We start from the raw sequence: 71,678 nt of genomic DNA on the forward strand, positions 1-71,678 counted from the left end.
AACACATCTTCCCCAGCAAGCAGCTTTTTTTCTGACTGAAATCCAGCGCACGAAGCACAAACTACAGCTAACAACAACAATAAAGTTGAGTCTGAACCGTAGTGGGTGGGGAAAGCATGGGTGCCCTGACTATTGTGTAGCAGATATAATCCCTGCAACCACATGATGAGCAGCAGGGCCAGTGTGCTGAATAGAAAATGCGAGTGTAAATGGGACGAGGGATTACGTGTGATCGACTGCGCACTGTGACTTCCTCACCTCTGCATCTCTGTAAGCCTATTAGACCACGAGAGCAAATCAAATATGTTGCAGATGGGAAGAAAAAAACAACCTGAGAGAAGAGAATCGGGGAGGTCATGAATGATAAGATGACAGAAGAAAGACGATGTGTTTGTGGAGGAAGCAGCAGCTACCCGCACAGTAAAACAAGACGGATTTACAGAACTGTCGGGCTATCTGTGAAGTCCAACAGTCACATTTCTGTTGATCCTGTGGTTGTTTCTCATGTTGGCCCCGTGTATGACTCCATAACATGTTGCTGTGAGATCTTTTTAACGTTTCATAATTTATCCTATAAAAAAAATCCCAAGAAGAAACCAGATGGACAAACTCCATCTTTATTTTGCCACAGCCGGCACACCACGCATGCACACACGTGCACACACACACGTGCACACACACACGTGCACACACACACGTGCACACACACACACACGTGCACACACACACACACACACACACACACACCCGGGGATCAACTTCTTCCAACCGCCGCTGGTCAGACGACGATCTTCTGCATGCTTTTAGTGGGGGTCCATATTGATGTGATATGGAGGAAAACCCAAGGGAGCACGGGAAGAACATGCAAACTCCACACAGAAAGGCCCTTTCTCATGAGATAGCCCACCTGGGCACCAGGCACCGAAGGCATGGGGACACATCCCCCCCAGCGCCAACAGCGTCCCAGGTGAGAATCGAACCCAGGACCTTCTTGCTGTGAGGCGAGAGTGCTGCCACTGCACCGCCGTAATGTTAATTGCCATTGAATGGTAAATGGTAAATGGCCTGCATTTATATAGCGCTTTTATCCGAAGCGCTTTACAATCAGTAGGTAGTCTACATTCACCCATTCATACACCGATGGCGGCAGGCTGCCACGCAGGGTGCCTACACACCATCGGGAGCAAGGAGGGTTAAGTGTCTTGCCCAAGGACACAACAACAGCAGCTGGGAGGGAGCGGGGATCGAACCGCCAACCCTTGCGTCATTGGCCGACCCGCTCTACCTCCTGAGCTAAAGCCGCCCACCATTGGTCTATGATCGGCAAACTGCATGATCACTGGACAGGTAGTCTGACTCACTAGAAGCAGGCTGTGTGGATAAGCTCTGCCATTGGTGCCGGCCATTTCAGTGAGTCACCTGTCAAATCAAAACATGGTCTTTGGTGCCATGATTGACAAAATGAACATGGTGCTGTATTGAAGAAGACTTGAATCTAGCGATTGAGACCATACATCTCATTAGGAAAGTGTTTAATGAGGTCATACATCAAGTGAGAAATACTGCCATGTTTCCATTCACTTCCATGTAACCGGACTTCTTTTTTTCAGCCAGTGGAGTCGCCCCCTACAGGCCATTCGAAAAAATGCAGGTCTAAAATGTATTATGCAAGAATCCCGAAGTTAAATTCAATACCTTTTGGGACCTTTTCTGAGACCTCGACGCCACATCAGCGTCGATAGGGGTGTAAATCACAAGTTGCATCACCATACAAGATAGAGATTCTTTGGACAACGATACAATATTTGCTGATATCACAAAGTCTGCCACGATATGATTTCGCTTCAGATCGATATGAGACAATATCATTATGCCCATTTAACACAATCAGCACAATAGCTACAAAAATACCTCATCAAATGGCAATTAACACTTTTTAAGGGCCTTAATTTTCCCTTAATTGATTGATCAACTTTTTCTTTTCAAGACCCGGCAGATACCGTTTAACAGAGGCGAGTTATAATGACCTTTCACACAAAGTCACAACAAACCACGACGAAACACAACTGTCTGAACATCAAGACTCACTCGGCTTAGCTAGGGTAATCCACAGATTAAGGACGATCACTATGTTATCAATCAGTTCAAGGTTCATTTAATAACCTTTTTTAAAAGACATCCGAGGCACCTCAAAATATCTTTTTAAAAAAAGCATTTATTTGACTTTCTTTTTGGCTCTTCGGTATGCAAACTTAAAAACCTCACACAGCTAAGGAAGCAAGTTTTAATTACCTTTCACACAAAAGCACAACGGAAAGCCAACTGTCTGAACGACGTCATGACTCACTAGGATGATCCACAGAGTGAGGAGGACGACTAAAGTGATTAATTTACAGTGCATTTATTACGGTGACTCGGCAGATTCTGCACGCCGTCCCGCGGGACGCGTCCTTAACCCTAATAATTAGCGTGCTAAAGGAAGTGTGCTGGGTAAAAAGGAGGGTAAGGGGGCTTTCAATTAGTTGTCAAGGGCTATTTGGAGGCTCCCTGCCCGCCGCAGCCGGAGGAGAGCCAGGGATACAATTCATCATCCTGCCTGTGCCAAACGTTAAGGGCCTTTTCATTATCAGACCAGTGAGTCCCACTGTCGGCTCCCTCGGTATAAACGTGAGTGATGGCGCGGGCGGGGCGGGGCGGGGTGGGCCAGGGTGGGTTAGGGGATGGAGGGGTTGGGGTGGGGTGGGGCCCTCGTCGTCGTAAATGTCATCCCCATTGGAGCGTTGCAGGTCTCAGCTCCGAAATAATAGGCCCCCTGACCTCTCTGTTGTCTATAATTAACCTCTAACCCCCCAACCCCCCCCCCCCCCCCAAGCCCCCTTCCCTTCCCTTTCCTCCCCCCCCCCCACCACTTCTGCCTCATCCGCCAATCCCCAGATAGCGGTGATAAGGGGAGATTGCCCTGTTTGCAGAGCCTCCCAAAACCTCTGCTGCTGCTGCTTCCCCTCTCTCACTTTGAGTAAGTGTATGTGTGTGTGTGTGTGTGTGTGTGTGTGTGTGTGTGTGTGTGTGTGTGTGTGTGTGTGTGTGTGTGTGTGTGTGCGCGCGCGCGCGAGAAAGCAAGCGCAGGAGCGCACAAAAGAAAATGGCTGCCGCTTGAATGGTACGGTGACATTAAGTCGCGCGTTTTTTGGAGGATGAGCGCAAGTAATTTGAGTGGATGAGAAAAATCTTTATTTTATTCAGACAGCAGAATATGACGATGTCTTCATGGCAGGGCATTAGAGATATTAGTGTCAGTCAGGATGACACATGTGAATTTAGAGTAACATGTGTTTTGTTTATTTATATATATATATATATATATATATATATATATATATATATATATATATATATATATATATATATATATATATATATATAAAATTCCTGCATATATTTTTGGCCAGAAGAGATACTTTTATTTGAGCCGTGTGCATGTTACAACAACTAGCCTACATCCTCCTCAGGGCAAACGGCAAAGATCAGGAAATCCCTCATACGACGGCTGCTCGACATTCCCTTGTCTTTCTGTGTGTGTCTCTCTGTGCGCTCGACATGCGTGAACATCTGTAGCTCTGCCGTGCTAACATCCAGCAGGGGAACGGCGGCCCGGCTGGCCAGACAAGACAAGGCAAGAACACGGGGGGGGAAGGAGTCAAAGCAAGCAAGCATGCAGGTAGCTGCTCTCTGTTAGGCACGCGCTGACATTTTACCACAACAACCAAACAGCGAACAAGCTATAAGTGTGAGACACGGCTTAATGGCCCAAAGTCATCATCGTAGAAAGTCAAATGATCACTAATGAGCAGATCCGACAGCTTTACAACGTGGCGTGTTGCTGAAGCAACGCAGCACGCGGACCATTGTCACACACGTGAGACAAGAGAGTGAGAGCGCTGCTTCTCCTGCTTTAACAGCAGCTAGGGAGAGAAAACACACCCTCTCCTCGGCTGGGGCCTCTGGGAAACAGAGAGGAGTCATTTGTGGCCGCGCGGCTCCGCCAGCTCATCATTGTCTTTTGCACATTCTTGGGACTATGAGGGAGAAAATGCAAATGGCCCCCGTCGCTGGCAGCAGCAAGGAAGCAGTAGCAGCAATGCGTGTGGCATATTGAATGATAATGACAAAGCAGGCTATATCCCCCTGCGAGCAAGCCTGCGGAACAATGATTACAGATTGGCCGCTGTATTCCTTACAGCCACAAGGGACTGCGATTCTCATGCTAATCAGAGCTGGCGCCCGCTGAAATATATCTGTACTTGCAAAAGGCAGGGGAAAAATAAGATGGACTATCCCAGTTAGGCCATAATTGTATCATAAAGCCCTGTTTATTTGTGATATTTTAGCCCCCGAGCAATGTGTACAGTGGCGCTCCCTAGCTGCCAGGCTTAACCTATTGCACCACCTGCTGGCCTCAGGCAGGATGATACAAGCTTGTTTTTTTTGTTAAGGCACCAATCTGCTTTGAAGCAATTATCTGCCGCGCGCGCGGGGGGGCGTAATAAACGCTGATGCATGATGAGATGGATTGTGCCTCTGCGCTTTTCGGTTGGTTCGAGGTGGAGAGAGAGACTCTGTTGTTTACTCCGCTCATACAGGCACACCGCTCCGTGCTCAACAACACATGCGCGCACGCGCAGCATCAGCTGGGATTCATCCCTCGCTCAGTTCTCCATCAGTCAGCGCGGCTTGAGTGTGCTTTATTCTCATTCCGGGGAGGAGATGGACAAGAAGGAGAGCCGAGGCGGTCGGGGGCGATGCTCAGCTGCACACTCAATGTAGGCTAATGGAAGGGAGGAGAGACCGGGCGCAGGCGGGCTCCTATTGGCTGGCCGGCGACGCGCATCTTCTCCGCAGCACAACCTGTCAGTGTTAATCAGGGCCCATCTCTTAACAGCCAGCCAGGGCTATCGGAGAGGTGAGCCCATTGCTATTCAGGACGAAACAGATGATAAATCATTTGTACATAATTAGTGCTCAGCAAGGTTACAACTGACACGTATTTTCATCTTAATTAGGGGGGAAATTTGTTCCATTAATTTAATTTGCCGCGCATGAGCGGCTTAGCACCTAACTAAGTTAATCTTACACCTGTCAGGGCGGGAATGGAGTTGGGCCCTGGACTACAGGAGGGGAAAACGGGAAAGAGTCCTCTATCAGATTGTTTCATGCCTACTAGGCCACAAACACAATTGGATTGTAGTGGAGCAGCAGCAGCAGCAGCAGCACCAGTGGCAAATAATGCCGGAGCCTTGAGAGAATATATTGCTTTGGATGGAAGAGAGCCAGAGTTATGGATATTTTAGTCTACTCACTCTGAAAAGTAACAACTTCTGTTCTCTTAAAAGACGAACAGAAACGCTCGTCATTCCATTTCTGATCATTTCCCAAAGGTGACAACGACATTTATTCACGGCAACTTCTTCTCTTCGGTTATGCTATATCCACATAGCCGTAATATCACATTAACATTAACATTAACAATACAAGAAGCGAGCAGGGAACAGAAAATAAGTGGCTACGGTAGGTTATCTTCAACATCCTCTTTCAGCTCTAGCCAACCCCATACGCTCGGCATAAATGCTCCTTCATCCTAGAGCAAATATTTGAGCGGATCTCACAAATGGGCATTATGGAGAAAAACACGTTCCATCATTGGGGCTGGTTGGCCATTCATACAACCCGGGCTCTCTAGATTTACAGCCGGACTGGCCTTCATATATTTGAGTGAGAAGCACCGTCTGTGGGCGTTGCAGTCCAGCGGGCAGGAGTAAGTCCAAGGACTAGGTCTCTTTTCATCGCTGAGAGGTGTATGAAGCTGTAGTAATTGCCCGAAAAGAGAGTAGTTCGATAGAGAAAGAGAGAGAGAGAGGGGGGGGGGGGGGGGGGGAATGACTGATTTAGTAACTATCGGGTTTTCTAATGGAATTCTCCACTGCCTCTTGGGCGCTCAAGCTGACAACCATTACCTGCACTGATGCATAGTCCATTACGGGATCCCCCGGCTTTAATAGTGTGTCTATCATGTGAAATACAGAGACGTCAGGTGCCAAAGCAATGCACTCTCACCCATGTGTGAAGGTTTAACCCAACTGTAATGGCTTTTCTTTTAGACACAGCGCCGCATAGCCGTACAAATGTATTGAAAATCAACACTTGCTGGAGAGAAAGAGAGGGGAAGGGATTGAAGCAGAAACTTGTGAAAGGGCGGCGTTACATTATACTGTGTGTATGACTCACCGCTGCGCTGCGAGAGCCTCTCTCTCTCTCTCCTCGGGCAGGATGTAGTAGAAACGCACCACGGACTCAGTCGAGCTGAATGAGGTGTGACCCCGCAGCTTGTCCGGGACTTGTAGTTCTTGCGGATCGGTCGGCCGTTTCAGCATACTGTGTGTACCGTACCTCATCTGAAAAGCGTTTAGTAGGCAGGTTTTTCGTAAGCACGCAAAAACACACTAGGATGTTGCACTGAACTTCTCATTTTGATTGAGGAGACACCAGAGAAACAGGCTGAGAAATACCCACAATGCACTAGTGCATTTTTTTTTTTTAAGATTTTGCTAATTGCTTTTAAGGTTCTAAATGGACTGGCCCCCTCTTATCTAGCGGATCTCATCCACATCCATACTCCATCCAGAGCACTGAGGTCGACAAACCAGATGCTCTTAGATGTGCCGAGATCAAGGAGAAAAAACAGAGGCGACCGAGCGTTCGCTGTGGCTGCCCCTAGTCTGTGGAACAGCTTACCTGTCCACATACGGACTGCCGAGTACCTAGAGTCCTTTAAGTCGCTACTAAAGACTCACCTCTACTCCGTGGCTTTCAACTCGAGCTGAGCTGTCACTTCGACTCCATTTTTACTGTGTTTTTGTGCCCACTACTTTACTGTTTCTTAAGTGTTTCTTATATGTATATATTTTGTATTTGCTTACATGTTAAGCACTTTGGTCAACTGTGGTTGTTTTAAATGTGCGATATAAATAAACTTTGCCTTGCCTTGCCTTGCCTAGTGACTCTAGTGATGGTCAAATAAAATATCACTGAAAACAAAAGACATTAAATAATAAACATCCTGAATGCAGCTTCAGCCCCCCCAGATTTGGAAGAAACTTGCAGGAATCTTTTGAAAATGACACTGATTGGCCCACTAAGGTCAAGTGCTACAACTGTGGCTATAGGTGCTTTGCAGAAGTGTAATTATGTGAGAATTCCCTGCTGGGGTGCCATAGTGTGGGGAATAGAATAGGTAGCCTGGGAACCTGACAAATCTGCCAGTTAGCAAGCACTCCTGCTCACGGGGGCCCAGGAGAATTTCCAAGCTACACCCCTGACACCACACTCATCTTTATTACACACAGTATTTGGCATAAGATTATGCCAAATAATTGATGATAAATTATCTTTTTTGTTTTAGCTACAAGTGAAATGTTGCTAAAAACAGAGAGGAAACAGGTTAAACAGTCAAAAGCGTGGGGCAAATCCTCCCGTTCTTCCAATGCAGCAGAGCTAGCATTTAGCTGCTAGCCCAGCCCAGGCAGACCTAATACATCCATGAGGCAGACAGGATCAGGGATTCAACCCCCGCAGTGAAAGTAACATCTGAACAGACCTTTGAATCCCCAATCCTGTAGAGTAGAGCCAGAGCACCGTCCTTTGGTGAGTCAGCCCATTGAGTTAGATGGGGGGTTTACCATTATCTAGTCTCGCCAGCTGTAGTAACATTTTGTGGGGGTCCACACAGATCAGACTGTATCTATGCCAATTAACATCGGCTATTAGACAGCTAACAACTATAATAACGTTTAATTGTATGGGTTTAACAAACAAATATGTGCACGTGATTAGGTGCGCGTGCACGTACACGCGTTATTAGCCCTTAGCATTAAAATACCTAGCTGCTTTATGACTTGTTTTTTTGTTTTCTCGTCTCATTTCTAGCAAGTGAGACGAACACGACGATGACGCGTTTGCCACTTGCCACCTCCGGCCATACACGAATGCAGCAGCATAATACTTTATGCCAGTGAGACAAATTCCCCTTACCTTTAACAACAGAATGAAGGAGGTTTCTCTCGAATGGCGAATGTTTGGTCAGATTTCGCGCCACACACTACAGAATCGCATATGCGCGAGCCGTCGGGGGGGGGGGGGGGGGGGGCTGCTTCTTCTTTAAGATGTATTGGCGGTTGGCAAACAAGAATTGGTGCATTACCGCCACCAACTGGTATGGAGTGTGGATCAGAATCATCAACATCTAGTAGCCTACTATCAAGTTACAAAATGAAAATAAATAATCAAATTAGTAACCAATATACACTTATCTTCTGAGTTGTTTTGTAAAATATCTATTAACTCAAAGTTTACTTTTATCTCTCAAGTCTTGAACCAGCTGCCTTCTTTCTGACGTTTTTATTACATGTTCTGGTAGGAGAAGCAGCTATAATTATTATGTAGCAAATGTGGGCAGAAAATGAAAAGCCTGGACATTTTAGTTGTTGGAGCTGATTTTTGACTGAATTGAGGGTCTGATTCTGGTCAGTGCTGTCTTGTATTTTAGGTTGTTTATTGTTTAGCCTCTCCCACCAATCAATGTTCTCATCACTATTATGGTGATGCTGCAAAATACTCAATAGCTCTCTTACTTCGGTTTCCTTATTATAAAGACAGTTGTGTAGCGACCACCGACTGGCCGCTACTTTTATGTTATTAATATTTTGTCCTCCCCCCACACACACCTCTTCACTACTTGTAATGTTAGCTTATATTGTAATATTTCACCTTATGTGATGTAGCTATTTTAATATATCCTTTTGGAGATTACTGGAATTTACATATCTGATGTCAACTCCACATTTCATCTCAATGTAGCCTTCGGTTGGGTGGGATTTCTGTTGAATAATATCACTCTAAAGGGGGATAGGCATTACAGCCAGCCCCTACATGAATAATATACAATGATAATGAATAGAAGGTAGAACAAATTATCATTGTATATTATTCATGTAGGGGCTGGCTGTAATGCCTATCCCTCTTTAGAGTGCTGTCATCATGCCATTGGCTCATTGATATAATAGAACCCCCCGCCCCCCATCCTGAACAACCAATAACAAACTGCATTGTGTACTGGGGAGGCTTATTTAAACAACTTGTCTTTTGCCATTACTGTTTGATGACTCTGATGAAGACGCAGTCGCGTCGAAACGTTGGTCTGCACCTAGTGAATTCAATCTATTCCAGTGAATGGAGTGCTCTAGGTCCTTCTTGGGTTTACCCATTTATTTCTGCAGTGAATACCGTCCTGTTCTGAGAGCACCGACCTCCCTCTGTGGAGGGGCTGAAGCGCAAGAGACTCATCTACCTCTTAACATTGGGTCTTTGTGTTTGTTTAAAAACCAAACTTGAAGAGAGCAAATGCTAGTGGTATAAATGTGTTCCTGCTATCATACTGGGTATGTCTAAAACTATACATTAAACTATTCAATTAACACTGCATTCATAACCCACATAAAGTGGTAGGGTAGTAAGTGTACCCCTTCCTAAAAAGCTAAACCCCATGCAGCCTGTAAAAGCTGATAATAAAACTGTACAATACACACGCTGGCAACCGTAATGGCTTTAACTCCAATTGTGGAATTTATTTAAACTATTGTTAACTTGTTATTCACTTCAATAGCAAATATAAAATACAAATGAAAAGCTGTGAGGGGGGGGTGAGCGTTTCAGTACACACAGATCATTGGAAAACTCTTGATAGCTGAAATATACTTAGAACAGACATGGATTGAAGTGAACTGATCAGAATCAAACAAACATGATCGCACAGAGCAACACAGAAATCAATAGGGCTGCGCAGGTGAGGAATGCTTGCCAACGCAATGCATTGTGGTCCAGTAGGAGAGGCAGCCACACCAAACTCCATTCATCTGGCAACTAAATGTGGCAACTGTCTATCGGTAAATTGAATACTGCCAGAACATAATTTACAAATTAATTAATTTGTTTAATTATTATTAATTATTCATTTTCACCCTCCAATTCGGCATACATATATCTCCCAGGAAGCACTTTGTGAATGAAGCCCTTATTCAAATGCCAGGCGGACAGAAGGTTCTAACTAGGTCACATAACAGACATGAGTGACATTACTGAAGATGCATCAAATGACTCGATGTATCTTGCACATTCTATGGCCGGCAAAGTTGTAATATATCGTCATGTCATGCTGTCTTTGGGTCATTTATAAATGAAATTATTTCACTTTTTTGTTTTGTTTTTACCACGATTTTACATAGAGGTTAATGGCGAGTGGCACCAGTGTACAGGAGTAGATCCTATTTACCCACAATGCCTTGCTTTGCTCGCACAGACGTGACGTAGTTGCCCCAGCTCTGAAGCTACAAAGTTATTAATTAGCCTTAGAGGTGGAGAAACACTGACATCCAGTGAAACCTGTTGCACTTTTCTTTTCATTTAGTTTTGATCTGCAAGCATGTCAAAAACACCTGTTTCTAGCGTTTTTTTCTCTTCCTTGAGTCCACCTTATTTTTATTAGGAGTTGTTTTCACAGCAAACGGCGCCTTCTTGCCCTTCATCAGCTTCTCCCGTGCGATCGGCTCGATGATGGCGCCCAGCTGCGTGACGATCTTGGGCTTGGTGATCTTCCTCACCGTGCACTCCGTGTTCCAGGTGCGGCCCAGTGGAGCGCGGATGGTGCTCTCGAACTGCGAGGGCTTCTCGAAGGGGAAGGGCAGCGAGGCCACCTGGTGAGCGCCGACGCAGCCGGCTCTCGCCTCGGAGATGATGATGCCGGGGAGGCCGCTGTCCTTCCTCGGGGGCGGCGCCTCGGTTCTAACCCTGAACCTCTTGCGCTTAGCGTGGGACGGTTTGAGGCCCATCCCACCCCACTCGCCCCAGCCGGGCAGTGTCAGGTCCACTGTCTGGGGCTTCGCCGCTTCCTCCAGCCTCCTCTTGTCCTGGAGGAAGTCGGAGATGACGTCATCCCCGGCGAATGCCTCTTTGATGAGGCCCCTCTGCTCCTCCTCCTCCTCCTCTTCCTCCTCGCCATCCTCCACGGTCTGAGCCAGAGGGACCTGGATGACTTTGGCCTCCTTGGTGAGAACTTCTTTCAGGTCGATCGCCCGCTTCCTTTTCCCGTTTGCCTTGTGAGGACCGGGCGGCCGGCTCTCTGCAGCCGGAGGATTTCGGGTCTGAACCGGTGCTTCCTCAGCGACCGGCTCCTCCAGAGCGAGCAGCTCCACGTCCTCCAGCGTCCGGACCCTCACAAGCCCCTCCTCCAACAGGGCATCCGTCTGTACGTCGCCCGCAGCCGCCTCGGCCTCTATCCCTCTGTAAAGGCTCGTGAATCGTGAAAGCTCCTCTTCCTCTTTGTCCGATACATGTGGATCTTCTGCGTTCTTTTCCTCATCGTCGTCGTCACTCAGACATATCACTGCTTCTTTGTCCGATGCGTCTGGATCCGTGCCCTTCTTCGCCTCATCGTCGTCATCGTCACTCCGACTTATGACCATTTCTATGTCGGACTCTTGAGCCTGACGCAACTTCCGCTTGGCATTGAACTCTCTGAGAAGCGCGTCCTCCTCGGTTTCCTCCACTTCCTGCTCATCCTCCTCTTCCTCTTCTGCTGTATTTCCCGTCGCCGCCACAGCCGCCGGCTCGGCGCAGTCCTTTGTCTCGTTCTCGCCGGGTTCTGCAGAGAGCTTGCCTCTCATCCACGGGTTCGCCGGGTCCGGCCCCGTCTCAGCATCGTTCACAAAATCAGGCAGCACCTCAGCTTCTTCCTCTTCCTCCTCCTCCTCCTCATTAAGCGAGGTGACGATCTTCTGCGTCAGCTCCTTGTTCACCTCCAGCTGCTGCTGCATGGCTTTCCGCGCCCCCTCGTCGTACTTCGCCATGATGGCCTTGGACTTGGCCCACTTGCCGCTGTTCTGGTGCTTGAGCGACATCCTCTCCCGCATCCTCGTCAGCTCCATCTTGCTCAGCTCCTCCAGGGCGGCGGCCGGGTCCGTCTTTGCCATCTCGTCAAACTGCCGCAGGTACTCCTTGCGTTTGGCCTTGTTCTGCACCTTGTGGTACTTCTTGCTCTTGATCCTCCGCGCGCGTTTGGCCTTCGCCTCGTAGTACGACTGCAGGGCACGGGCCTTCTGCAGCTCCGCACGCCGGATCTTGGCCTCGTCCAGGCTCATGGCCCTCAGCGACGCCTCCTCCTTCGGGGTCAGGATGGGGTCGATGGAGGGCTGCTTGTTGACGGACAGCAGGCTGAAGATCTCCTGCTCCAGCGGGGTCTGCGCTTTCCACCCGCACACCACCTTCAAGATCAAGTTCAAGTTTTATTATTTGTCCCAAGTGGGCAATTTGTGCCGCAGCAAGGATAACACCACATAGCAAATAGCAAAACGTAAAAAACACAACATACCACTGACATATAAGTATCCACCGTAACCACCCAAACATCAGCATTCCATGCAAATCATCACTACAAATAATATACTGCACGTCAATAATAGTTGTCACAGTCTCTGTATCATTATCATTATCACCATCACCAAGGTAGTGGACTACTCATCAAGAGCAGCAGTGACCTGCTCCTGCCAACAGCATTCAAGGCTCAAATGAGAAGGATTTTTGTACCTGTTTTACGTGGCCTAGGGGCACTTTAAGATAGGCCGGACGGTAACAGCTTGTACTCTGAGCTAGGAGGACGGGCACTTTCTGAACGGATGGTCCTAGGTAGCTTTATTAAGCCCATTCTTGTTGAATATGTGATTCAAACTACTGAACTGTACTCCCGCTAACTAAAGCGGAAAACATACTTGTGCATCAGCCTCGACTTGGAGCCTTGCCGGCGGCAGCTAGTCCCATATACTCGAACGTCAGCTTGACGAGGGGTCGCAGGGGTGTCCCCAGCAAAATGAGTAAATTGTGTGATTTCACTAGGTTTTCAATGACTAGAAGTTAGCATACACTAGTAGTGCATACATTTGGTAATATATTTCACTCTCTCCTGTTACCTCCCCATCTAAATTATATTATACTAGCTGCGTCGAGTCACATTTTCGAGGAGATGCACGCAGGCTACGCTGACAGGCTCGCCGGCTGCGGCGCACCCCTCGGCGTATTCGGCGAGGGCTTTGACGCACAAGTATGTAAAGGCTTTTAATTGCCACCTTCACAATCTTATCAAGGGGATTCTTCTGTTTCGTTCCAACTAGGTTGTCATACCAGCAGATCATAGAAAATGAGATAACATATAGAGTACCGCAGGGATGAAGTATTTTTGTAGGCTTTATCCAGAAATCGCCGCCCTTTGGTTCTTCAGTGGAAAGGTCTATGGGGTTTTAGAATGGGGATTTCACTTAAATGCATAAAATAAGGTCTGTGGTTAACAAAAGTTTATGGGAATGCGAATTTGGGTTCAGCATGATACTCTTCACAAATGTGAATAAGTTTTATGCCTTTTGAAGCGTTTTATAAAAATCAAGTTAAAAAAAAAAACGCATTTACGTTCCAAAAGTCATTCACGTTTGTGAAGATTATCATGCAGGACCCAGATTCGCGTTCCCAATCTTCCCATAAACTTTTGTTAACAACAGACTTGATTTTATGCATTTAAGCGAAACCCACATGTTAAATCCCATAGACTTTTCCACTGAAGAACCCGGAAGTATACTTCCGGACTCATTCCTGCGGCTCTCTATACTCAATAAAAAGTTATATAGAACAGTGTCATAAGAGTCTTATTAATCTGGAAATAAGCAAGTTTTCTCAAGCTATTTTTTTTATGTTGCCAGACTTTCTAATCTTACACAACATTTTCAGTGTTCAGGTGGTTATCAATCAAGCATGGTTTATAATTGGTTACAATATCCACTGCCTGACCCTTGACAACACTGTTCATCTGAAGTCGATACACATATCTTTTGTTTTAGAGACATTGAGTTGTAGAAAAGCATTTTTACACCAGGAAACAAAATCGTTGACAACTGGGTCATGATGACCAACTTCATCATCACCAAGCAGGCTAACATTTACCTTCTCCAGGGGTTTGGGGCCCGACGGCTCCCTGTTCAGGGGGAACACCAGCTGCTCGGCCCTCTGGTTCTGCTTGATGATGTTCTGCCACTTGGAAACCTCCGCCGCCGTCTTCTGAAAGGCCACGTCCCTCTGGATCCTCTGGCTCTCCTGCTTGCTCAGAGGACACTCAATGGTCTTCTGGCTCTGCTGCAGGTTCTTCAGCTGCTTTTTGGTCTTGTTAGACACCGCAGGGGTTTTGTCGATGGTGCCGATGAGGTCAGACAGGTCGATTTTGTCGCCCTCACCCTCCGCGTTGACCATGAATTCAGACATCTGCACGGCCGCCTCGGATCTTTCACCCAGCTTCTTCTTCTTCTTACCTAGGGCAGACAATATGGGAAATATCGCAATATGGTTCATGTGCGTAAAATCACGTTAAACAATCAAATTACCGAATGGTAATGTTAGGTGTGATGTCAAAGAAAACTGAAATTTTCATCAATTTTAGATCAGTCGTTCACAAACCTTTTCATGTCAAGGACCCCTAAACTGACACAAATTACCACAATCGGACAACCGTGCCGCTCTCACGTCTAGGTATAAAAACGAACCCTTACCTGAGCCAGAAACTTGAAGTACAGACGCTATCCAATGGCCAACATCCTCTTCTTTTAAATAAATATAGTTGCCGCTTCCAAATTGTTGCATAAATCCACTTTTCTATCTTTGAAAAACCAAAAATCATTCATCTGGAGCAACCGGAAGCGTGGGGGACATTAGTGAGTAAACAGTGAGTCGTATTTCCGGGTTGCTCCAGATGAATGATTTTCGATTTTCCAAAGACAGAAAAGTGGATTTTATGCAACAATTTGGAAGCAGCAACTATATTTATTTAAAAGAAGAGGATGTTGGCCATCGGATAGCATCTTCACTTCAAGTTTCTGGCTCAGGTAAGGGTTCGTTTTTATACCTAGACGTGAGAGCTGCACGATTGTCTGATTGGAAATGCGTCGTGGGTCGCCGGGCGCTATGCTCAGTATGAGCGAGAGAAGCGCCCGGCTAGCCGGGTAATATGAAACGCACGACCAAAATCTACATTCTGTCATTGTGTTACTTATGGATGGAATTATAACAGTGAATATAAATATTTCCCCTTTTTGCTGTGGAACCCCCGGACTTGATTACCACGCACTGATTAGACAGCAGACATATGTCACTACCATACTGGGTAACACTTTACAATAACGTACACAAATCCTATAGTAGTTACTGATAAACGAACCATTAACTAATCGCCAGTTAATCATTCGCTAATGAAAAATTTGGCATTAGTTTATCACTAGTTAATCATAGTTAATGAGTAGGTAGTCATTAGTTAATGATTAGTATCTAATTTCCTGAGTAGAGTAGTTAATCAGTACCTAATGATTACTAAATTTCAGCTCGTGAATAGAGTAGTTAATCATTACTTAATGATTCCAAAATGTCAGTGCGTGAATGTATTAGTTAATCATTAGTTAATCATTAGTTAATCTTTTTGTGTACCCTATTGTAAAGTGGTGCATCATACTCAGTAGTTTATGAATACTGAATCATTACCTGTCCATTAGTTACTCTTTTCGCACCCTAATATAAAGTGAAAGATATCCTTATCAAATAAACACTCCCTCCAGGTGAGATTCAAACTCTGAACCCCAAGATTGTTAAATTGTAAGTCTGGTTCTCTACCATCTGAGCTAACCAGCCTGTTACTTGGTAGAGCCATACTATAGGTCTGTAGAGTCAGAGACTAAGTATTATGTCCTATCCACATACTACTTTCTGTTCAAGTACTTATAGTTTTTAAGATATATTCCACCCAAATACTACCTTCTCTCCAAATACTTATAGTTTTAAAGGTATATTCCATCCAAATACTACTTCATGTCCAAGTACTTAGGTATGTTTCAGCCAAATACTACTTATGTCTAAGTACTTGTAAGCAGTGTTGGGAAAGTTACTGAAAATTGGTAATTAGTTACAGTTACTAGTTACTTCTCTCAAAAGGTAATTTAATTACTTTAAAGTTACCAGTTACTTCAAAGTTATTAGTTACTAGGGAAAGTAACTTTTGCGTTACTTTTAAAAGTCCGCTTCGATTGTTATTAATGCACACATTATGTTAGTGTTGCTGTGCCACAGTGTGGCATTGAACATTCGCTTATTGGGGAGGCTTATAGCCTATCAAGGTCCTTAGCCTCTGGGGCTCTGGCTGCAGCTCTTTCCCCGGACTAGGTCTGAGGATCAGAAACTGGGTAATCCTCTGAAGTTGTCCGTTATTTTCATGTCCTAAAGTAACTAGTAACTAGTCCAGTTACTATTTTAGTAACTGTAACTGAGTTACTGAATTTGAAAAAGTAATTAGTTAGATTACTAGTTACTAAAAAAGGTAGTTAAGTTACAGTAACTAGTTACTTAGTAACTAGTTACTCCCAACACTGCTTGTAAGTACTTGGACAGAAAGTAGTATTTGGGTGGAATATACCTTTAAACTATAATACTTGGTCTCAGGCTCTACATTCAATAGTATGGCTCGAACAAGCAACAGGCTGGTTAGCTCAGATGGTAGAGAACCAGACTTACAATTTAACAATCTTGGGGTTCAGGGTTCGAATCTCACCTGGAGGGAGTGTTTATTTGATAAGGATATCTTTCACTTTATATTAGGGTGCGAAAAGAGTAACTAATGGACAGGTAATGATTCAGTATTCATAAACTACTGAGTATGATGCACCACTTTACAATAGGGTACACAAAAAGATTAACTAATGATTAACTAATGATTAACTAATACATTCACGCACTGACATTTTGGAATCATTAAGTAATGATTAACTACTCTATTCACGAGCTGAAATTTAGTAATCATTAGGTACTGATTAACTACTCTACTCAGGAAATTAGATACTAATCATTAACTAATGACTACCTACTCATTAACTATGATTAACTAGTGATAAACTAATGCCAAATTTTTCATTAGCGAATGATTAACTGGCGATTAGTTAATGGTTCGTTTATCAGTAACTACTATAGGATTTGTGTACGTTATTGTAAAGTGTTACCCAATACTGTAATAAAATATCTCAAATCACAATATGATTCCACTGAAAAACGACACAAACAATAATATGAAATACCTCCAAGGGAGCTGATGGCCTCCAGCAGCTTTTGGTGTTTTCTCTCATCTTCTACTTCTTCTTCGTCGCTAGTGATGTTTTCATTCATCTCTTCTTCTTCGTCATCATCGTAGGCTACATCAGCCTTCACGGTTGTCATTTCTTTTTTCGTTTTTGCAGGTTTTCGACTCTTTTTGTCGACTTTCTTTTTGGAAATCTTTGCCATGTTTCATTCAACAGTAGGACTGTACACACGTGTGACGTGTTCCGATGCGTTGTCGCAAAGGCGGTAACTTGCCGCAGCACTGTCGCAAACTGTCTTCTTCTTCTCGTGGCGGCGGTTTTTGTGCTGTGTTAGAGCTCTCTCTACTGGACAAAAGCGTTAGGCTGGCTCTCTCTCGCTCTCTCTCAATTCAATTCAATTCAATTCAATTCAATACAAAATGGCTTTATTTGGCATGATAAGGTGCATCTTACATTGCCAAAGCAAAGCATACATAGCTATCTGTCTGTCTGTCTGTCTGTCTGTCTGTCTGTCTGTCTGTCTGTCTGTCTCTCTCTCTCTCTTTCTCGCCGAGAAGAGCCTGGTGACGCGAGGTTACTCTCTCTCTGTCTCTCTCTCACACGCACGCACACACACACACACACACACACGCACGCACGCACGCACGCACGCACGCACGCACGCACGCACACACACTCACCAGGATCTGCTGACTGTCATATGCTTTGGTCATGTGACACTCACCTCTCTACATCAGTCCAACATGGCGGCTACGTCTGTTTTCCAGAGGGTGAGAACAGGCTCCAAAATAGGCGCTCAGTATGACCAAGAAGGCAACCTCATTCAGGTAAAGCGCATCTGTTTTGTTTTTTAACCATATGGCAAGATAGTCGCTATGAAATGGCGCAAACAATATGTGCAAATAACACGCAACATCATTATGTTAGCTCGAGCCAGACTGACACACAAGCTAACAGTCCAGCGAGAGCTAACTGGTTGCTCAACCTGCAGAGCATTTATTTGGGAATAGATACGCGCTGACGAGGTCTGATAACAAGATGATGTCTCCACTCCCCACTGCACTCTCATTGTCTTTACTACATAACGTCAAACTAGGATCACAATGTTGTGAAAACATATAGCTAAAACATCCAACATGTCCATGGTTTCTTTTCTGTTCAATGTTTGCAAAATGTCAGCTTGACAAGTTGTTTCAGTTTGTTTCTTGTGGATTTATAGCAAACATTGTATTGTGATACTTTGTTGACCCCCCTTAGATATATTTTATGGTTTTATCTGCCAGTCAATGTCATCCACTATCATGATGGAGGTTCCTCGCTGACCACAGCTACAGAAAATCTGCAATGGCATTTTATTTTCTTTGCATGATTTATGTCTTCCTAATTGTTCAATGATGATCTTTCTAAAGGTCTAAACACATGGCGTTTTAGAGGCTTTTCCACGCTGACAAGAGTACAATCAGGGTAAAATCAATTAGCCTACTTCTTTTGGCTATATAGCTATTGAATGATACTATTCCGTATCTGGCTCAAGGACACTTCAGCAGGGAGGGTGGGGATGGCAGCTTGAGGCTTGAATTGAAGATCTGGTAGAAGAAGTAGGATCCTCCTTGTGTAACAACTTGGTTTCCTGAAGAGCTGCAGACGACACCGAGTGTGTTTTGCCTTGCAGGTGGAAACACGAGAAGATGAAGAGCAGAGCGTCAAGCTGGCTGAAATCCTGGAGTTTCTGCTGGCAGCCGGATACTTCAGAGCCAGAATCAAAGGACTGTCTCCTTTTGACAAGGTACACACAGGCTTGTCTGCGAGGCTGGAAGAAAACTAAGTACATTCACTCATGTTACTGTAATTGAGTAGCTTTTTTGTGTACTTGAAAGTTTTAAGCTGTTTTGTCTACTGAGACAAGGAATTTGCCTTTACTTTGTGCATTTGAGAATTTCTAAATTTTCCAATTAAAATAATCTAGTTTTAAATCTGTCCTCTTGTCCTTTCAGAAGGTTTACTTAACCCTGTAAGACCCGCTGTTGCAGAATTACAACAGTTTAATTTGATCTAAAAAAAAAAAGGTATAAATGTTTGTTTTTTGTGTCCCCCCCCTCATAAACATAGTCATTGGGTCCTATTGTTCAGTCTAACAAATGCTATTGGATAGGACATTTGTATATAAGTCCCGCCCACAAGGTCATGATGTATCACAACTTCCAGAACTTGGCTGAGATTTAACCATCCTTTGTTTCATTGGACTGGGTTTATCAATTCTAATCTAAGTAAGTAAAATGCCTTTAATTTTTTTTTGTGATCAGTAAAATGACTAGAACATGTACATGTTGTTATTGTGAAATACATTCCCCAAATATTATATTATATATTATATATTATATATAATATAAATATATTAATATGATTATTTCCATAAAACCTTACAAAAACACAATGTTTTTGCAAACACGCATTATCATCTCCAAAGGCCTCCTACAACACCATCTGAAAGGTTAAAAAAAAAAATGTTTTACTATGTCTGGGTTTTACAGGGTTAAGTGGATTTTTACACCACAACTTTAACTTCTAAAATACCAGCAGAGTGTTAGTACTTCTTCTAGAGTTGGTCATTCTGGTACTCTGGCCTCACTCAGCTCGCTCCCTCTGCCTCTCCTCAGGTGGTTGGTGGGATGACCTGGTGCATCACAACGTGTAACTTTGACATCGACGTGGATCTTCTGTTCCAGGAAAACTCCACCATCGGCCAGAAGATGTAAGCAGCTGTCAAACAGTGTGACGGACCTTCAGTTAATCTGAGCTCACATCTGATGTACAGCAACTGGATGTTTGGAAAGCTCATTTGGTCAGATTTATCTTTCTGGTTGTGCTAGGTAGATGAAAATGTACCGTACGATGCCACATAAATTATGCTTCTTAAAGCAGTAGTACCTTTTCTTTTTTCTTTTGTGCATTTGTTGCTGGTATTTTTACAGTAGAGAGAGAGAAAGTAAACATAGGAAGAGAGAAGAGGGATGGCAGGCAACACGGGTCCTAACGTCTGTGATACAATAGAAGACCTTGGACATCTTAACAGATTCTGAAAAGACTGGGGAGTTTACACTACAAGACTGGTTTTTTATCACAGGTCACGACTGAAAAAACTGACTGAAATACACTACACAAATGACTCAGACGAGGCAGTCTACACTACAAGACTTTTCACTTTGAAATTCAAACGTGTTTACAGGCAGTTTACACTTGAAGACTAGAAATCTGGAGGCAGTTTACACTTGAAGACTAGAAATCTGTACCCAGTATACATATTACCACGGACCCCCATTTATGAGATTAGGTCCCATTGGGTCCCCATTTGATCAGATTTCTGCAATTACATGTTACATGTAATTGTAACATTTTGGTCGTGGGTTTCTGTAATAAAACATGTTTTATTACAGAAATTGTATGAATCCCACAACCAAAATCGTCATACATTCTGTCATTGTCTTACTTATGGATGGAATTATAACAGTGAGAATAAATCTTTCCCCTTTTTGCTGTGGACCCCCCCAAGGACCCCCTGGGGTCCCCGGACCCCACTTGATTACCACGCACTGATTAGTAAACTAACTGGTTAACAAACGCATGGCATCTTTTCATGAAACTAGTCTGTATACAGGTCAGTCATGTGATAAATTGACCAGTTAGCGATTCACAAGAGCCACTTGGAACACATCTTAAATCCTCTGACAGCCGGATTCATATGGACTTAAAAGGCCAAAGTGATGCTTGATCTTAACTTTGAAAGGCTCGATCCGCTCAGTGACGAATCCTTCATGTCTTCCTTGCAGAGCTCTCACAGAGAAAATAGTTTCTGTTCTGCCCAAGATGAAGTGTCCTCATCGCCTGGAGCCCCATCAGATCCAAGGGCTGGACTTCATCCACATCTTTCCAGTCATACAGGTGACGGTTTGTTAAAAAACAGCAGCAGCAGCTGGCTAGTTTTTCACAACTTTATTTTTTCTGGATTATGGTTGTGGAGTCTTTTAATTTTATCGAAGAGAAAACACGCACATCCAAAACCAGATTGGGCAGGTGCTGAGCTCAAAGGTGAACAAGTAGTACAAAATGAATAAAAAGCTTGCACACTGCGTGGGCTCCAGTTTCAGTGTGACCTTTGACGCTCGAAACGTCACTTTTTGGGTGTTAAAATAAAAAAACACTGAAACTGGAGCCCACGCAGTGTGCAAGCTTTTTATTCATTTTTGTCTTTTAATTTTATGCATTGTCTAGCCTTTTAAGCTAAAGATTGCAGGGAAGCCACGGCATTATTAGACTGTCTTATTTTAATTACAGTATATGTCATGCAAAATAGTATAAGAAAATGTAAGAGGAATACAAAGTAAGAAAACTAGTATTTTTGGAGAGAAAGAGAGAGATGCCCATTAGTTGTTGTTTTGGCTTCCTCTCAGACCTCCAGTGGTCAAGGAAATTATTTCTGGGCTTTTTGTCTTGATGTTTGGAAACATTCCTCTCCCGCTTCCACGATGGCTTGAAGAAGTGTCACCCTGGTGCCTTCTTCAGCTTCTCCATTCCAACACTCAGACCCTACTTCAGCTTCTCCATTCCAACACTCAGACCCTACTTCAGCTTCTCCATTCCAACACTCAGACCCTACTTCAGCTTCTCCATTCCAACACTCAGACCCTACTTCAGCTTCTCCATTCCAACACTCAGACCCTACTTCAGCTTCTCCATTCCAACACTCAGACCCTACTTCAGCTTCTCCATTCCAGCACTCAGACACTACCTTTAGCACTAACCATAATGAAATGCCATAATAAAGTACATGGTGGTAAACGTTATTTCCATTATTATACTCCACAAAGTAAAGTGTAGTCATGTTGCTACTGCTGCTTGCAGTATCCGTACTAGTACCCGGCACCGGGTTTAGCAATGGTTATGCATAGCACTGGTACTGCTGTTGTACTTAAGAGTAGCCTTACCTTGCAGGTGACAGTTTTATCCGCTCTGGTAAAGTATTTCAAAACTGTACTTGTCTGTCGTGCATCAGAACACCCAGGTGTTGCCTGTGAGTCCGCCATTTTTGTTCTCACTGCTCCATTCTTCCTCTGCTCTCCCATTTCTGCTACTTTGGCAGTCAACACACCCACAGCCCCCCCCCCCCCCCCCCAAGCAGCATATCTGCTGTACTGCTTTATTAACTGACTGCACTGTGGAAACAGGGAAAACCAAGATGACCGACTAGTCGACTACTATGTCCAGTGTCGACTGTCGACTAGTGGTTTTGATAATCGACTAGTCTGTGAATGCCCTCGTGCAGCGTGATGCATCTCCAGAGTTGTGTTCATGATTTTTAGCCCCATCCTCAAAATAATATCCTCTAAATCCATTGTGCCCAGCGCAGACCAAACAGCTTGTGGCATAAAAATACCGGGAAAACCCGGTCTCGTCGTTGTGACGAGACAGGTGGCTGTGGCCTTGATTCGCTGGAGCAAGCTTCTCCTTTTTGCCCGTGGACGACTTGATGGGATACTGTATAAATCCAGGGGATTTATTCAATGTCTGGAGGCATTCATCAAAATGCAGGCTCCAAGGTGCACTGTGGCAGACAGTTCATGTAGCCTAAATAGTCAATTTCCTCAGGAGAGAACTGTGCTATCAGCTTGCTCTTCAGAGACCAGGCAGAGACAAACAGGTGGGTGGCTCTTGTTGACTAGCATTGTTCTTGTTGCAGTCAAATTTCCTGTGTGCAATTTCTGTGTAGATCAATGCTAAAGTGACAAGCTGCCAATGACATCGCGATTGCTTGAGTGACATCACTGATGATATCACATCACAATTGATGTCAAAATATCCTGTATGTGTGCAACTGTCAGGGAAAGTGCCATATGAGGTTTTTTTTTAGCTGGGCACAGAATCGAGAGGGACTGAATGTAGGGAAACGGTGGATGGATAAATCCAGGAGGAGGTGGTAATGCAACATTAAGGATGCCAACTGCCATAAAACACCACAGAAGAAGAAGAAAGTGCCATATGAATGGGAGCTTGTGGTCAGACCTGGGGATACAGGAGAAGCAGAACTGAAGAAACCGCCCATCGATGGCCAACTCCACCCCTCAGCTGGATTAGAGAAGCGAGGGGACCAGAGATACTGTAGCTAATTGCCATGGATCATGCCCAGCCCAGACCAACTACGCCCGAGCCACATCCAGCACCCAGTCCAGCACATAGTCCATTTCCCAGCCCACTACCGAACATAATTGCTGTGCCTGCACTGAACCATGTGGAGCACCTAAATGAGTACCAGATCCAGGTGGTGGGGCGGTGCTGCTCCAGTCCAATTGTCACAGAGGAGACCACCGACTTCATCCCGTGGCCATCACCGGCTTCACCGCATGCTTGAGCATGGCCTTTGCCACAGGCTCCACTTGGTACAACCTGCTGAGAGGTTTACTGGAGGTGGCATGCGGCATGGTTGCTGGGATTCTTCTGGGCTTCCTCATCCGGTACTTTCCCGGTGTTGACCAGAAACACCTTGTGATGCAGCGGTCTTTCTTGGTGCTCGGTCTGTCTATCTTTGCTGTGTTTGGCAGTGTGGTGGCAGGCTTTCCCGGCTCTGGAGGCCTCTGTACCTTAGTGCTGGCTTTCCTGGCTGGCACGGGCTGGGGGACGGACAAGGAGCATGTGGAGGAAGTGGGAGGCGTTCCAGCCTCTGCTCTTCGGTCTAACAGGAGCAGAGGTGAGAATCTCACAGTTGGAAGGAATCACAGTTGGTCTAGGTATAGCGTCTCTGCTCATCGCCTTGCTGGTTCGAGTTCTCTTCACCTTTGTCTGTGTGTTGTGTGCGGGCTTCAACTTGAAGGAAAAGGTCTTCATTGCCCTGGCGTGGATGCCTAAAGCCACTGTGCAGGCAGCTATAGGCTCCACGGCTTTGGACAGGGCCAGGACGAAGGACAACAAGGACCTGGAGAAGTACGGCATGGATGTGTTGACTGTGGCTGTACTGGCCATCCTCCTCACAGCGCCTGTAGGAGCCCTCATCATAGGCCTGTCAGGACCTTACCTGCTGCAGAAACCCAAGAACACTGCCTGGGGCACTGCAGCAGGAGCCGAAGGGGACTGTGAAACTCCTGTCACCTACGAAAGTACACTCTTGACACCAAACTATCTTCACATGACCTTCAGTTAGCGACCATGGGCCATTAAAGGAGTTTTGTTCATGTATAACTAATCGAATAAGTCATATGAGCAGACATTTTTGAAATGTTTGCAGTATTGACCAAGATCGCTTCAGTCGCTTTTCCCACGTGCCCCTCCTGCCTCGTCAGCTGCGTACATCCACTAAACAAGCATATTTTCCCAACAGACACAGTCGTTTGTTCTTGTGTTTGATCCGTTGTGTGTTGTGTTCCCTCACAGTGGCTGGTGAAGCGAGCCATAGAGACCAGAGAGGAGATGGGTGATTATGTCAGAGCCTACTCCATATCTCAGTTCCAGAAGACACACAGCTTCCCAGAGGTAACATTCAGGCTCAACTTTTAGCTGTCATTTACAAGCAAGCAAAACGGCTGGATCTTTGCAGAGGGCCTCCTTGGTATACTGTGGTGGTGATGATGCTGCCACCTAGAGGCGTTTGCAGGCGATTTTTCTAGCTCAATTTTGTAACTCCGAACAATGTTAATTTGTCACAGCACATTGAGAGCAGAGCAAGAAACATCACCTTTTCATCAACTGGCCACAGTAGATGGTGGATTCCAATTCACATGGCACTTTTACTGTCCTCCCAGACAAACGTGATTTTTCAGAAGGAAGAACAACTTCTTTGAGACTTCTACTTTTCTCAGACCACGTTCACACCAAGCATGTTCAGAGCGGTTTATTCAATATAGTGTTTCTTCATGTGAACACCAGAGAAGAAGAGACAGACAAGTTCATGCTTAAATAAAGTTACAGAGGCTAGAATCAGATTTGTAGAAATATCTCAATCCGTATACCAGTCTTTGGCTACTGGCTGGTACTGTGCCACCTTGCTTGTTTAACATATACTGTAAGTCAAAGAGTTATTAGGCATTATTCAGTCATATTGTAAACTGTCAAACTATATTTCAAATCAAAACTGCTCTTTACATCTGTTGTGAAACCCTCTGGTCTAGGATGAAGAGTTTCTCCAGAGGAAGGACAAGGCGGTCAGAGCAGTTCTGGATGTGTCGGTGCGTTGGAAAATCATCACAGGATCACACAAATAAAAAAATAAAAAATTGGAAAGCAAAATCTCAATATCAAATACTACTACAGTAATTAGAATAATTATGAATATGTCTGCCTACTCGCCAACAATATGAACATTTTTTGCACTCCCTCGTGTTCCTGACTAACTGCTTGGCTGTGCATGTCAACAGGAAGTGTACAAACCCCAGAGGAAGTACAAGCGGCAGACGGAGGCAGGAGAGCTGCTGGACGAGGAGTCCAGGGTTCACTCCACACTGCTGGAGTACGGCAGGTGAGATCTCACATGCTCTCTCACTCTCTCTCTTCCTTTCACCTTCTCTCTTTCTCACTCTGCCAAAAGTCAGTCGCTCCCTCTCTCTACTAGGGCTGTACTATTAAAACTCATAATAATGAAATAAAAACTAAATTCCAATATGAACTTCTACGAACTGGATTTCTCAACAAGGTGTTTTAGATCTGCGAGTAATCTTTGGAATATTAATCAAGTACAGAAAGGGAAAGAGAGGTAGAAAGGGGGCATTGGAGAGAGAGGGGGAAACAGAGGTAGAGTAGGGCTGAAAGATACTGACAATCTTTTTAAATTGCGATTTAAACTGCGATTCACGTCTTTTTTTCCCTAGTCATACATTTTTAGAACTTTAAAATGTTTCAAGAAAAGCGTTTTTGAGAGTATTTGAAAGAAAGAATAGATGTCAGTGTGCAGGATTTACTGTGTTTGAGTCTGATGAAGCCAATATTATACCATTGTCTGGGAGGGTGAATACTCTTTTCTGATTGGCTGACAAGGTGTGCGTTAATCACGTTTTAAATTCATCCGCGACCCAAACTGCACAGCTGTTTAATTATGCACAATATGCAGCACAGCTTACGTTATTCAACTCGCTACTTCAGTCTGACAGAGCCGATCGTTTGAGAAAATCGTGATATTGATTTGGGACAATAACATGGCTGGATAGCTAGCTTGTCTTGTTGTTAAACGTAGGCCACGGTTATATTTACTGTTCGTCAACCGTATGCAACCATGTTTTTTGCCTCCACGTCGTCCATTCAAATTGGTTTAACACACACCTAGGAGTTGATTGTCCCTTACTCTGTATATCTCTTGTGCTCTCTCTCTCTCTGTATATTTCTCTCTAGCTCTCTCTCTCTGTATATCTCTCTCTAGCTCTCTCTCTGTATATTTCTCTCTAGCTCTCTCTCTCTGTATATCTCTCTCTAGCTCTCTCTCTGTATATTTCTCTCTAGCTCTCTCTCTCTGTATATCTCTCTCTAGCTCTCTCTCTCTGTATATCTCTCTCTAGCTCTCTCTCTCTGTATATCTCTCTCTAGCTCTCTCTCTGTATATCTCTCTAGCTCTCTCTCTCTGTATATCTCTCTCTAGCTCTCTCTCTGTATATCTCTCTCTAGCTCTCTCTCTGTATATCTCTCTCTAGCTCTCTGTATATCTCTCTCTAGCTCTCTCTCTGTATATCTCTCTCTAGCTCTCTCTCTCTGTATATCTCTCTCTAGCTCTCTCTCTCTGTATATCTCTCTCTCACATTTCATGTCTCATTTCTAATTTTCCCTCCATCTCATCTCTCACCTGCCACCTAAAACCATTTCCTTTTGTCTCTCACACAGAAATCACACAATGTAAGCAAAGCATTGTTTTCCTTTCTTTTCGTGAACTTGTGAATCCTCACTTTCCCTACCCAGGGTTCCCACGGGTCCTCGAACGTTTTTGAATTGGGGGGGGGGGGGGGGGATCAAGGTCTTGACAGTTTATTTTTTAATAAATAGTCATGGGTAATTGAAATAGCTTGAATTTATGTATTTTTGTGCAAGAATAGAAATTGAAGTTGGTTAAGTTAGTTCACACATTCAAGTCCTCTCTCTCTGTTGTCTGTGAGCTTTCTGTAAGCCTGCGTGTTCTCATTATAAACATTATCAGTGTTGTTGTCACCGTAATAACCTTGGTCCGTGTCTCAAACTATGCCGTGTGGGGTCCTTGAATGTGAGGGAATTGTGCCTGGAACGTCCTTGACAAGTCCTTGAATTTGATGTTTAAGAAGGTGTGGGGATGATTTGAAACCTGCCTACCTCCACCTGATTGTAGTTTGAGATCTGATCCATGGGAGTCCTTCATCTCACGTTCAGTTTCCCATCTCTTTCTCGTCATTCTCTCATCCTCATCAACCTTCTCCATCTGTGTAATAGAATGTCAGATTACCTCCTGTAAGTATCAATGTGTGAAGTGTTTTTCTCTGCAAGCGCTGCTCCTCACACCGCTCTGTTTTGTGGTTGAACATGCAGGGTGGAGAATGCAAACCGCTCACATGCTGTGTGCATGACGGCTGCTTTGATTTAGCTTATATTGATTTTCTTTTAAGATGGAATTCCTCAGAAGAGCGTGCTGTGAAATCGTAGTCAGTGAGATGATGATTAAAAAAGTGTTGATCTTTATTTTGGGTTATTATTTAATGTGCTGATATGTTGTCATGTGGCATGGTATAATTGAATTGTTTTTGTTATTTTTGGTGAAAGTTAGTTTCCACTGCATTCGTTTGGTTGTGCTCATTCATGTTTTTTTCTTCTTCTCATTTCTGTTCTCTCCAGGCGATATGGATTCAGCAAACAGTCCAAACAAGACAAAGTAGGTTTTGCTGAAAGGTTGTTTTGCACTTTCCAGCTGTCAGAGTTTACAGGGAATGATTTTGTGTCCTTGGATGAAAGATGCTATGTCTTTTGTTATTACAATTAAGTAATTTGAGGCTGCTATGTACAGTATGTAAAAATGATTGTATGCAATATTGATGCAAGGAAATGCAGTATACAGTAACAAACATCTTGAAGTTGGCATTTTATCAATTACGGTAAGATACTGTATGTTGCTCTCACGTTTATTCAAAGCTTTTGCGAGAATATGAAGTTCATGATGAAAGGAGCTTTTTCTGGTTTTGCCTTTGCTTCTGATTTAGTTTGGTTTAAAGGGAAAATGCACTCAAATTCAGGATGCAATTGTATCTGCTTTATATTTTCAGTTTAATATCTGAGTAGACTAAAGAAGTCTGCCTTCTCTCCTTCAGGCGGACGAGCGGAAAGCCTCATTGGCTGGCGGCTCTCAGGCCACGCCCACCGGGATGACGGAGGTGTCGGAGGAAGAAGACTTGCAGGCTGCGGAGGAGGCGAGTGCTTTACTGAACCAATGTACCAAATACTGTACCTACACATAAAATAAGAAATACAACATAAATGTAGCCTAGAAGATATGAGAGCAGGAGAAGAGAGAAGAAAGAAAATCTATATGGAGAAACCAATAAATACACTGTAAAAAAAAAAGTATATTTATTAGAACCAACCGGAGAGGAGAACCAACACCTTTATTGTTATTTGTCTGACTTTTAGCAAGATTATAAACTACTGGGCCAACGTTTGTGAAACTTGGTGGGATGGGCCAAAGAAGAACCCATTAAATTTGCCGTGGATCCGATCCGGGTTGGGTCTAGGAAGGCGGGGCTATTGAAAAGGGGCCGTAGCTAGCGATAGGAATGTCATAGAGTCGGGGCTCGAGGAGTGGCTAGGGGGAGTGGCTAGGTGGATGTGGGCGGTAGGAGGGGGGCATGGTAAGGGAAGGGGGTGGGGCTAGGGGAAAAGGGCAGTAGCAATGGATAGGAAAGTCATAGAGAGTCGGGGTTTGAGGGGTGGGTAGGGGGAGTGGCTGGAGGGATGTGGGTGGGTCAGGGTTATGCTCATATCATAACAGTCTGGGAGTATTGGCCTTTGGTGGAGGTCTGCGCTGTCCAAGTGCACTTCTAGTTGCTGTTATTGTTGTTGTAAGAATGGAAAAAAAACAAACTAAGTGGAATATGGTAACACTTTAGCGGTACTGATGATTGCACACAGTGCATGCGCTTCATGGCAAATGAGGAAGTAACTTCGGTTATACTCTGTTCGGTTACTCTTTGTTAGTTCTCTGTGTGTGGATTTACTACCAAAGTAGTTCACGTAACTTTGGATTATTATTTAATCAGTGTTGGAATGTGTATTTTGGGCAACTGAACGGGGGTAGGCAGCTGTTCCATACACTGCCATTGTAGCGCTAAGCTAAGTAGCAGTGAGAGCTCTACCGCTGTTTGTAGTGCATGCAAAGTGAAGATAAATGCATCTACATTCTAGTTTAAATATCAGCAATACGGCAAATGGCCGAAACTCTCAAAATGTTGGTTTATCCCTTTAGCAAACTAACTTAATTATGTATTAAATAACTAAGTTACTTATCATGTAATGATGCACAAATGATGTACCAGCAAATAGCAATAGTACTTTACTTATGGATCAGATATAACGTTTGAACCAATATCACTGTTAATCATGTACTACTCAGTTACAACTATTTAAAGTATGGCATGGCAAGTACTTTATTGTTATTTAATTAATCATTAACTCATATTTAGGTGGAGTAATCAATAGAATTTCTTAATACTGTTTTTTTAATACTGTTAATTGATTTTTCAAGCAAGTAGCAGTTTGTAGTAGTGTAGAGTTTTAGTTGAAATGTTAATCAGCGGTTGTTGTGCTTTTTCCCCTCAGATGCGCATTAAAACCCTGATGACCAACATGGCCGCCATGGCGACTGAGGAGGTAGAGAATTCTCTTCAGCTTTAGACCGCTTAGTACTGAATGGCCACCTGGTCTGGTCTGTCTCGCTGTCGCTCTCTCTCAGCTAAACTCTCAAAGTGTGATGAATTATTTTATTCACAGGGAGGTTTAATAGTTGATTAAGGCAGACTGTTAGTTGTGTTTTATTGAAAACGTGCAGCTTGTGACAGATGCGTCCTCCTGCAGGGGAAGCTGACAGCGAGTGCGGTGGGCCAGATAGTGGGTCTGCAGTCTGAGGAGATCAAGCAGATCGCATCAGAGTACGCTGAGAAGGTGAGTGACGTCAAGAAACATTGAGGAATTGTCATGTTATTGGGGAGGATGTGGGCAGGGTGCGATTTGCTGGGGGGGGGGGGGAGGATTCTCTCTCTCCCTCCCTCCGCTTTTGATGTCCCCTCCTCTGTGCAATCCTTTTGATCTCCCGTGAGGATAGGTTTTTTTCCTGCTTCTGGTTGGACTGAATTAAATAAATGCATTTCCTACTGTATGCCCGGCAGTTAGACTAGCTATTTCAAAAGGATTTCCCCCCCAAAAACTGAAGACAGTGTGCCCACAAATTGCCCCTGATCTTCTATCCAATGTCAAATGCAATGAATTTGCGACCTTCTTTAGGGATAAAATTATAAATATCAGACTAACTATTTCCACATCAAGAACAAATGTGGCTCCGCCGCACCCACAGAATAGGTGCTTAATTAACATGACTCAGTTCAATGTCATTGACCACAAGAAACTAGAAGAAACGATACGAGGCCTTAAATCCTCATCGTGTTGCCTAGACACCCTGCCAACAAGCTTTCTAAAAAATGTCTACAGTTGCCTGGCGACCGACATACTGAAGATAATTAATACCTCTCTTCTTACAGGCATTTTTCCAAAATCTCTAAAAACTGCAGTTGTTAAGCCCTTGCTAAAGAAGCGTAGCCTCGACCCCTCTATAATCAGCAATTACAGACCAATATCAAATCTTCCCTTTATTAGCAAAATACTCGAAAAAACTGTCTACCAACAACTCAATACCTTTCTATCCTCCAATGATCTCCTAGATCCCTTCCAATCAGGCTTCCGACCCCATCATAGCACTGAAACTGCGCTTATCAGAGTTATAAATGACATCCGAATGAACACTGATTCAGGTAAAATCTCAATCTTAATGTTACTAGACCTCAGCGCTGCCTTTGATACGGTTGACCACGAAATTCTATTGGACAGACTGGAAAACTGGGTCGGGCTTTCCGGCACGGTCCTAGAGTGGTTCAGATCTTATCTGCAAGACAGGAACTACTTTGTCTCCATTGGCAACTACACATCTGACCAAACCAAAATGACATGTGGGGTACCCCAAGGATCAATTGTAGGTCCTGTCCTGTTTAACCTTTATATGCTCTCTCTGGGCCTAATTATGCAAAAAAAACAAAATAGCTTATCATAGCTATGCAGATGACACCCAACTCTACATAGCCCTCTCATCGGATGACTATGCCCCCATAGAGACACTGTGTCAGTGCCTTGCGCAAATTAATGATTGGATGTGCCAGAATTTTCTCCAACTTAATAAAGACAAAACAGAGATAATTGTCTTCGGCAAAAAAGAAGATAGGCTCAAAGTTACTGCTCACCTCGAATCCCTATCTTTGAAGCCAAAGGACCAGGTAAAAAATCTTGGCATTATTATTGACTCTGATCTAAATTTCAACTCCCACATCAAGCTTATAAGAAAATCTGCCTTCTATCATCTAAAAAATATAGCAAGGATTAGAGGCTATATGTCCAAACAAGATCTTGAAAAACTAATTCATGCTTTCATTTCTAGCAGGCTAGACTACTGCAACAGTCTTTTCAATGGTCTTCCCAAAAAAGCTATTAAACAACTACAGCTCGTCAGGCCCACACTACATCTCTGAAATGCTTCTACACTATGAACCATCCAGATCCCTGAGATCTTCAGGCACTGGTCTACTAATTGTCCCGAGGACCAAATCAAAACATGGTGAAGCCGCGTTCTCCCACTATGCCTCTCATAACTGGAACAAACTCCCTGAACACATTAGATCTGCCCCTACTCTGCCTATTTTTAAATCCAAGCTAAAGACCTTTATGTTTACTCTTGCTTTTAACTGCTACTAAACTACTGCCTCTCTCGGCCTGTAATTAAAAAAAAAGATTCCTGTACATTTCCAACAAATGGACTGTACATGTAATAATAATACTGAAGAATGCCTTGTAACTTATTTAAAACAGAAATAATGTTTCATGTTTGTTAATTTGAGTATATATTTTAACTAAAACTGTCGGCTGTGTTGTTTTTATGTGTTTTTTATATGTGCATTGCTTTGCTGCTTGTTTTTTTCGATTATTTTTTTGTAAAGCACCTTGAATTGCCTTGTGTATGAAAGGTGCTATATAAATAAAATTTGACTTGACTTGACTATATTGCATGTTGTGATTATTTTCTGTTCAATGTTGGCGTTTGCTGCGCATAGAGCATCGGCTTGCAAGAATGACATTAAGTGTATTGGCATGTCTGGCTGACAATACTGAGTTATTGAATGCAGCGTTGGGGGATTTAATTATGGCATCAATTGGTATTTAGCCAATTAAGGCATGAACTTCAGATCACTTAGAGTGAAAATATTGTGCTACTCGATGAATTAAAAATGTATTAAAATATTCCTGTAAATGCAGTGGTCAAGTTGAAGTTCCGTGATTGTTTTCTAAGTTCGTACTTATTTTTTTATACATTTTTATAAATAGTCTATAGGCTCCATAATCTATAGTCTACCTATAGGCTGTGGTTCTGATTTATTACAGTGAATAAAAACATTTAACAAACACACCCTCCCCCCCCTCTGATTGTTTCACAAATCGCACTCTGGATGTGGGTAAATACAGCATATGTCTTGAGTCAAAAATGATACTTATGAGTGATGCTGTTGTCAGCCTTTCTTTTTTAAAGGGTCATTGAATTATCTAATTGGTGAATAGGTTTTTCAAATTATTTTTGCCATCCAATGAGTCTGATTTTTTTTCTCTCTTTAAGTTCTAATTAAAGCTGCTGTCACTCAGTGATATTTTTGTTGTTGTTAAAAAGAAGTGTTAAATAACTATATTCTGACAGCAATCAATGATATAGAGTGTTTTGTCAATAACATGGGTCTCCCATTCACCCACTTTATCCCTTCACCTTTGTATACGTGTGCAGTATAAATGAGCAGAAGTAAGATTGTAATGCCTCCCTGTGTCTCCACAGCAGTCTGAGCTGTCGTCAGAAGACCGTCCAGAGCGTTACGGGCCACTGCAGCAGCACCGCAGGACCGTCGCCTCGCTCCACAGACAGATCCAACTCAAAACCAAACAACTGGAGGAGGTCAGCAGACACTGACCTTCACTAGAAAACACATCCACACCTGTCATGTTGTGTCCTCCACTGTATTAAACCCTTGAGTCAAGAATCACTTTGATCGCCAAGCACAATAGAATTAGAGGACTTTTTCTTTGCGTCATCATGTACATCACTTTTGAATTTATTGAAGTATAAGGCAAACATCAACCGTGCTTCAACTGACATCAAACAATGGAAACATTTAGAAATAAGTTTTATCCAGGTTTTGTACTGGTATTCACTCTCAGGGATGGGCAACTGGTGCCTTGAGTAAAATAAAAAAAAGAGTATCGCTATTTTTTACCCTTTCAACTGCAACTATCATAGTGATGATATAGTGATACAAATTAAATGGTAAGGATGCAGTGTTTTGCTCATGGACACTTCAGCAGAGCAGATGCAGTGTTACAGACATGGGAAAGGGGGGGGGGGCTTGAACGTTGAACCTGGGTCTTCAGGTTGAAGGACAGTCTCTTAACTCACTCACACTGGCTGTTATGAATCACAGAGGGAAGATTGTCATTGTCACCGAAAATGTCAGAAACACACTTCGGTCCGGTACACACGAGCACAAGAAATGACAGCAGCAGCAGCAGCAATCACAGATGGCAGGAAGCGTCATTAAAGAAGTGTTTTTGCCTCTGTATTTACAGCTTCAAGCCAAACAGACAGAGGTGAAGACGGGCTGTGAGGAGGCCAAGAGGAAACTGGCCGAGGTAAAACACTGCAGCACCTGGATCTGTCTGAGGAGGCATTTTTATAAAGACATGTCATGTACCTCTGCCAACTCAATGCCCTTGTTTGTTTTAGCTTGGATGCATAACCCCCCCCCCCCTTCCCAGTACATTGAGCAGATTCTGATTCTCAACTAGTTTTCCATTGGCAGACACTTTCGAAAGTTAACAACTTCATAAAGATTGGCATTGGGAGTGTATGCGAGCAGTTAAGCATCCAGGTGCCAGGACAGCTGTAGATGTGTTTGATGCAATAAAATTAATTGAATCGTACATAGTTGCATCATTTATTTTGCTAGGTGATATTTCATACTTTTCTGATTTACTGTCGGGGCTCCAAAATTACGTATTGTGATTTGGGGGAAAACACACAATGAACATCAGGAAACATTTATTTTCAAAGATTAATATATAGCTATTGTTTCTTGAGGCACAATGGCAGTTTGTTTTCCTTCACCATGGCTTGAACATTTTGACTTTCATAAGTTCTCTAAGCAGAAGAATGTGGAGTGAGATCTTCACATGTGTTTCTGCTTCCAGGCCACAGAGCGCTCAGAGAAAGTGGAGAAAGAGCTACTGTCTCTAGAGGAAGTTGAGTCTCAAGCTGACAGCAGGTGAGTGGTGAACAGCAATCCACTTGGACTTCTTCAAGTCCTCTGGCAGTCTTTGTGGTAGCTGCTAGCTTTTGTACCAATTCTGCCAGAAGTTGTGGCCAACATTATCCTACTCGTTTATTCATTTGATCCCACAAAATGTCACACAATGATGATCCCATCCCCATTTCCAGGAAAGCCAATGTTGCCTGTCTCCCTGGGCCTTTTTCACTAGCAGCCATGTTGTGTCTAAAAGGCAGGAAGTAACACAGGTACAAGCAAATATTAATGAGGGTTTCCAACTTCCAGTCCATTTAGGTGTTCCGGTGCTGGGGCCCTCGTTAATGTTTTGCTTGCACCTGTGCTACTCCCTGTCTGATGGCTGAGGTGAAAAGGGGTAATTGCTTCAAATGACTTCCTGTTTGTCATTAGGTTAAAGTTTGATGTTGATTTTAATGATTTCTAACACAATAAACAATCATTTTGGATATGAGTAACTTCAGGCCCTGTGTTACATTATACTATGCAATTCAGGAATGCAATTGCCGTCGCACAGGACATTTTTAGAGTTGATGATTTGTTTCAAAGCAGAGTATGGACTGCAGGGCCGTAACTAGGGTTTAGAAATGAGTGAGGTCCAGAATTTCTTCTTTTAATGGAGCATGTGTATTTGAGACATGCGCAAAAACATAGAAATAAATGTGACGGTCAAATCATTTGTAATGAGCAGAATTCACACCCAAAATGACACCTACAAAGATAACCCTAACTACAGACTACACACAGACTCGTTATCTATCATTAAATGCAGTACATACTGGGGGACCTAAAGCTGCAGCAAATAATCACAAATCATTTCACTCTTCTTCTTCTATGTGTGTGTGTGTGTGTGTGTGTGTGTGTGTGTGTGTGCGCATGCGCGCGCGCTTTAGAGCAGATACAGGTTATCTGCTCTACAGTGGGTCTTCATCAGGCAAATGCAAATGGGTTTTCCTGATGAAGCACCTAATCGTCCCTTGTTACTTAATTGGCACATTTAGTCCTCATCTGTCCACCAGTGACAGCTGATGTGTGCAAACTGGCTGCTGTGCATCACGCAGGTGGGTGCTGCTACAACATGGGTGGTGGATGAGTTGAGTACCCCCTGCCCTCCCCTGATATGTGAATCGCTTTGAGTATCTAGAAAGGCGCCATATAAATCCAATCAATTAATAATATTACTTTTGTGGGGACATACAGACAAACCCTGTTCTAGACGGCTCGGCCACAACCTGTGCCCACGCCGTAAAAACAGTACAACCCTTACTTATTGACCCTTTTTAATGAATTTTAGAATACACAGAATGTCCATTTACACACAGCACAATGAGGAATTCTACCTCCATATAAGCTTGGAGCAGCTCAGAGTTCAGTGTCTTGCTCATGGACACTTCGTTGGCTGTTGATAAAGGTGGACCTTTCACTGTAGGCGTTGTCTCTGTAATGTTTGGGTGTGTTGTTTGACAGCTTGTTGGAGAAGCTGAGGGCTCTGGTAGGGATGAACGAGAACCTGAAGCACCAAGAGCAGCAGTTCCGGACACACTGCAGAGTGAGTAGATCCACCCACACGCTTTCATTTCACACCCTGTTGACTGAGAGTGTTTCCTGTATCACAGTGTGTCTCAAGCTATGGGTCTGTTTCTGGTTGGTCCCTGTGTTTCGATGAGCCTGCATCCAAGAGTGAGGCTCAGTTTAGTCCAGTTTCAGTCACTAGCCTGAAAATGTATAAGTGGGCGATCACACCAACTGCTTGTTTTCTTTGGTCCGAACCAGAGTGTCAAAGTTTACTTTGTTGTATTTTTTTATTTATTCCACACTGTCCAAATACAAGTTAACCAGGGCTTGTAAACAAAAGTCACGTGACTCACAAGTAGCTTGTTTATTGGACAAATATGTTGCCTCACCTGCCAGGTTGAGAGATTTTGGGAGTGGGAGGAATCAAAACAAATCAGATTCTAGTTCCTGTAACTCCAGCTAACATGATGGATTCCGGTCTCCTCTTCTCTGCTGTACAAACCAGTTAATAAGAACACACGAAGGAATAGCTGAGTGAGGACATCGGTCCAGACTTCATTTTGTGTTGTAATTGTCAATAATGATCTCTCTCTCTCTCAGGTTCCACTCAGGGCACAGAAAATATCAGCAGATTTTCTTTTGCCGGCCCTAAGTATGGGATAGCTCGACTTTTCAGCGAGAGTGCTCTGAAATTTAATGTTTCCCATTAATGTGCCGATGGCAACAGTTTAATTTCTAATGTACTGCATCACCCCCGACACACACACACACACACACACACGTGTGCAGTGCGCCTACCCACTCCGCCACAGTTAATGTTACAATGTCATTCTGTGTTTTAAACACAAGATTCAAGACTTTTATTGTCACTCCATGGTACAAGTATCACGTGTGAAATTCTTGTGCTGTGGGCTCCGTTTACGACATAGTACAAATATAACAAGGCATGTGCAAGGGATACAGATGTAAGGTTCACAAGCCATTCATTCACTGCCTGGTTAGGGGCGCATGTATGAGTGCACCAACTTACTTGAGGGAAAACAAAAAGTTTTGTGGGAAAAAATAACGCAAATATCAGCAAGCGGTTCCCTTCGCAGTTGGGTTTGGGTTTGGCCATGGTTCTTTTTGAAATGTGTTCCAACACTGTTCGCTGGTATTGATCAACAGCTTATTTCCCCTTTGGTTGATGTGTGTAGGAGGAGATGGCTCGCCTGCAGCAGAACATTGAGGATTTGAAGATGGCATCAGGAGATAATACAGAGGAGGAGAAGGTACACATCCAGATCCACCTATAACATCCTATTTATAATCATTTGTCTAATCAATACTTTTGTTTGATTTGATCTTTTAACATCAAGCCTCATGTCCGTCAAAGTACAGTTAGCTCATTATGTCAAGGAAGTGTTGATTTTTATTTACCGTATTTATTTTTGTATAGAGTTTTTCTATACAAAAATAAATTAAACAAAAAAAAATTAAGGAAAAAAGAAATGCTTGAAACTCAACTATACTTTCCTTGATAAAGCAGCATTTATTTGTGATTCTGTAGCTTGTTTTCACCCCCTGGACATACAGGATGGGTGGGGTTTCAAAAGTAGGAAAATCCAGTGAGTGCCAGAAGGTTAAGCATTCAAAGAAAAGTCTTTGAAAATCAATTTGGTGTAATTTTCTGTGATTGACAACCTGTTTGACTCTGTATGAATGATCAGATAATGTTAACCCCATCCTACTGACAAAAACAAATGCTCAGATTTCTTGTTGAATGCTACTCCAGCAAAGTCAGATCTCGTTCTGTTCCTAGTTTCCACCTCTGTTTTCTTTCTCAGGAGAGGAGCCAGCTGATAGAGAAACAGTACAATACAGACAGAGAGAAACTGCAGAAGATCCGTCTGCTCATGGTAATAATGACTGAACACAACAATGAGATTAGGTGATATGAAGGTCCAGTGATCTCTGTGGGCAAATTAGCTTGTCCCAGCAGCAGAAAATGCTGTAGATAAGAATGAGACAAATATAGGGCACTTAAAATGAACAGGAAACCGCTTCTTCACTGACGGATTTTCAGGCTAGCTTCAGGTTCGACCAATGGTGGCGATATTTTGTTATTTTGTGCAGATATTACATATAGATAGATAGATACTTTTTTTATATTTTACCATTGTTGCCAAAACAGAATTGAACAGTTAAATTAAAAGATTTAATGTGAAAAGGAGATCAAATTACATTGCAGGTTTGCCTAGATGATGTTCGATATCAGTGTAATGCTAGTGCACATCGAAGAATATTGCTAGTGCAGATGGAAGAATATATATACAGAAATGTGTCCAGACGTATTATTGTGTTGATACAGATATACATTGCAAACTAGTGATAAGATTTACAAATAATTCTAAACATGCAGACATTGTAAGCTAAGCTTCATTTTGTCCCTTGGATAAAAATGTATACATACTGTACATATGAGTGTATACAATTGTAGCATTATTTGCCCCAGGTGGGAAACAAACCCCTAACCCTCTACAGTAGCAGTGTGAAAGCCTTGGTCTAGCATCTGAGCTGCACAGGACTGTTTGGACTGACCCTAGCTGTTCCTTGGTTTTCTCCCAGGCTCGGAGGAACCGAGAGATCGCCATCTTGCAGAGGAAAATCGACGAGGTGCCAAGTCGGGCCGAGCTCACCCAGTACCAGAAGAGATTCATCGAACTGTACGGCCAAGGTGGGCACTCCTGCCTCTACACCTGATCTACATCAGGGTTGGGAACAAATGAAAGCAGGAAGAAGTCAATCTCCTATTAGAAATGATTGGCAATTGTATGTTCTAGAAAAAATAATGGGTGTTATATAAATTCTGAAAAAGCTGCTTATAGTGTGTGTCTCCTTGTCTTGTGCCTCACAGTTTCTGCAACGCATAAAGAGACGAAGCAGTTCTTCACACTGTACAACACGTTAGATGACAAGAAAGTGTACCTGGAGAAGGAGGCAAGTAATCACAGTGGTCAGATGTCACCAGTATGGAAAATAAACACCAGCAGGAAGCCATGAGTTTGAGGACCAGTTTGAGTTTAAACATTTAGTTGGCAGAATCATGTTTCCTGCTCTAGATATCAACAACAAGGCCAAAACCATTCAGTTGGAAACCGACATTTATTTTCTAACATTTTAGATGTTTTGAGTCAATAGCTTTTAAAGCCCGTGGAAATTACAATCATAGTGTCATCAAGTTGCATTTCAGATTGGAAGATTTTTTTAATATCAGTTCCTGCAAATATACTAATTCAATTACATGTTTTTCCATGATAATATAATTTCAGTAAAGGTTTGGAGAGACTATGTCCTTAAAGTTTTCATTCTACCGGCTCTTACAGTGCAATTTATTGATGTTTTAGGATTGTCTTTTCCGTGAATATAAAATTGGAAATTTTAGAAGAAAATATCTTCTTTTTCAGACTAACTTCCCAAATACCCTTTAAATAGACTTAGGAAAAAAACATTATCCTGAATTAAATCCAGAACAATTCACTTGGACCAGTACTTAATTTATGATTTTGTCTCTGTAGGTGAATCTGCTGAATTCCATTCATGACAACTTCCAACAGTGAGTATAAATCTATTTTTGTCTGTTAATGTGTTATGTAATGTAACATAAAATATATTAGATATTAGGGGTGGGAATCACCAGATGCCCCACGATACAATATTATCACGATACGATCGTATTGCGATGTTGTGATATGCTAGTATTGCGATTTATTACCTTTTTTATACTGCAAATGATGTCCCCAAAGGATTATTTTTTTGTTATCTGTTTTATCTAATGAATTAAAGTTTCCAATTTCCAGTCTCTTCATCTCACTTCAATCATTTTTATTGCAGCGAAATGGGATTGTCAAGCAGACAGACTGACCAACACTGTCATAAAAGCCTGTCATAACTGTTGCATACACTTGACATTTTGTATAATAAAATATCATGATACTTTGCATTCGATACGATATATTGCCCACGAAATATTGCGATACTATGCTGTATTGACCCCCCCCCCCCCCCCCCCCCCCACCACCCTATTAGATATAGCAGTGTAGCAAGTTGTGGAAGTAAACACTGAACCCTCTGACTTCCTGAACTGTTTCCAGGGCGATGTCATCTTCAGGAGCTAAAGAGCAGTTCCTGAGGCAGATGGAGCAGATCGTGGAGGGGATCAAACAGAGCCGCATCAAGGTTTGTTATTAGCATCTTCTCTCACAGCCAAAAGCTAATCCAGTTATTTTACTGTTTGAATATCAGCTGAAAGCATTCCTGTAACGCCTGGCTCTTTCCTGTCTGGTGAATATCAGCTGAAAACATTCCTGTAACACCTGGCTCTTTCCTGTCTGCTTGGATGTCAGATGGAGAAGAAGAAGCAGGAGAACAAGATGAGGAGAGATCAGCTGAACGATGAATACCTGGAGCTGCTGGACAAACAGAGGCTCTACTTCAAAACCGTCAAGGACTTTAAAGAGGTAAGAACAGAGTCACCTGCAGGATTATGGATTAATTCAGCAAATAGCCACAAGTGGCCTGGCTTTAAACAGACTTTTAGAACAGCTAAGATGTGTTGCTAGGCATGGCGACAGAATGTATAATTATTTTGGTCATGGGTTTCATACACCTTCTGTAATAAAGCATCTAGATGTGGAGCCTGGGACAAAATCTTATCAAATGGAGGTCTGTGGTCTAATTTGTGTCAGTTTAGGGGTCCTTGATTTGAAAAAGTTTGAGAACCATTGTGTTAAACATCTGTTAGTTGAATTGTTCGGGTTCGTCCGGGTTCTAGGAGTGACCAGCAAATTGCTGTTAGAAGATCTACTGTAAGTGACCTAGACGGAATGGACTTTAAAATCATATCACTAAGGTAGAATGGGGCAAGACCATTAAGACATTTAAAAATGAATAAAAGTATCTTAAAATCAATTCTTAAGGATACGGGTAACCAATGAAGGGACTTAAGAGCAGGTGTGATATGGTCCCTCAATTTAGTGCGAAATTCTAGCATTCTGAGCTCATTGCAGGTTCATAATACACTTCTTAGGTAGACCAGATAAAAGTGCATCACAGTAATCGAGTCTGCTAAACACAAATCATGTTTGAGTTGTTCACTGTCAGCAGTGGAGATAATGATTGAGGATGATGTGAAAAGGTTGAGTCTTTTCCATTATGTGATTTTATTCTGTTGTCAACAGGAGTGTCGGAAGAATGAGATGCTGCTGTCCAAGCTGAGAGCGAAGGGCGCCTCTTAGCCCTGACACCGCCTCTTAACCCCGCCCCCGACATTGCCTCTTAGCCCCGCCCCTGACAGCGCCTCTTAGCCCCGCCCCCGACACCTCCGGCTGGTAAATAGTCTGTACTTTGACACACGCCTTTTTCAACACTTTGAACATGTATTCTCAGTGTAACAGAGTTCCATTCCCTATGGAGCCTTTTTTTTTACATTCCACACTCATCACAGCTTCATCACTTTATGGTTGGCACTAGACTAGAGCCTGACCGATACTGGATTTTTGGGGCTACCGATATTTATTTAAAAAAAAATCTGATATTCATATATCGGCCGATATTCTTGATACTGTATATACATATATGTACATAAATAAACACACATTTTTTGCAATGATCCCTCAAATATCACTTGTGACAAAGATATGTAATGGAGACCAGATATCTTACAGTAAAATGACATTAGTACATTAGTACATTAGTACACTGAAACAGTAAACTTCACTAGGAGTTATTAAAAATTATAAATAACTATAAAACTCACACACATGTGTATATATATATATATATATAAAGAAAAAGGACAATAAGGATACCTAAAAATACATAAGATGCTGCCTATAACAAAAAATAAATAAATAAAAATCTGTGCATATCGGACAACATATACCGATACCGATATTATATCTCTGATGATATCTGTGACCCATATATCAGTTGGGCTCTAGTTGGTAGAGCAGTCAGTCACTTTATGCCATTTGTGACTGATATATAACCCTGTGAGAATGTACTCCATTTTAGATTTACTAACGTGCCATTCACATTTGCCACATCCAAATGACAAAAGAACACAAATGTACAGGGAAAAGATATTTAATGTGTGCAATTTTTACTTTAACAAGTTGTGTACTGTGATAGTCAACTTTGCACGTCCTTGACAAATACTAATATTTAGTGAAGTACGGGGTTCCTATACAGGGGTTTCCAGGTTAAAGTTGCAAGTTTCTAAAAATTATTAACACCTTAACTGCCAGCGACGAGTGTACTCGTCAAACACAATCCAGCTGTTAACTGCCAGCGACGAGTGTACTCGTCAAAAAAAATTCGATTTTTTTTTTTTGACGGTAGGTTGTGCATCTAAGCCTTTTACATCTCTTATATAGGTATTGGACGTGTACAACGTGTACAACCCATTCCACCGACCCACTAAGTGGCGACAAGGAAGGAGGAAGGCAAGCAAAAAGCAGTGTGACTGAAGCCATTCTCATGAAGGTGGATTGGCGAAGGCGCTTTCATTTTCGCGCTGATTGCTGGCGGTGCGGGATTGCAGATTTGCATAGTGGATTGCGGGTGGGACACACTTTGAAACACGCAGCATAATATGACCAGAATCGCAAAAGCTTCATCAAAGCCCTCAACCAAAACTCCAAGACGCGAGCGAGTCCAACCAGACTTCCTCAAAGAGCGGCCGCACAGACAGGCACACACCCGCACAGCAGCAGCAAAGCAATGGTGACAAGCGGGGACTGCCCCCTAGTCCGACACCAAATTGGAAACAAATCCCATTCTAAAAGGCTTTTAGAATGGGATTTTCAACCCATTCTTTTTTGTTTCTTTTTCGCTATAATTTAGAGTAATTTAATTTCTATTCAGAAATTTATTTGAGAGGTCGAGAGTATGAGAAAGTGCATTTGCAAAGGTAGGAAAGTGCTTGTGACAGGGCGCTGCACCCAAAAAGAACGCCCACAGGAGGGAGGAGTTGAGCAGAGGGAAGTTTACTGCTGTTATGGAGGAAATTACTGTTCAAAACTATTGTGTAGGTCTTACTGATGCCAAAAATGAATGGTTAAAGTGACTGTTCTATCGAATTTCACAAAAAGCCGTTTATCTCTAAATATTTTTTCTGATGCTGAAACCATGCTGTATTCAATTGCTAATGCTTACATAACTACTAACTCTACAAACTAACTCTTTTAGACAGAGAAAGCACACATTCTATTAGTTCTTTTTAGATGATTGGTGTTCACGAAGTCGTAACAGAAGAGAAACCTCGGCTCTTGTAAAATGAGCCTAGAATCCTCAAAAAAAACCCTGGCAGAAGCTATCTACAGCAAGAAAAAAACGGCTGGCAGTCAATGTGTTAAAAGAAATTGAAACATACAAAAACATATTTTGGTATTTGTTGTTTCATGGTGTGATTATGACACTATGCATAAATTACAGACAAAAATCTTCACATCTAGCTGGCAAACTAAGTTCTTGGAAAAGTATTGCAATTTTGGAAATGTGTAGGAACCCTGTAGCTATCTTCTGAATCATGAGATTATGTCTGATATTATCTGCCAACTTTTGCACAGATGTTTGTACAGATGTCAAATAGCACTTGAATTCCACGTGTGCTAGCATTTTACCAGCTTTAAAGCTGCACTAGGCAACATTTTCAGAGTCTCATACCCACTAATTGAGATGCTGTAGATTCCCCGATTTGTCAAACTAGAAATCCTGCGCGCTCACCCGCTGCATGGGCTCGCATACACAGCTCGCCCGCTGAGCGGACTCGCCCGCAGCTCGGCTGTTGCGTGGCCTCGACTGCCCTATTGGCATGCGCAGGGCACATTTGCTCAACTTCGCATCACTGATAACATCACAATTGCTCTTATGACATCACTGATGATATCCCAATGCCTATAACATCATCAGTGATTTCTGCTCTTATGACATCACTGTGACATCATCAGTGGGACAAAAATGTAAACAAACAGACAAAGTCCACTTGGTCCCTTTTGATGATGATGATATTATGATGATTCTGGTATCAGTTTGGACTCTTCTGCCCACAGAAAGTGACCAATCAAAACTTGGACCCCCAGGTTCTTACCCGGGGGGTTGGGACCCCCCAGGGGGTCGCGAGAGTATTTTGGGTGGTCGTGGGAAAAAGGTTGAGAACCACTGCCCTAAACAGCAGTAAGGGCACTAACCCTAACCCTAGATCTAAATCTTCTCTTCTCTCGGCTTTGGTACAAAGCATCACAGACCGGCCGGTTGGTAAACATGAGCGAGTTGTGTGATGCACCGGATTTCTGGGTATTGAAGTCCTTACATTTTACGTCACGCTACCTAGTGTGAAGTTGCCTCTTGTAGCTTTAAATGTAGCATTTAATATTTCCATTTCTTTGCCAATGACACTGCTTTCATGTACCGCAGAAGTCTTACATTTGCCTTTGCCATCATTTTGGCATCCAACAATCATGTAGGTATTTAATGAATAAAATAATGTTTATATGAACATGAGTTTAAATGCCTTTTTTTAAGAATGTCTTTGATTGGGCACATGTCAGATATGATGCGTACAGTCAGACAGTGTGTGCTGATTAAAGACGGCATGCTAACAGACGTCACTGAGGTGTTTGTCAGAAGTCACATGAGGATCTGTGAAGGAAACGTCCTGTCTCTCACCAATGCAGTTCACATCTCCAGTCAGATACACGGGCCAAATGAACCTCTGGGTTCTCAGCCCAACGGGAGCTGAAAGACAAAACTAACAAATAAGGAAAGAACAAAATGATTAGTTCATGAAATTCTACGACTTAGTTATGGAAAGTCATGGAAAAGACGTGGAAAAAGATGGGTAAACTACGACCTCCAGTCAGTGATGATGATAATGATTATATTAATATTAATAATGATGATGATGATTATTATTATGAGGGTAATAATAATTATTATTATTAGGTTTTATTTATATAGCACTCACTGCACCCTTCAAAACCATGTTACAAAGTGCTTTAAAAAGACAAGTAGAATAATAGAATAGAACAATAAGGTAAAAACAAAACAACCAAAAACCACACCAATATGAAAGGGAAAAACTGTTATATTTTTAGGAAAAGCATTACTTTACATTATGTTTTATTCCTTAAAAGGCCATATATTCATTAGTTGGATACTACTTATAAGATGTGGGGACTGTTGAGTCCAAGAAGAGGAGACTTGAGAGACTTGACTTTGGCTTGTTGTACTTTGATGACTTGAGAAGGTTTCTAAAGTCGTGACTTGAGATCTTGTGTTTGTGTAAATGACTTACGGTAGATTGAAAGTGATGAGACTTGTTCCAGCAGACGACTGAATTTAAAAAATACATCTGAATTTGTGTGGAATGATTGCATTTATTGAAGTTGAAACGGATTATAGAAATCGAACTCGTGATGCTCTTACCAAGTTTTGACCCTACTAAAACCATATTGCATTGAAAAGTCCTAGATATTTCGTTTTATCTTGCACATATTTGTGTGTGTGTGTGTGTGTGTTCCAACTCTTTTCAGAATTTGTTTCTTTTCTTCCCATCGGCTCTGCCCGCTCTACAATCTCCGTGATTGTGATACTGAACAGACAGTTTGCATGTCTCTCCCCCGTCAGAGGGTTGATTGGGTGACACCGTTAAAACATTCTTACCCAAACAACAAAGCCACTACGTTTATCTTACTGTACTTTTCTCGCAAACATTTCTCTCAAAATAATAACCCGGAGTCGTTAAAACGGGTCAAGTTTGCGTGAGCGAGGGTGAAACGGACTTGTGAAGGTAAGGCAGCACCGGGCTACTAAACACAGAATCGAGTGTCTTAAGGCCATTACTGATAGCTCATTGATAACACTTGTGTGCTTGTCTACACTGGCGTATCTTAATGTGTCACTGCGTCTGTCAGTGTTTCAGAGTAGACGGAGGCGAGGAGATAAAAGGAGGAAGTTGGTATAGAGGGGCACTTTTCTGTCAGTGTGTTCAGCCAGCGGAAGAGAAGGCCAGGCCACGATCCAGTGTGCATGACGAACACTGACGGGACGGAGACACTCTGGACCCTCAAACGGCGGATGTGCCCGGTTGTAGGTGCGGGTAGTTTGATTTCAGGCGTGCTCGATGGATGCTTCCACGCTGTTTCCCGCCTTGCTGCTGCTGCTGCTGCTTGTGGTTGCCAGCGTGTGCCCGGCAGCTGTAGAGAGACTGGAGCCTGCGGCGGATACAGAGGACCAGGGCAGTCGCCTTCGCGGCCTCTGGAAGCTGCACATGAGGGACTCTGCATCGAAAGGAAAAGGTGAGAGAGCGAGGGGGATTTTTTTGTTGTTGCTTTTGCTCCAAGAGTGCAGAAAATCACTTAAAAAGAGATGACTAGTGATGTTCGCTTGATTTTACACAGGGGCTTTTTAGCTTCTAAGATCACTAACATCTGCAGTTGCATCACACAGGGTGCTCTTATGTGGTAGACCTTGTCTTAACCTACATTTCTGTGAGGTCAGGTTGTGTTGCATAAGCTAGTATTAAACACTAGTCATATTATGTCACCTTGGGAGATAGAAACGCAGAGTAAATCTTCTAAACGGAGAACAACATGATAAAACACTTGGAGTTGGCTGGAGTTCAGCGAAGTTCAGCTAAGGTTTGTGCTTGGAAAGATAGTGCAGTGAGTGTAATGTCCTGTAGCCCACGTGTTAAAGATGAAGGGAAAGTCATCTTGCCACCCTCTGGTGCATAGACTCAATACTCACTGAGAAAAGACTGAACTTCTCCATAGGCAACACTGTGTAGATTAGGCTATATTGCAGAGTATTTCCCAACAACAGAATATATATTTTTATTAATTGGAATTCTATCTGTCAATATAATCGGGGTATGATTTTTATTAAATTTTATTTTGTGCGGGCGCATGTATTGTAGGGCTGCAAAAGTCAAAAGTAGTTAACCTGTTTTCATGTTTAGTTAAAAACCTATCATCTCTCTGTCCGCAGCAGGTATTCCTCCTCGTCCAATCAAAGGAGTGGCCAAGCAGCAGCAGCTGCTGTACTGCCGTGTTGGGATTGGCTACCATCTACAGATTCTACCCAGTGGCTCCGTTGGAGGCGTCCACAAACCCACCGAGAACTGTGAGTTCAGTTGATACACACAAATGATAACACAGCATATTAAAAGTGTTGTGTGTTTATTCTGCAGACAGATTAGAGTTTTAGTTCAACAACAAAAAGGTTTTCTGGCTGGCTAAGTAACGTTAGTGAAAAAGAGGAGGTAAGAGAGGAGGAAGCTAATATGACTCCTAGCGCTCTGCTACGCACTGAAAAATCCAACCTAGTAATGAATTAATGAATAAAATAGGTCCTATTTTTGCCATTCAATTCAACCAATACAATTATTTATGCGTCTAAAAGTGTTTGTGTGACTAAACCTCCAATCTGCTCAGCTGGGGTTCCCAGCTTGTCTCTGCATCATATTTCTACAATGCCGATCTATCTCTGTCTCCTGCAGGCTGGCTGAAGGTGTTCGCCATGAAACACGGAGTGGTGGGAATCAGAGGAGTGAAGAGCGGCCTGTACCTCTGTATGAGCACGGAGGGAATCGCATATGGAGCGGTATGTAGTAGTAGTACAGCATGGTTTAAATGGGTGTTGTGTGAGAAAATATGTGCGTTTTCATTAGACCTGGATTAAATAGTGTTTGTAAGATGGACGATAGACCTCTGCTATACCACATACAGTACTTCCAATCATTACAAGATATGGAGTAACGTTACAAGATTGGTGGCTTTTATGTGAACAGGACAGTTGAGATAGTGCCAAAAGTGTGCTGAAATCCATTATAACTGAGTAAATAATGCCATTTAGGTTGTTTTTTTTAATATTACCTAACAACGCCGTTTAATCGTCCCATTTTAACCGTCCCCCATTTAGAAGCAGTTTTCTGACGACTGCCAGTTTAAGGAGAACCTGGAGGAGAACCACTACACCACCTACTCCTCTCTGTCTCACCCAGGCGTCTACCTGGCTCTGTCCCACAAGGGAGAGGCCAAGAAGGGCACCACCGTGGGGCGCCACCAGTCCTGCACCCACTTTCTGCCTCGGAGGACGGCCTGATCGGTTTACGGCCCGGGGGAATCCCTGCCTTGAGATTTTCAGGTCAACTTTTTCAACTCTTTCAGCGCTCGACCCAAACAAGGAATATAGTTTCTCCTCGAGCTACTTTGGGTCCTGAATCACAGTTTTTTAAGGGAAACGTGGAAACTACTTGATCAAACGAGATACTGCATAATTGTGAGAGATATCATCAAAGGGATTTTTTATTTTATTTTTTATAAAAGGGACTGAGCTAAAAATGCTCTTGTTCAACACTGAACTACCTCACACTCATACAGCTGCAACCATTCACTGCTGGGAGCGAGTCCAGGATTCAAACCAACAACCTTCCAGTCACAAACCCTCTTCTCAATATGTAGCAAGCAGTTAATCTGTCACTGCGGCATCATGACTTTACACAGACTTCTCTGAACTCTTTTAGACATGATGATTGGATAACTGGGGAAAATACCATTGGGACCGATGGGCAAACAATGGTCCTGACTCCTTTGTGGGGCTATTGGATTTCCATGCTGTTGGCACAGACACTCCTGTCAACAAGTTGACGCATGTTCCAATGAGCAGCAGCTGGCTGATGTGACTACAAGTTGTTCAAATGACAAAGTACAGTATTGCACGTGCTCAGCAAGATTTCCCAGTGTTGTTTTTTCATCGACAAATATTTTGGGTTGATTGGGGAGTTGTTTTTCCACTCCTAGAGCTGATATGGCACTGACTGCTCAAGATTATCTCAAGTTTTAATTTAACCTTGATAGGTAGAAGAAACACTGGCACAGTGTTGAGTTTTATGCTCAGAGTTAAATTAACCCTGATAATGTAAAAACATTTGTTTCTTCCTTATTTTATTCTTAGCATTAATTTATTTATTTATTTTGCGGTATAAACAGAGATGTTCCATCACTTAGCTTATACATCACATCACATGACTACATGACACATTACATAACTAGAGAAGCCTGAGCATGTTTTTATGTTAAATGTCACACTGCAGCCATCTAGTGTACAGACATGGACAAGTACTGTATGTCTTACACACACATTGCTTTACCACACCGACTTGTTTGTGGTGCAACAGGTTTGGGTCTAATAGAATTTAGCAAATAATTCTTAGCTTTTTACAGATGGACAGGGTTTACCACACTGTAGTCTAGCTTGCCAGAATTCCCTCCCTGCCGGGAGAAGCGAGACTAACCACTGTACTACACTGAAACAACTCTATGGATCAGTCTCGGTTTGTTTGTTTGTCACACTGTAATGTTCACTTTGTGCCACTAGGGGGCAGCATTGACGGTGAATGGGGACTCTGTAGTACCAAATCAATGCAATTATCATAGGAACTACATCACTGGTGGGGTACAACGTGTTTACTGTTTCCTTCTTTATTCAGTGTTGCTTAATATGAGTCAAGTCTTCATGTTAATCTATTCCAGCTTGTTCTCGGCTTGCTGCCTTGATGTATTGTCACACTGTAGCCAACTGCCACCAGCTTGTGTCCTTTCTAGGCAAATGTTAGTTTACATTAGAGCAAACTGTGAAGCTTAACAACATTCACAGGTTTTCTTATTCAAACCTACAGGCTGATGAGTTTCACTGTCCCCTCGTCTCTGCCATGCTCTGTTTGTGCAGAAGATTCACACTGTTGAACAACTTGGTTCAGACAGGAAACATTAGGGTTTTACTCTGAAACTGAGATCCAGCCTGTCTGGATGTCAGCCTGTCCGGTTTACTCCTGTTCTGTAACTGACAAACCATGTTTTTATGTTTTCAAATTCTGTTTTCATGTATTGCACTTAAATGAGTAAAGCAATTGAAACAAAGGTGCAAATGTATTGAGGGTTGTTGTTAATCTTGTTGTTTTTGCTCAAACTACTTATAAATGTTTAGATTTGAAAGCGACAATGAACAAATTCAAACCATGACATTCAGTTTCAGTGTTTATGATAGAAATTCAACTTTTGCAATTCATATTTTTTTATTTTTTTGTATATGGCCTACTATGATTCAATTTAGCATAACATAGCATACAATTACTGTAATGCAATTCAGTTTCTGACAGCAGTCATTTTTGCCCGGACTACCTATAACCGTCCCAGTAGAAATGTAATGTTTATTCCTTTGACCAGCAGAAGGGAGCATTTTTTCCATTAACTCATTGAGTGCCAGCCACTTTTGGAGAACGGACGCTCCCAGTGCCAGAGTTTCAGAGCTTTTTTCAGTGATTTCTCGAGGCCCACAGAATATTGTGTGTATTACTGTAAACACCGAACACGCAAAAAGAACGAAGAGACTCTCTTCTATCATCAGCAAAAACAGGTTTATTGATATAATTTTCCGTTCTTTAGTTATCAGCCGGAGAAGATAGCTTGATTTAACCAAAAACAGCCGTTTTTTTCTAGAAGCTGAGATAATGAGCCTTTTGTGAAATTAAACATTTCAAGCACATCACTGACTCTGAAGCTAATATTTTCTGATGTAGTCACACCTCAAAAATAATTTCCTTCAATAAAACAGTGAAGGCCAGGGAATTTTGTTTGGCAGAATAATATTTTTTAGCTGCAACCAGCAGCGCTGGCCCCTGCGTGCGCTGCTGGTTGCAGCTTCTTGCTGGTCTTGATTTGCTGCTGGTGGGCATCGGATATTCTGGCTTGCGTTTGCCAATCCTGTCCTGCTGTCTGGGTCTGTCTGGGTCAGTGTTGTGTGCTGCTCTCCCCCACCCTCAACTGCAAACCCCTCCTCCGTAGGAGTGTCTGGTGGCTTTCTGCTGCGTTTGCTGTGCACAGTGAAGGGTGCGCTACATCCAGCTTTTTTACAGCGTTCCGCGTGTGTTTGTCACCGGCTCCCATGCTTCCAGTTGAGAATAATAACAACTCCACGGCTGATCATGCGGATGGGCTGTCGCAACGGACACAGAGGGGCTCAATTGTGGCAGCAGATTGGCTGCTGCAGGCACAGCTAACGTTATGCTTCATGCATATCGATGCATACGGATGCGATGAGATTTCCGTTTCCCCAACGACTTCTTCTCTGTTTTTGCCTCAACTTTCTCTAATCTGGAGAGCACTGTCGCCACCTAATGTCTGTAAAATAGGTTATACACATCCAATAGCTACAATATTTGTACAGGAGATAAAGGAGGCTTTGATCCACGTCCCACCGTCAAAAAACGTATTTGACGTCGATCAACGTCCTTGGCACTCTATGTCACTATTTACTTTGACGTCGATCGACGTCATTGGCACTCAATGAGTTAAACAGCAGCTACAGAGCTTCAAGAGCAGCCAACCTGGATTCACACTAGCCTGGGTAAACCCAGCCTCCACGTGACCTGCTCTCAGTCACTACGCTAGTGACTGAGAGCAGGTCACGTGGAGGCTGGGTTTACCCAGGCTAGATTCACACAGGACAAGGAAGGTTCCAAATTGTATGAGTGAGTTTCATATAATTGTCTTATTATTTTTTTTCTTCAAGTTGTATTGTTTTTCACATAGAACATATACACATTTCACACAGAAGATACATTGTCATGTCAGTGAGATATACATCTCTATGTTGTATTAATGTATTTCAAGGTCAAGTCTTCTTTCAGGGTTTGAAGCATTGAGATATATACCGGTATATCTTTTTTATGTCGATGGTTTGAAGTGGGGTCTCTGTGAAGGGCCTTGTAGGCTGTCCCATTTCACATCAAATTCTGTTTGTTGAATTCTCAATGCATGTGCCGGTAAGTAAGTAAGTAACTCTTTATTTATATAGCACCTTTTAAAACACAAGGTTACAAAGTGCTTATGTGTGAGTCTTTCCATGTCGAATATCTCCTCAACGATATCACTCCAGTTATTCTGAGTGGGAGGGTCTTCTTTACACCATTTCCTGGTGGTTCCTGCCTTCTTAGTCGCTGCTAACAAGACTTTGACCCGATACCGGTCCTCCCGCTGGACATTTTCTCTGGTCAAGTTGGCTATTAAGCACCACCCATGTTTTAGGTCATTCGTATCCCAATATTGTTTTCAACTCTACCCATACATCATCCCAGTATTTCTTAATTTTCTTGTATTCCCAGAAAACATGGGTGTGATTGTGATCTACATTTCTCTCCCCACACAGTCTCCAACATGTCTGTGGTGTATTTAAAATGTTACTTTTTGTGTTGGGAGTAATAAGTTGAGTAATAAAGAATCTGATTGTTTTTACAAATATTATGCCAGTCTTCTTGAGTTAAATGGATTTTGCTATGATTTACCCATCTGTCTCTAATATACAAGCATGTGGAGATTCCTCTGTTCATCACTAGGCCCTGATTCAGCACCGATATCACTCTGCCTGTGTCGATCTTATAAGCATTGATTACAGTGCCCCAATCACTCTGTTCGTCTCATCAGGAAGATCTGGTTTTATTTCTTTATTGAAGAAGTCTCTGACCTGCACGTACCTAAATAAATCTTGGTTCTCCAGGTCGGCTCTTCAAGTCTTGAAAACCTATAATTGGACCTTCTGCTGAAAAAGGGCAATACATGTCTATAAAATGACTCTAATCAAAGTCAAGAATCTAGGCGCGAGGGACCTTTTTGCCTTTTCGGGATGTGTGGAACTGCGTAGGTATGTGAGAAGAGATGAGGAATTACTCAGATTTACAGTAAATGTCAGGACTTTGACCTGGATTCATCAAGAACACTGCTAATTTCCTATATATTGATTTTCAGCAGGAACAATGTGGAAAGTGTTCTCTTTAATAGCACAGTAAGTAATTACATTACAAAGGAGGAATTTGACTTGGTGCAAGTATGCAGCGGTCACATGAATGAATGAATGAATTTTATTCTGGATAATGCAAGACAAACATCCAAGGCATAACATGAAAAGTGTGAACACTTATTTCCATCATGGTCCCTGGTCTTATAAAACACATCAACATAGTAATATCAGATAAAACAATACAGAACAGTCAAAGGATAAAAAGAACAAGATTAAAAAAAACATAAAACCGGGGGACTCACATTTTACACTAACAAAAATAATTTCTTCAGAAGGTTTTTCAAACCATTCAGAGAATTAGCAAGCCTAATTTCTTTAGGGATTTTGTTCCATTCCTCTCCACCCGAATAGAAGAACGTACTTCCTACTTTGGTCTTCAGATTGAGCAATCTGCTACACTGGCTCTTGTGTTCCGGTTATGGATGTCATGGACACACTGGAAGTACTTGTTGAAGTAGTTGGGGCAAAGGTCATGTAATATTGTATATACCGTACCACGGTAAGCTTCAACTGTTGGACTCTGCTTTCCACTGGGAGCCAATTTAACTCTTTAAAGTGGGGTGGGCCAATGTGCGTTCTTGGACTGAGGCCAAGGATGATCCTCATCAATTTGTTTTGGGCTTTTTGGAGCCTGTCTTTAGATTTCTTTGTGATGCCACTGGACCAGTGACCAGGTGTAGTCATAGTGACATTGAATTAAGGACGTAGCTAAAGTCCTCATTGTCTTCTTGTCCAGGATCTTAGATATTCTTGCTAAATATTTAGTCTTTGAGTGAATTTTTCCACTTGACAGAAAGGGCCATGGCTTCACTCGTCATACACTGATCAAGGTGACAGTACGTTACACAACACTTATCTTATAACATGACACCATTACATTCTACCGAAAGACTGGGATTGTTCCTTAGTTTGTACTTACATCCCAAAACAATACATTCAGATTTTCCCAGATGCAAGGACAGCCTGTTGTCACATAGCCAGCTGCTGACTCTCTGAAGCTCTTCGCCCAGAGACTTTCCGACTGCATCTAAGGAGTCTCCAGTTACTAGCAGAGCGGAGTCGTCCGCGTACAGGAACAAATGACACGTACATGCAGCCTCCATGTCGTTTATGTACAGTATAGTAAAAATAATAAAAGGACCAATTATGCTTCCCTGGGGGACACCACAGGGTAAGCTCCCTGGGCTCCGAAAGTGTCATCAATAGTAGAAGACGGAGCAATACAGAAAAACAATCAAATCAAATTATAAAGTAAAAAGTAAAAAGTCATTTAAAGTGATGGGGGAGGGTGAAGAGGCGGATGGCATTGCGGAGGAAACTGTCATTGTGTCGAGAAGTTCTGATAGGCCTACTGCCAGACATCAGTATTCTGCCAAGGGGGAGGGCCTTAAAGAGTTTATGTCCTGGACGGGTCGCGTCGGCCATGATTTTCTGAGACCGCTATAGCGTCCTGGCAGTGTGTAGGTCCTGACGGGATCGCAGGCTGCATCCTTTGCATCCTGCAACCTTTTCAATGTCTTCTGACGCCCTAGGGACCACTCTGAGTGTGTGTTGTGGGGGGGGGGGCAGCATGATTTGATCCATTATTTCATGAAAATCCAAGTCGATCGCCATTGCACGTACTTCCACATTATCAAACCTCGCGAGGCCACCGTGGCCGTCCACCTCCTTACAGACCCCATTCACTCCAGCAGTGAGAAATAATGTCAATCAACAGCAAACTTACAATGCAACAAAAGACTATTTGTCAGGTGACATGGGGCCTCCTCTCCTTGAATGGCTAAATGTCACGTCTGGAATGGACTGAGGCAGACTGTACCTGTCACTTTGCCTTGCTGCTAACTTTGTACTTTGCCACACTTGGCTGTTAATACTCTGTTTATAAATTAGATTGTATAGGCTATGTTGTACATTTATTCTTATTGTGTTGCCTATGTATCTTGTGTGCTGCCATGTTTCATCATCGTGCTCAGTGTATTTTCGAAGTTATTTCTTCAGCTTAATTTGAGCTCTTTTGAAAGGTAAGGGTCCCGCTTACACAAGAAGGCGATCATAATTGAACTGGCTTCTGTGCCTTTCCTTCGCACCATGTCCATCACTTCCCGGCCTTTGTCCGGCCTGGCTTTGGTTCTGGCCGACTCCATTTCTTCATCATTTATTACATTCCGTCGCAGAAGTTCGTCCAGCAGATTGTCTAGGACAGGCTCAGACACTCGCTTGATAAACTCTGCTCGAGCTGAGAGCAGCCTCTCCTCTGCTGAGAGACTCTGAGCCCTTGGTAGAGTTTCCCCACCTGGAGAAGGACCTGGAAGGTAAATTGGAGTCACAAATTAAGTTGGAGACCAAATTAATATATGCACTTCTACAGTATCTTAGATATAATATAGTATTTAAACCACAGGGTGACAGCATAACTAAATTGGAGCACTTCCATGGCCTAACATGTTCTTCCTTCCTGGTTTGTTAAGGCCTGGTCCAGTGTGTGGAATTGAGTGGCAACTAACAAATAGACTTGGCAGAAATGGAATATAATATATAAAAATATATATAATATATTTTAATTATGGTAGTAGGATATAATCCCCTTTCCCACCCAGAGTGTAAGCTCCGCTCCCCAGCTAGCACAGGTTGAGACTCTTGATTTGCATTTTTTTTTTATCCCAAGTAGAGGCAGGTCTGCCAGAATTCTGGGGGCTTAATTCCCCTTCAAGGTTCTTTTGTTAATATAAATCATTGCATGTGTTTGCACCACCCCCTGCAGGATGGTTTTTACCATACTGTCCTAAAGACAAGAAAAAAATCTGCAGGCAGCAGAGCATTCTCCTACCGAGCTCCCCAATCTCTGGAGCCAACTCCCTCCTATGAACAGGAAAGCTAATTCTGTATAAACCTTCAAATCCAATGAATAGTGTGGGATTGACAGTCTTTTCTCCTACGTTAGCTTAAACAGTATTAACATATGTTGACTTATCCAGAAAACTTGCGGGTGAAAAACTGGTAAAAATGTGGATTGTGAATGTCCCAGATATCAATAACTACGTGCACAAGACCCACACCCGATTCAATTCTACCACCCCCTTCTCTGTTCTAACAGACTGAGGGGGATGCGTTACCAGTCAGTTGCAGCTCATATTTCCAGACTTCTCCCCTCTCTTCTTCTCGGACCATCAAAGTCACTTCCTGTGCTCTCGTATGCAGTTGAATGTCAAATGTCGGGTGGTAATTTGGTCCATAATTTAGGTGAAAAGGTGCACGCTGAAAACCAAGAGACAAAATGATAGGAAGAATCAGAATAATATATGTAATAATAATAATAATAAATATAGCCGCAAGCGGCGATGACGGGGTCCAAGCAAGGTCAGTAAGGATGTAGTGGTCAGTAAAGGGTGATGGGGTCAGTCAGGGTGTTGTGGTCACATAAGTACTTGTGACTTGAAGTAGTACTTGGATAGAAAGCAGTTTTTGTGTACAATTTCCCTTTAAGTATCTGGACAGAAAGTGGTATTTGGGTAGAACATACTGTAAATACGACAAGTACTTCTCTGGCTCTGCAGATACATATAAGATGGTCTACAAAGTTAAACACAACAGTCTGGATAGCTCACTTGGTAAAACTCATGACTTATGCTAACTAAAGACCATTGCGGCTCAAAGTTCAAACCCCACGTGGGATGAACAACTTTCAACTTCAGACAGGTAAGTCAGTAACAGTAATTAAAACCCCACATGTTGCCTCCTTATTTTGCGGTGTTTCATGAACTTTTTCAATATCTTGGAAATGTTAGCTCGAGATGGCTGCGTTCAAGAACGTGTTTTGCAACAGGAGAGGTTAGTTCTTGTCTCATGATGGAGCTTTTGTGTTCTGAAATCAGAATTTTCAGTTGTCATTGTGTCTTTCCCACACACACATCAAACCATAGGGCGTAGTGGCGTCCACTAGAGAAGGTTGATGGGTTTTATCCCTGAAATTGCTTTTGGTGACTATAGCCAGCACCCTGCATGGCAGCTTGTTATGCAGTCCATTTACCATTAAGGACATTTTTGTATTACACACATAATGCACCACTTTCCATTAAAAGTCTGCCCTGAATGGAGGTGTTTGAACTAATTGGTGTGGGTTGTGCTGTTACAATGAGTACATGAGTGACAAGGATAATTCAGATTGAATTCTCTTTTGGACCTTTCCCATCTGAAGACACAGTAATGTATTGGAATGTTTTTCCTCTCATATATCTGAAAGAAGGCTCCCAGCAAACACAATTACATCATGATGATGTTTTGATATCATCTTTCAGTGACGTCCAGGACTAGGTCAAATCACAGCCGATTTGGGGATCATTTAGACATCTACACAGGAATGTCAAGATGACGTCAAAATATGACGTTACCATGAATAGGCATATTCAGTTATTCTGCTATGTACACAGTGTGTATTCAGCAGCTTTATACATAATTATATCCAGATTAACCTTTATTCTACATTTTCAAAAAATAAAAAAGTTACCCGGCTGTGGTTTGAACCCAGGACCTCCAGCTTTGGTGTCTGCTACTTTACCCCTAGACCATCCTTCCACAGCAATGACAAGGCACGGATGTAACCTTATTATGGCATAAACTTGTTTTTATTAAAACGTGGGTGTCAAGTCTTTGTGGATCGGGCATTACTGTGTGACATCTAAACCAACTATGTATTATGCTACAGCAGATGCAGAACTCCAAAACACATTAACCCCACCCAAAATGCTACATTCCAACTTCCAGTAGTAGTAGTAGTAGTAGTAGTAGTAATAGTAGCAGAAGTAGTAATAGTAGTAGTAGTAGTGTTGGTAGTAGTGGGAGTGGTAGCAGTAGTAGCAGCAGTAGTTGTAATTGACCGGTTAATGAGTTGTGGGCAATTTAGTGTTGGCGTGTGTTTCATTAAAAGTTTCGAGATTTATCATTTCAAAACGGTTTCACGTATCCAAAATCCTTTAATAACTTTAGGTCGGGGTAGTCTATAGATGACCCAGAAAAAGTGTCGTGTGATTTGGCCAAACGGTCTAAGAGGAGCTCGCAAAAGTAGGTTTTTGATCAAATTCAAAATGGCGGAAAATCTAACAGACAGAAATGGGCGTGACCTAGTAGGTTAGATGCACGATGCTCCAGGGAAACCGGTAGATGTGGAATTTTGATTCTACGGCTCGTGGTTCAGAAGTTATTGACCGACAAACGTGAAATTGGCTGTTATAGCGCCACCGTCTGGTGGATTGGTGTAATTTTTTTACTCTGAGTAGTGGGTGATGTCGTGAACCTGTGTGGAAAGTTTGGGTGATGGGGGGTGTATGGTTTCTGACATCCACACACTTTTAGGGCAGGAAAAGAACAAAAGCAAATACACAAAAGTTTAGACATTTATAATTTCAAAACGGTTTCACGTATCCAAAATCCTTTAATAACTTTGGGTCGGGGTAGTCCATAGATGACCCAGAATAATTCCTATGTGATTTGGCCAAACGGTCTAGGAGGAGTTCGCAAAAGTAGGTTTTTGATAAAATTCAAAATGGCGGAAAATCTAGGCACACGCAAATGGGCGGGGCCTAGATGGATAGATGCGTATTGATCCAAGGAATTCCTGAGAAGTGGTTGCAGATAGAGTAGTAAGGCTGATCCGTAGCGGCTTCTGGGACGTGAGTCGGGGTCTTAATTGGCCTCGGCTGGGTCTACTGGGCGAGGGTGTATGATGTTGACAGACCCGAAACACCTAACGACCCCAGATAACATCACTGATGACACGTCCTAGCGCATGCGGTAGCAGTGTATTTGAGAATGTAGAATCCTGGCTTGCCTCTGGCCGGTGACACTTAGGAAAGACTAGGTGACAACCAAGTATAGTTTGGTGACGAGCTGGAGAGACAGTTGACGGCCGGAGAGACGGCAACCCGGTACGGGATGGGATTAGCACCCCATCTTGGCTCTCTCGTGAGGGAGAAATCCACAAACGCTACGGATTAGCCTCCTGAAAATCTGCGCAAGATCGGCGCGGCCTGGGGTCCTCCAGGCTAGAGCAAGGTGCTCGACGCAGGTGAATGACGTGCAGCGCACAGGCCCTCTTGGGGCGTCCTTGAGGTTTCCTTTCTGCCTCTGGATTGCCTTTGACATAAGGGGGGTCTGGTGAGACGAAGGAGGAGCACGGCCGGGAGAAACCCACAGAGCCTAGATCCTCCATGCACCGAAGGGCCAATACTGCGGCGTAGCACTAGCTCTATTGCAGCGGATTGGGTTCTTTTTACCCCTCCCGCGGGCAACGTTGCAGATAGAGTAGTAAGGCTGATCCGTAGCGGCTTCTGGGACGTGAGTCGGGGTCTTAATTGGCCTCGGCTGGGTCTACTGGGCGAGGGTGTATGATGTTGACAGACCCGAAACACCTAACGACCCCAGATAACATCACTGATGACACGTCCTAGCGCATGCGGTAGCAGTGTATTTGAGAATGTAGAATCCTGGCTTGCCTCTGGCCGGTGACACTTAGGAAAGACTAGGTGACAACCAAGTATAGTTTGGTGACGAGCTGGAGAGACAGTTGACGGCCGGAGAGACGGCAACCCGGTACGGGATGGGATTAGCACCCCATCTTGGCTCTCTCGTGAGGGAGAAATCCACAAACGCTACGGATTAGCCTCCTGAAAATCTGCGCAAGATCGGCGCGGCCTGGGGTCCTCCAGGCTAGAGCAAGGTGCTCGACGCAGGTGAATGACGTGCAGCGCACAGGCCCTCTTGGGGCGTCCTTGAGGTTTCCTTTCTGCCTCTGGATTGCCTTTGACATAAGGGGGGTCTGGTGAGACGAAGGAGGAGCACGGCCGGGAGAAACCCACAGAGCCTAGATCCTCCATGCACCGAAGGGCCAATACTGCGGCGTAGCACTAGCTCTATTGCAGCGGATTGGGTTCTTTTTACCCCTCCCGCGGGCAACGTTGCAGATAGAGTAGTAAGGCTGATCCGTAGCGGCTTCTGGGACGTGAGTCGGGGTCTTAATTGGCCTCGGCTGGGTCTACTGGGCGAGGGTGTATGATGTTGACAGACCCGAAACACCTAACGACCCCAGATAACATCACTGATGACACGTCCTAGCGCATGCGGTAGCAGTGTATTTGAGAATGAATGATGTCACACAGTAATGCCCGATCCACAAAGACTTGACACCCACGTTTGAATAAAAACAAGTTTATGCCATAATAAGGTTATATCCGTGCCTTGTCATTGCTGTGGAAGGATGGTGTAGGGGTAAAGTAGCACACACCAAAGCTGGAGGTCCTGGGTTCAAACCACGGCCAGGTAACTGTTTTATTTTTTGAAAATGTAGAATAAAGGTTAATCTGGATATAATTATGTATAACGCTGCTGAATACACACTGTGTACATAGCAGAATAACTGAATATGCCTATTTATGGTAACGTCATATTTCGACGTCCTCTTGACATTCCTGTGTAGATGTCTAAATGATTCCCAAATCGGCTGTGATTTGGCCTAGTCCTGGACGTCACTGAAAGATGATATCAGAACATCATCATGATGTAATTGTGTTTGCTGGGAGCCTTCTTTCAGATATATGAAAGGAAAAACATTCCAATACATTATTGTGTCTTCAGATGTGAAAGGTCCAAAAAGAGAATTAAATCTGAATTATCCTTGTCACTCATGTGTCCAGCTCAGTGGCCTTGTGGTCTGAATGTCCGCCCTGAGACTGGGAGGTTGTGAGTTCGATCCCCGGCCGAGTCATAGCAAAGACTATAAAAATGAGACCCATTTGCCTCCCTGCTTAGCACTCAGCATCAAAGGGTTGGAATTGGGGGGTTAGATCACCATATGATTCCCGAGCGTGGCGCACGCTGCCGCTCACCGCTCCCCCAGGGGATGGGTCAAATGCGGAGAACAAATTTCACACATTGTGTGACAATCAGTGGGACTTTACCTTTACTTTACTTCCATTGTAACAGCACAACCCACACCAATTAGTTCAAACACCTCCATTCAGGGCAGACTTTTAATGTAAAGTGGTGGATTATGTGTGTAATACAGACATGTCCTTAATGGTAAATGGACTGCATGACAAGCTGCAATGCAGGGTGCTGGCTATAGTCATCAAAAGCAATTTCAGGGATAAACCCCATCAACCTTCTGTAGTGGACGCCACTACGCCCTATGGTTTGATGTGTGTGTGGGAAAGACACAATGACAACTGAAAATTCTGATTTTAGAACACAAAAGCTCCATCATGAGACAAGAACTAACCTCTCCTGTTGCAAAACACGTTCTTGAACACAGCCACGCAATCTCCAGCTAACATTTCCAAGATATTGAAAAAGTTCATGAAACACCGCAAAATAAGGAGGCAGCATGTGGGGTTTTAATTACTGTTACTGACTTACCTGTCTGAAGTTGAAAGTTTTTCATCCCACGTGGGGTTTGAACTTTGAGCGGCAATGGTCTTTAGTTAGCATAAGTCACGTGCTTTAACAAGTGAGCTATCCAGACTGTTGTATTTAACTTTGTAGACCATATTATATGTATCTGCAGAGCCAGAGAAGTACTTGTCGTATTGACAGTATGTTCTACCCAAATACCACTTTCTGTCCAGATACTTAAAGGGATATTGTACACAAAAACTGCTTTCTATCCAAGTATTACTTCAAGTTTCAAGACATCACCCACTACTCAGAGGAAAAAATTACACCAATCTACCAGATGGTGGCGCTATAACAGCCAACCACCACTATTACTGCTGCTGCTGCTACTACTACTACTACTATTGGCTACTAGTGGCGGCTGTGGCTCAGGAGGTAGAGTGGGTTGTCCACTAATTAGAAGGTTGGTGGTTCGTTCCCCGGCTCCTCCAGTCCGCACGTCGAAGTGTCCTTGGGCAAGACACTGAACCCCAAATTGCTCCCGATGGCTGTGCCAGCACCCTGCGTGGCAGCTGGCCGCCTTCGGTGTGTGAATGGGTGAATGTAGGCACATTGTAAAGCGCTTTGGATAAAAGCGCTATATAAATGCAGTCCATTTACCATTTACCATTTACTATTCTTAGTACTTCTGCTGCTACTACTGCTACCACTCCCACTACTACCAACACTATTACTACTACTGCTACTACTACTACTACTAGTACTGCTTGGAAACCGTCAGGTCACCGGATCTCAACCAAACTTTGTTTACTTGTGCATATACCAAGTCTGAATAAATGTGCACTATCTGACATATACCCCCCAAGTCACCGGAAGCTTGGACCCCGCATCGCCGCTTGCGGCTATATTTATTATTCTTTTTTTTATTCTCCGCTAAAACAGTATGCACGGCAAAAACCGTAAGGGGTACAGTAGCCAGACTTTGCACATAGGTTGGAAATGTGCCCCACTACTCAGAGACAAAAAATTAGCCATATTGGCCAGATGGTGGCGCTATAACAGCCGAGTGCACGTATTGGCCCATAACTGCTGAACCGTGAGGCGTAGAATCAAAATTCCACATCTGCTGGATTCCCTGGATCAATACGCATCTATCCATATAGGCCCCGCCCATTTGCGTGTGCCTAGATTTTCCGCCATTTTGAATTTTATCAAAAACCTACTTTTGCGAACTCCTCCTAGACTGTTTGGCCAAATCACACGGGAATTTTTCTGGGACATCTATGGACTACCCCGACCTAAAGTTATTAAAGGATTTTGGATACGTGAAACCGTTTTGAAATGATAAATGTCTAAACTTTTGTGTATTTGCTTTTGTTCTTTTCCTACCCTAAAAGTGTGTGGATCTCAGAAACCATACACCCCCCATCACCCAAACTTTCCACACAGGTTCACGACATCACCCACTACTCAGAGTAAAAAAATTGCACCAATCCACCAGACGGTGGCGCTATAACAGCCAATTTCACGTTTGTCGGTCCATAACTTCTGAACTGCGAGCTGTAGAATCAAAATTCCACATCTACTGGTTTCCCTGGAGCATCATGTATCTAACCCACTAGGCCACGCCCATTTCTGTGTGGTAGATTTTCCGCCATTTTGAATTTGATCAAAAACCTACTTTTGCGAGCTCCTCCTAGACCGTTTGGCCAAATCACACAAAACTTTTTCTGGGTCATCTATGGACTACCCCGACCGAAGGTTATTAAAGGGTTTTGGATACGTGAAACCGTTTTGAAATGATAAATCTCGAAACTTTTAATGAAACACACGCCAACACTAAATTGCCCACAACTCATTAACCGGTCAATTACAACTACTGCTGCTACTACTGCTACCACTCCCACTACTACCAACACTACTACTACTACTATTACTACTTCTGCTACTATTACTACTACTACTACTACTACTACTACTACTGGAAGTTGGAATGTAGCATTTTGGGTGGGGTTAATGTGTTTTGGGGTTCTGCATCTGCTGTAACATAATACACAGTTGGTTTAGATGTCACACAGTAATGCCCGATCCACAAAGACTTGACACCCACGTTTGAATAAAAACAAGTTTATGCCATAATAAGGTTACATCCGTGCCTCGTCATTGCTGTGGAAGGATGGTGTAGGGGTAAAGTAGCAGACCCCAAAGCTGGAGGTCCTGGGTTCAAACCACGGCCAGGTAACTGTTTTATTTTTTGAAAATGTAGAATAAAGGTTAATCTGGATATAATTATGTATAACGCTGCTGAATACACACTGTGTACATAGCAGAATAACTGAATATGCCTATTCATGGTAATGTCATATTTCGACGTCATCTTGACATTCCTGTGTAGATGTCTAAATGATCCTCAAATCGGCTGTGATTTGGCCTAGTCCTGGATGTCACTGAAAGATGATATCAGAACATCATCATGATGTAATTGTGTTTGCTGGGAGCCTTCTTTCAGATGAGAGAGGAAAAACATTCCAATACATTATTGTGTCTTCACATGTGAAAGGTCCAAAAAGAGAATTCAATCTGAATTATCCTTGTCACTCATGTGCTCATTGTAACAGCACAACCCACACCAATTAGTTCAAACACCTCCATTCAGGGCATACTTTTAATGTAAAGTGGTGCATTATGTGTGTAATACAAAAATGTCCTTAATGGTAAATGGACTGCATGACAAGCTGCCATGCAGGGTGCTGGCTATAGTCACCAAAAGCAATTTCAGGGATAAACCCCATCAACCTTCTGTAGTGGACGCCACTACGCCCTATGGTTTGATGTGTGTGTGGGAAAGACACAATGACAACTGAAAATTCTGATTTCAGAACACAAAAGCTCCATCATGAGACAAGAACTAACCTCTCCTGTTGCAAAACACGTTCTTGAACACAGCCACGCAATCTCCAGCTAACATTTCCAAGATATTGAAAAAGTTCATAAAACACCGCAAAATAAGGAGGCAGCATGTGGGGTTAATTACTGTTACTGTTACTGACTTACCTGTCTGAAGTTGAAAGTTTTTCATCCCACGTGGGGTTTGAAATTTGAGCGGCAATGGTCTTTAGTTAGCATAAGTCATGTGCTTTACCAAGTGAGCTATCCAGACTGTTGTATTTAACTTTGTAGACCATATTATATGTATCTGCAGAGCCAGAGAAGTACTTGTCGTATTGACAGTATGTTCTACCCAAATACCACTTTCTGTCCAGATACTTAAAGGGATATTGTACACAAAAACTGCTTTCTATCCAAGTACTACTTCAAGTTTCAAGACATCACCCACTACTCAGAGGAAAAAATTACACCAATCTACCAGATGGTGGCGCTATAACAGCCAACCACCACTACTACTGCTGCTGCTGCTACTACTACTACTATTGGCTACTAGTGGCGGCTGTGGCTCAGGAGGTAGAGTGGGTTGTCCACTAATTAGAAGGTTGGTGGTTCGTTCCCCGGCTCTTCCAGTCCGCACGTCGAAGTGTCCTTGGGCAAGACACTGAACCCCAAATTGCTCCCGATGGCTGTGCCAGCACCCTGCGTGGCAGCTGGCCGCCTTCGGTGTGTGAATGGGTGAATGTAGGCACATTGTAAAGCGCTTTGGATAAAAGCGCTATATAAATGCAGTCCATTTACCATTTACCATTTACTATTCTTAGTACTTCTGCTGCTACTACTGCTACCACTCCCACTACTACCAACACTATTACTACTACTGCTACTACTACTACTACTAGTACTGCTTGGAAACCGTCAGGTCACCGGATCTCAACCAAACTTTGTTTACTTGTGCATATACCAAGTCTGAATAAATGTGCACTATCTGACATATACCCCCCAAGTCACCGGAAGCTTGGACCCCGCATCGCCGCTTGCGGCTATATTTGTATTTCTATTTGCTTTTTTTTTTTTTTTTTTGTGTGAGGATGTATTGTGTTATATGTATATGTGTCATATTGTTGTAGTGTCTGTTATGTGTGGGGGGAAAATAATGAAAAATAATAAGACTAAGAATAGTAGTCATGTTTAAAAAAGTAGTATGTTTGTGATTTGCATTTAAAACAATCTATTCAACAGCTTTTTTAATTATCATTATTATTTAGTAATAATGATGATAATAATAATAATAATGGTAATATTAATTATTATTATTATTATTACTATCCAAAGTTAACCAAGAAACTGTATGTGTCTGTATGTTATGGCACTAGAAGTTGTATTAACATACTCACCTTAGGCTGGACTTTACAGCCCTCAGGCTCACAGAGGAGACTGTAGCTTTGGTTTTTGGTGAGGTCACAGTAGGAAGGAGCTTTGATGTACTCATCATTTTCTTGTTGCCCTTTGACCTTCAGTGACATCACAACATTCTTATTAGAGGGTTCATGCTGATATAGGCAGACACTGGTTTGATTGTGTTCATGAAGATTTCTTCTATTCAGTTTTCGCAACATTCACGTACAGTATGGAGACATTGCAGTAAATCGCCACAATAGGAGGTGAACAGGTAACAGTAGGGCTTTCACAGACTAGTCGACTACCAAAACCACTAGTCGACATGACATATCGACTAATTGTTCATCTGTGGTTTTAGGAATAAACCAAATAAATCAATAAATGTAACATAGATGTTTGAACAATCATTTTCAGGATGTCATGTTAAGTAAACCGAATTGAAGGTATTTAGAAACCAAAAGACTCCCGTCTAGGTTGTTACTGCAGTCAAACAGTCGCTATCTCCAGCTCAGACAAGTTGCTGTGGTTTCGTGGCTCATTTGTAAACAGCCTCTCAGAGCCAATCGGGACTCTGCTATTTCACATACTCCTAGATTGGTCCATTAGTTAACCATTTTTAACCCTGTTTTTGCTAAGTTCACAGAAACTTCGTCACTCACTCTGTCTCTCTCTCTCACTCAGTCACTCACTCATTCAGTCGGTCAGTGACATTCACATTTCTAGGGCTGGCCGCCATGCCGTCCAGCCAAAAAGTGACGGTAAATGATTCTGTGACAGACAGAGAGCATTACCTCCTGGACAGGGACGTTGTTTGGCAGCAGAAACACGTTGAGTTTTCGTCTCTGTGTTCTGCCTGGTGGTTGGAGGAACAGCAGCACTTGGCCGCAGATGGGCTGCTCGGTGAAAGTCAGAAACCTCATAATGTAATCCCACACCAGGCCGAAGGCAGAGAGGTGAGGCACCCTCACACCCACATGAGTCTCTGTGATCTCCAGGGGCTGGAGGATGCTCATTCCATCATCAGTGATGTGGACAACAGACAGGCTTTCAGGAAGCGGTGCTGTGAATACACAGAGACATCCATCCAAGATGTAACCCCATTACAATTTCATGTTATGTCCATGTCAGCAACTGAATGTCATCTTAACAAATTACTATACATCAGAATTTGTAGACTTTAAAAGGAAACTATTCTTACTTTTTTGTTCAACCAACATAATTTGCATGCAGCCCCTTCAAGGTTACCGTAATTCTTTTCCTACTAAGGGTTTCTTTTTCATTTTTGTAAGTTTTTCCCTGCGTGCATTCCTGGATGGCTTTTAGGGTCAAGGTTGGGGGTGCCAGTCAGTTAGGCTATTCTGCTTTTGCCTACCTTGGGTTTTCTTTTTTTCTTTTTTTACTATTGTTTTCTATAAGTTAAATTTTGCTCATTGATTGTGTTTAGTTAGATTTTGCTAGACACATTCTCTGTCCTTTGAGACATGCTTATGAGTTCTGAATTAAGGTTATCTCGCTACTAGCTACAATAAGGGGAGGGGTAAGGAGTTCCGCTCACGGCACGCGGCGCATGGTGCACAATTGCTAAACACGAAGCACATGCCAGTTGAGCAGGCGAGCGTGCTTCATTAGAAATGAGCGTGCACTATTTCTAGCATATAAATAAACTTGACTTGATATAATCCTGACTGTATGATGTGCTTACCCGGGCTGCTCTCACAGTGGGGGAGGTGGAGTTGACAGACAGAGTCTTGTGGACACTGGATGCTGAACAGTGGGCCTGCAGGTGTCTTGCCAGCTGAGTTGAGAAGGTTCTCGTCCCATTGGATGGTCCTGTACAGCACCTCACCCTCCTCAGCCATGGTAATCACCAGACCAGTCAACGTACACTGGAACACACCTGGACCAGGGGCCTGGAACCTGTAGGACACACAATGGTTTAAGGAATACAGACGTTTGTAGGATTGGCACTACCCGGCGGGGAGCCCCATCTTACACCAGTTTGATACTAGTTTGCTATGATATAAATGAGGAATTTTATATCAGCCTGAAAAGGTAGTACAATTTCTGGAATGTGGCACAAGAAAGCTCAGCAGGTCAAAAGTATAAGAAAAGAGTAAAAGGGAGCTTCTTTGATACTTGGAGACCATTTTAATTTACTAAGTAAAGTAGATGTCTACTGCAAACAAACAATGTACGTCTTCAAGGAAGGCACAAAATGCAATGCGTTTCAACCTTACTGGTCTACGTCAGGCTGGAAACAGCCTCGTCACAGCCTGACGAAGACCAATGAGGTTGAAATGCGTTATTCTTTGAAGATGTACATTGTTTGTTTAACTGTTGCAGTAGACATGTACTTTACCTCATAATTAAAATTGTCTCCAAGTATCCAAGAAGCTTGTTTTTTCTCTTTTCTTTGTCATGATAGGATTACCTGTATACAGTGTTTGCAGATTCAGTGAACAGTTCAGGTGTAAAGTTTGTTTGGACCTAGAATGCAGAAAGACACAAAATTAGTTATTTCTATATAGTGCCTAAGTCCCTCCCATTTTCCGCATGGGACCTCAGAAAGTGAATTACCCGTTACTTTCTCCATTGACATTTCGTAAATGTTTTATGGTCACTCTCGATTCATCTTGTAGCTGAATCAATTGGTTTGTCCAAGCAAAACTCTTTTTATAGGGATTTTACAAAATGTCAATGGGGAATGAGGTCCCATGTGGACATACAGTAGGAGGGTGTGGGGGGGGGGGGGCACTTAAGCACTCTATACACATAGTGATTTAAAGCAACTATAAATCACCCTATCCGTATTCAACTCAAGTACCTTGGACAGGGTCAGAGAGCATCCTTGATCAACACTGAACACTGGGTACAGAGGCTCAGAGAACGTGGTGTGGAAGGTGTGAAGGAGAGTATTTTTGTCAGAGGAAAGCCAGTAGTAGAATGACAAGATGCCAGCTGGCCAGTCCAGATACACTCCTAGTCTCAAGGGTCTGGCCAGGAATGCCTTGACGTCAGTGTATGGGACAAGAAAAAAAGTCCTTTCATTTTTGTGGTGGAACATGAATCCAAATCCAGTCATACTGAAACACCAGCTCTTCTCGTTGAATCCAATGCCCATGTTCATCTGTCCTTTCCTCTCAATACTCTTATATGCCACTCCAACAGACACAAGTCCTTGCCACTCCACCTCCCAGTAGCAGCGCCCAGTCAGACCCTTTGTACACATCACCTGGCCCATGATGTGACCATCAAACCTCTCTGGGTGATCAGGATATGGCTGCTTCTCTTTTATACACGCCACTCTCCTGTTCCTCTCTGAGAGGACAAGGTGTTCATTTGCTGTGTTGGGGTCCAGCGTGAGTTCACAGGCATCTGTAAAGAAATAAGTAACTCATTGTCAGTTATGCCAGTTTAACCGTAGTAATTGAGTGGGTGAAAAGCTGCGCTGAGTGAATCACATCCTTACACTGGTTCAGTAGCTGTGGGTTGACCCAGTGCTCCTCATCTTGGTCCACACTGAGGCAGAGACAACAGACAGTGAGATGGAGCTAATTTAGATTAATTGGCAGCTACTCAATCCGCCTGGCCATCCCCCTGCAGCGGCCTGGGCAGCAGCGTCCAAGACTGAGGAAGCAGCGGCACACTAGAACCGGCAGCAGAGACCAACAGCTCAGACAATCTGACTACTCTAGCCATTAACCGGACCTAACTAGCACACAAGGAATCTAACTTGTCCCAATTTCCCCCCGGGGATCATTAAAGTTTTTCTGATTCTGATTCTGATTCTGAACTAATCTACAGCCTAGTCTACCCTGTCCTACTCTACTCTAATCTAATATTAGCCTGAATACTATAACAATCAGAAGATCCAGCTCAGAGGTTTCTAAAGTGGGAGGTGAGCCTCCCCAGGGGGCCCAAACTGTTTCAGGGGAGGTTCAGTGAGTGATTTGTTTTAGTGTTTCAGTTTTAATTATTTTAGTAATTTGAAGAGTGAAGGCAGCTTTTTCCATGGAGCTTTTTCCATGCTTTATCTGAGAGGAGGCCCATGGTCTCAAACTTTGGAATCCTCTCGTCTAGCTAATCTACAGCCTACAGGTAGGCTGTTGCTAATCTATAGCCTAGCCTAAACTATTCTGACCTACCGGCATCCCGCAACCAATGATGGAGAGCACCGATGCCCCCCACCCCACCTCGGCCCCCACACCCATAAGGTGAGAACGAAGGCCGGGCCGAGACACACTTTCGCAAACAAAAACTGTTTTTTATATTACTAAAAAATTTCCACTTGTGCCATGTGCTTCTCTCCAACACAGCCAGATAGAAACTATGGATGCTTCCTGAATGTATGGTCACATGACAATAAATGTGCACAGTTGGGGTCAACTTGCCCACTGGCTCATCTTACCCCATTCTCCTATTTATTGCACTTCAATAAGTAAATTATTGAAGCGAAGGTACGTGCATTCTAAGCAAACTATTTGAAGTCAGTAGCGTCAGCTGCCCATTATCTTATTGTTGTTGAGTCGTATGGTAACGTTGGAAATATATAGATGGTTTCAACTCGACAACATAAACATTTTTTTTTTTTTTTTTTTTTACCTTTATTTATACAGGGGAGTCTCACTGAGAGCAATGCTCTCTTTTTCAGGAGTGCCCTGTTCACATTCACACACATTCATACCTGGAAGCTGACCAGTACAACCACAGTCTGATTTGCTGGCCACTGATCAGCTCCACTGGAGCAGTTGGGGTTAAGGGCCTTGCTCAAGGGCACCTCAGTGGTGGTAATGAGGGAGGGGCAAGCACTGCCTTTTCACTTTCCCCACCCAGATTTATCCTGCCGGTCCCGGGGATTGAACCGACAACCTTCCGGTCACAAGCTCGCTTCTCTAACCATTGGGCCACCACTGCCCACATTGGGCCACATTCCCCCAGCTTGCTTCCTGTTGCAGTATTTGTTACTATAGTACAATAACTGACAGGACACATAGGTTCTAAACACTTCCCTAGTCTATACTGGATAACCTTGATGACTTTTCCAGGGGCGTCATGCAAGCCAACAATCTGAAGGGGTAGGAGGGCAGCGCCAGAATCAAAAAATGTTTGGGGAGTTGGAAGCCAGATTTAAAGGAATATCTAATTTTAAATTAATAGACTGAGCAGGTGTAACCATAAGGCTATTTTCCAAACTGCTCAGCCTCCTGGAAAGATCCATAATCACCAGACTAAGTACATTGCCACTGCCCAGGCTCAATGGACTTGACAAAAAAGGGAGACCACATGTTTCAAAGCAATGTAACACAATGTTTATTTTGGCTGGTATTGCCTTTTCAGAAGGTAGAAATAATATTTTCTCTTCCATTAGTCTCATCTAGTGTCCTCTAGAGCAGGGGTTCCCAACATTTTTTGTGCCAAGGACCAGATACATGGAAAAAAAGCTTGCGGACCGGTTGTCAATTTTAATGGTTTTAGTTACAAATATATTTACTCACCCGGTGGCGACAAAGGGTAAATAACAGCCTTTTGTTCTGTATGTAGCCTATACAGTATTTATGTTTTTGTTTGAACTACAAACATAAATAAACATCAACTTGAAACTATGTTTCAACTACCATACACAGCCTATAATATTATAGCCTATGTTTATTTAAAAAAAATCATTGCCCCCTCAGTTACAATAGGCATAACGCTTCTGGACTTTTCTCACATCCATTTCAGGCTT

The 71,678-nt window shown here is 43.0% G+C and overlaps 5 protein-coding genes across 5 annotated transcripts in view; 2 read left to right on the forward strand and 3 right to left on the reverse strand.

Moving 5' to 3' along the window:
• Positions 1 to 9,688: 9,688 nt before the first annotated feature.
• Positions 9,689 to 17,470, reverse strand: LOC310778306 (U3 small nucleolar RNA-associated protein 14 homolog A). The gene is made up of 3 exons (XM_083638693.1): positions 17,253 to 17,470; positions 14,092 to 14,453; positions 9,689 to 12,368 (listed from the first exon to the last, which is right to left on the reverse strand). The coding sequence occupies exons 1-3, from the start codon at positions 17,455 to 17,457 to the stop codon at positions 10,551 to 10,553; spliced, it is 2,385 nt and encodes a 794-aa protein (XP_083494819.1). The 5' UTR covers positions 17,458 to 17,470; the 3' UTR covers positions 9,689 to 10,550.
• Positions 17,471 to 17,989: 519 nt separating this feature from the next.
• On the forward strand, positions 17,990 to 41,814 carry ccdc93 (CCC complex scaffolding subunit CCDC93). The gene is made up of 23 exons (XM_083638649.1): positions 17,990 to 18,082; positions 18,928 to 19,041; positions 19,913 to 20,007; positions 21,083 to 21,194; positions 24,675 to 24,773; positions 25,409 to 25,465; positions 25,655 to 25,755; positions 28,080 to 28,116; positions 28,550 to 28,648; positions 30,054 to 30,104; positions 30,309 to 30,395; positions 33,373 to 33,489; positions 34,158 to 34,220; positions 34,779 to 34,852; positions 36,338 to 36,419; positions 37,582 to 37,656; positions 38,212 to 38,283; positions 38,993 to 39,101; positions 39,282 to 39,364; positions 39,943 to 39,980; positions 40,519 to 40,603; positions 40,771 to 40,884; positions 41,605 to 41,814. Exons 1-23 carry the CDS (start codon positions 17,999 to 18,001, stop codon positions 41,659 to 41,661), a joined length of 1,905 nt encoding a protein of 634 aa, XP_083494775.1. The 5' UTR covers positions 17,990 to 17,998; the 3' UTR covers positions 41,662 to 41,814.
• A 4,736-nt stretch (positions 41,815 to 46,550) lies between these two features.
• Positions 46,551 to 48,532, forward strand: LOC310777930 (fibroblast growth factor 4A-like; the record flags this gene model as incomplete). Its single annotated transcript, XM_083638273.1, has 4 exons — positions 46,551 to 46,725; positions 47,420 to 47,551; positions 47,928 to 48,031; positions 48,350 to 48,532. The coding sequence occupies 4 exons, from the start codon at positions 46,551 to 46,553 to the stop codon at positions 48,530 to 48,532; spliced, it is 594 nt and encodes a 197-aa protein (XP_083494399.1).
• Positions 48,533 to 53,374: 4,842 nt separating this feature from the next.
• Positions 53,375 to 71,678, reverse strand: part of LOC310777931 (NACHT, LRR and PYD domains-containing protein 3-like) — a gene marked incomplete at its 5' end in the record, with an annotated part of 66,629 nt that continues 48,325 nt past the window's right edge. The window contains 7 exons of the mRNA XM_083638274.1: positions 53,375 to 55,589; positions 56,398 to 56,539; positions 65,950 to 66,066; positions 66,745 to 67,013; positions 67,656 to 67,870; positions 68,385 to 68,440; positions 68,778 to 69,328. Of these exons, the coding sequence (XP_083494400.1) occupies positions 55,279 to 55,589; positions 56,398 to 56,539; positions 65,950 to 66,066; positions 66,745 to 67,013; positions 67,656 to 67,870; positions 68,385 to 68,440; positions 68,778 to 69,328 (1,661 nt within the window). The 3' untranslated portion in view covers positions 53,375 to 55,278. The remainder of the gene's footprint in view (positions 55,590 to 56,397; positions 56,540 to 65,949; positions 66,067 to 66,744; positions 67,014 to 67,655; positions 67,871 to 68,384; positions 68,441 to 68,777; positions 69,329 to 71,678) is intronic.
• Positions 69,526 to 71,678, reverse strand: part of LOC310778746 (NACHT, LRR and PYD domains-containing protein 12-like) — a gene marked incomplete at its 3' end in the record, with an annotated part of 9,806 nt that continues 7,653 nt past the window's right edge. Inside the window, exon 5 of the mRNA XM_083639202.1 lies at positions 69,526 to 69,580. Within this exon, the coding sequence (XP_083495328.1) occupies positions 69,526 to 69,580 (55 nt within the window). The remainder of the gene's footprint in view (positions 69,581 to 71,678) is intronic.

This window comes from Poromitra crassiceps, assembly GCF_964638095.1.
Source record: "Poromitra crassiceps genome assembly, chromosome: 6".
NCBI classification, from domain to species: domain Eukaryota; kingdom Metazoa; phylum Chordata; class Actinopteri; order Beryciformes; family Melamphaidae; genus Poromitra; species Poromitra crassiceps.

Coding starts and splice junctions, on each gene's coding strand:
- LOC310778306 (XM_083638693.1), bottom strand. CDS start 17,457: ATGGCAAAGATTTCCAAAAAGAAAGTCGACAAAAAGAGTCGAAAACCT. Junction 14,454..17,252: donor GGCCATCAGCTCCCTTGGAG/GTATTTCATATT, acceptor TGTCTGCCCTAG/GTAAGAAGAAGAAGAAGCTG. Junction 12,369..14,091: donor GCCCCAAACCCCTGGAGAAG/GTAAATGTTAGC, acceptor TTGATCTTGAAG/GTGGTGTGCGGGTGGAAAGC.
- ccdc93 (XM_083638649.1), top strand. CDS start 17,999: ATGGCGGCTACGTCTGTTTTCCAGAGGGTGAGAACAGGCTCCAAAATA. Junction 21,195..24,674: donor ACATCTTTCCAGTCATACAG/GTGACGGTTTGT, acceptor GTTCCCTCACAG/TGGCTGGTGAAGCGAGCCAT. Junction 25,466..25,654: donor GAGCAGTTCTGGATGTGTCG/GTGCGTTGGAAA, acceptor GCATGTCAACAG/GAAGTGTACAAACCCCAGAG.